This window comes from Nicotiana tabacum, chromosome 7, assembly GCF_000715075.1.
Source record: "Nicotiana tabacum cultivar K326 chromosome 7, ASM71507v2, whole genome shotgun sequence".
NCBI lineage: Eukaryota > Viridiplantae > Streptophyta > Magnoliopsida > Solanales > Solanaceae > Nicotiana > Nicotiana tabacum.
Window position 1 is genome coordinate 132,811,823 of NC_134086.1, and position 72,089 is coordinate 132,883,911.

General features: G+C 39.0%; 2 protein-coding genes across 2 annotated transcripts; both read left to right on the top strand.

Annotated features, from left to right (window-relative positions):
• The first annotated feature begins 19,413 nt into the window (after positions 1-19,413).
• LOC107820814 (mannosylglycoprotein endo-beta-mannosidase) lies at positions 19,414-47,435 on the top strand. Its single transcript, XM_075217662.1, has 11 exons — positions 19,414-19,907; positions 20,613-20,751; positions 20,976-21,203; positions 21,555-21,613; positions 22,678-22,726; positions 23,090-23,320; positions 24,675-24,844; positions 24,954-25,158; positions 45,011-45,673; positions 45,765-45,992; positions 46,342-47,435. The coding sequence occupies exons 1-11, from the start codon at positions 19,762-19,764 to the stop codon at positions 47,134-47,136; spliced, it is 2,913 nt and encodes a 970-aa protein (XP_075073763.1). The 5' UTR covers positions 19,414-19,761; the 3' UTR covers positions 47,137-47,435.
• Positions 47,206-55,388, top strand: LOC107828363 (acetylajmalan esterase 2-like). Its single transcript, XM_016655652.2, has 10 exons — positions 47,206-47,307; positions 47,707-47,773; positions 47,932-48,012; positions 50,576-50,738; positions 51,835-51,895; positions 53,550-53,703; positions 53,976-54,182; positions 54,296-54,444; positions 54,578-54,851; positions 54,934-55,388. The coding sequence occupies exons 1-10, from the start codon at positions 47,206-47,208 to the stop codon at positions 55,164-55,166; spliced, it is 1,491 nt and encodes a 496-aa protein (XP_016511138.2). The 3' UTR covers positions 55,167-55,388.
• The last annotated feature ends 16,701 nt before the right edge of the window (positions 55,389-72,089 follow it).

Consider the following 72,089-nt stretch of genomic DNA (forward strand, 5'->3'; position numbering starts at 1 on the left):
TTATTGCAGTAATGAGAGGTGTTGGCGGAAAAGACGAGTTGTTGATGGCCTATTTCAGTCAGAGTTTGAGTGTGGCCGCCCTGGAATGGTACACCTGGCAAGATACTAATAAGTGATATACATGGGATGATATGGCTCAGGCCTTTGCCCGGCATTTTCAGTACAGTATATCTATTGTCCCAAATCGTCTGTCCCTGAACAAGATAGACAAGAAGCCTAATGAAAGCTTTAGGGAGTACAGGATTAGATGGAGAGAACAAGTTGTAAGGCCCCATGAAAATTTCTACGAAAAACCCCGAATCTCGTAGTGCCAAGCTAGGATCATGTGTTAGAAATTCATAAAATGGATTGATCTGCGCATTAAAAAGTTAAAGAATTATGTTTTCCAGAAAAGCGCATTTCTGCGGTCCATTATGCGTTATACGAACCGCATAGTCGCCGCAGAGTCAGGCAGTTTGATAGTTAATTTGAGGATAACTATGCGACCAATTATGCGATTGCATAATCAATATACGGGCCGCATAGTCATCATAGAATCCCCTTGGAATTTTTGTGAGAAACAGTTTTGCGGTGCATTATGTGACCGCAGAACAGGTATGCGGACCACATTTCTGTCGCATACCCAGACAGTTTGTTCAGGTTTCGGGACCATTTTTATGGTTCATTTCGCGGGCCGCATGTCCATTATACGATCACAGATTTTGTCGAGGCTCATATTTTCTAACTATTAAAACTCGACCTCATCTCGTTAAAAACACCCATTAGACCTCTTTTATGTTATTTTTACTGCAAATAGAGTGAGAGAGGGAACTCTAGAGGGAGAAACTAACTCTCAAACCTTGCCAAATCTTTGAAGACTTTCAAGCAAAATTTGCTAGGCTTTCACCCCAAGAGGTAAGAACTTGAGCCCTAATCTATGGTTTCGAAATTCACACTAGATTGAGTAATTAGCTTGTGGGTTCATGGGTATAAAAATGGATTTTCTTGCATGCATAAGAGATAACAAGGTATGGAAAAGTTGTGAGCTAAAAAGATAGCAATTGGGGTAAAAGATGATGAAATCTCTTACAAGAGGATCCTAAGATCACAATGCACACTTAGTGCTTGATAGTATGCCTAAGCAAGCTAGAATCTTAATCATGTCTCTAATTCTTGGTTCAATTTGTAATTTTCTTAAAATAGATTGGAGTTGATAAGGGTCCCGGAATTTTGTAAGAATTTAAAGAAAGCTCTATTAAGGTATGTATGGCTAAAACCTCCTTCTATTAGAAATTGAGCTCCGTTGGTATGTGTATGTGCAAAAGTGGTAAGACCGAAAACTTGATTGATGTATTGATTGGTATTTTACATGAATTGGTTTTGAAATTGTATATATATACATGAAAGGTGTGCCTCATTGTGTGAAAAGTACTTCTAGATATTTAAAGGTGTGCAAAGAATATGAACCATGTGTTGAAATTGCCTAGACTTCACGTCAAGATTTTAAAACTGAGATTGTCATGCTAATTATGTGAAATCTTACCTATTCTTACAACTTGAATTGCTTTTGTATGTGCCTATGATCATAAGTTGCAAGGTTGACATTAAAAGTGGAAATGATGTGATAATTGTGGCCCTAAGCGCCAATGAATTGACATGATATATGTGGAATAAAGATTCAAATGAGATGATTACTGAAGGAACAACACCTAGGTAAGACGGCCTAGCCGATCGTGTCGTGATCGGACACCATACCGCACACATGGAGGTAATATGCTAATATTGAATTCCGAAAAAGGGAAATGAGATGGTGATTGAGGTATATGTCTCAAATGAGGCAACCTAGCCGATCAGGTCGTGATCGGACTCCGCTCAAGATAGTGGTGGTATTGAGAACAATGATGAACATATGAAATGCCCCAAACTAAAGTTATGGAAATCATGTGAAAGTAGTATGATTCTTTATTTGATAATGTGGTGTTCGGTTAAAGCTTTGATTGTCTCTTGTGAATTCCTTGAATTCTTGTATGATAGTTCTTTCTAATAAGATGGTATTTAGTTATACATACTAGTACTATTCCATGGTACTAATGTCCCTTTTTGTCGGGGGCGCTATATTTTTTAAATGAATGTAGGTGGCTCCATAGCTGACAGTGCCGATCGCGCATAGTGGAGTATCCTCCTCTCATAGTCTTGGTGAGCCCCTTTTTCCTTCAAGGGGTTATGTTGCACATCTTTTGTTGTAGATTTCCACTTTGAGGTATAGTCGGGGCCTTGTTGCCGGCGTTGTCATAATTGTCTTTTGTATTTTTAGAAGCTCCATAGACGTTTGTGTGGATTATGTACGGGTGTTGGATGGGTATATGAACTAGGTTGTAATCTCAAACTCTTGTTTCTCTAAATTGTGATCGTATGTAATCTTGGAACTTAACTACGGTTTAAGGTTGTAATATAAAATGATCTATCAATGTTGAATGTACCATCTTTCCTATTGTCTAAGTAAACGAAAACATGGTTCCCTTAATCATATTGAGTTAGGTAGAAAATGTTAAAATGCTTTCTCAGTTGGGATCACTAGATTGAGCGTTGGTCGCGCCTCCTGAGGTTGGGGCGTGACACAAGCTGCCCGGGTCAATCCCACGATGGAAGAAGACGAGATGGTTAAGTATTTTCTACAAGCCCTAGAGCCTACTTACTTTGGCCACTTGATCTCAGCCAGGGGAAAGCCTTTTAATGATGTAGTAAAGATGGGAGAAATGGTAGAGGTAGGACTTAAGTTAATTAAGGTCATGAGCTACTCCGCTGTAAAAGCAACTATGCAGGCAATCTAGAACGACACGGGAAGTTTGTTAAGCAAGAAGAAAAAGTATGATGTTGCAATAGTTGTCTCTGGACCATGGCATGGCCCAAGGGGTCCGCCTCACCAGTACTCTCAGCCTCGACCACAAACCCAAGCCTACACCCAAACTCCATATAATCCACCTTAGTATTGTCCTTCGTACAAAGTCCAACCATCTGTCTTATCATTGAGTCACTCTCTCTGGCGAGCACCAACGTCGCAAACTTCTCGTTCCCACACAAGATTGTTTGAAAACTTAAAACATCGTGTCCTGATTGAGCCGCTCCTCGGCTATACTCCTGATCCATATGTAAAAGGTTTTGATCCTACTGTACGGTACATGTACCACTCTATCCATGGGCATAGCGCTGAAGATTGTCAACACAAGGATTTAACGAGGTTTGGCTAAGCCTAATCCTCGGGCAGAAGCAGAAAGAGTTTTCCACTATAAATGAGAAGAAAAACACAATTTAATCTAAAGAATCCCCAACTATAACCCCTATATATAGATCCCAAATAGTTCCAAACCTATAAGATAAAGGTTTTCCAATTTGATAGGGACTATATATTTTCCTTTCCCAAATCTATTAGGACAATGAATTTTCCTAAACCTATAAGATTATAAATTTTTTAAAACTATAAGGAAATAATTCAAGCCACAAAATAATAAAATTGAACTGATTCGTTTTAAGACTTCTATTGTTGATTTATATTTGTCTGTTATGAAAATCAGGGATGCCTCTCGCTCCTTTCCTCCTCTCCTCATTTGTTTTTTCAAATTAAATTTTCCTGAAAACTGCTTTTGCTCTCCTCAAGGTTCTTCTCTTGGCTTATGCACTCTATGTCCTCTGTATAAAGAAGGTTAAGTCTAATATTTTGTATACCGATATTCTCGCGCTTAATACCATTGGCATCTTTCTAGTTCTTGAATAATGTGCATTCTTTACATTGTGAGTTAGTTGTGGTTAGTCTATTGGAGTAAAATATCACAAGATACATATAGCTTGTCTAAGAAGAGGTGTTGACACCTTTTTTGGCCAGCAATAATTTTTATCTTTTTGTCAATTTTTATGGCTTTTTACATTTTTTGTCAATATTTAACGGAATATTCACGAACTCATGAACAAATAGTCCCAAGAATGTCAATATTTGTTTGGGTGTTAATTATTTTATTTGGTCTAAAAATATAAAATGTTTATGTGGACTGCCACGTCACTTTTTTCACTTAAAAGTTTGAGTGATCATCAGTGTGGAATAAGAATAATTGAATGACTTTTTTGTTACAAATGAAAGAAAAGTGACTTTAGTCTATAATTCTGAATAGTTGGGTGATCATCTGAGTAATGAGATCAACAGATAGTCTTAAGAATGGCTATTACCATTATAACCTTTCATATTCTATATTAATGGGCAACCCGGTGCACTAAGCTTCCGCTATGCGCGGGTTCTAGAAAGGGCCGGAGCATAAGGGTCTATTATACGCAGTTTTACCCTGCATTTCTTTATGAGGTTGTTTCCACTGCTCGAACCCGTGACCTCCTGGTCACATTGAGACAACTTTACCAGTTACACATGGCTTCCATATTAATGGAGGATAAAAAATCACTACCATCTTCGAGCTATGGCTTTACTATCATACGGGTTTACGTCACAGGTAGAAAATAGCTGATGAATTAGATTTTCTGTGAAATAGTGATGTTTGTTTTTCATGGGAAGGAAGGAAGCTGATGGAATGCTTGAAACTGTATGCTTTCCGTGGAGATTAATTTGCTTATCTGTGTCACATCTCCTTTTTGCGCGCCCCGTCCCGAAGGGTAAAATGCGCGATGGAGTTTTTCCAATTTAAGTGACATTATGCGAAATGAGATTATTTATTTAATTCAGAGTCGCCACTTGGGAAATGTTTGGCTTTTGGTGTCCCAAGTCACCGGTTTATCTTGAATCCCAAATCGAGGAAAATATTCGACTTTCCAAATGAAGTCTGCGAACCAGAAATTCTAAGTAAGGAATTTTGTTGACCCGAGGGAAGGTGTTAGGCACCCTCGAATCCCGTGGATCTAGCACGTTCGCTTAAATTGTTATAATGGCTAGATATCTGATTTAATACATGTTATTACTTATGTGCTTTTATTAAGTTTAAAGCCGCTTTTATTATTATTATTTTCTTTTATAGAATTGCAACGTTGTGAAAATGCATCTCGAACCACGTCACAATCAATGCACCCGTGGTCGTCAATACATTCCGACTCCGTCGAGATTTGAATTTGGGTCACATAAATGCGCACCCGAATCTTAAGAATGTAATTTAGTTAAGTCGCTCCTAAAGAGTCTAACGCATTGTTATCTTTGGGGAGGCAGTGAAGTTCGCTAAACAGTCCATCCCAAGTTCTAAATATTTATTATGGCCAATTATTGAGGGCCCCGCAATTTGCATTTTTATTTGGCGAGGCTCGTCTCATTATTTTTAAAAGGGTGAACCTATAGCGACTACATTTTTCTATTATGTTCGTCTCTAAAATGAATGAGAGAAAATCCTAACTTGTTACGAGCTTAAAAGAGGCGTACTATATTAAACGCTAGATTGAGATGAACATTAACTGAAAGGAACATTACTAGAAATTATAAACAAAATTGAGAAAGATAAAATAATATATTCGAACGTGATTAACTATCCTATAGCTAAATTAACACTCCTCCTAATTGTATAAACAAACGAATAATTGTTCACGACTATTAGCGTTGAAATTAACCTTAATTATTAATGTTTATTCGGAAGTTTATTAGATCCAAGCGTCGCACCATCTTATTAAAACTCATGCCTATTAGATTAGTGTTCTTAAAATTGTTGCATTGTTTCGTACTTCAAAATATGTAAAACCTGCCGACCTTATTAATACCCACTTCGTTTAAATGATAGGCCGATACCAATATTAATTATTAATCTGCCTCATTAAAACTATGTTGAAACGAGGAGTCCAACAAGAGGGTTGGCATACATGGCTAAATCGTTGGTGCTAACATAACACAATATGAAAATTTGTTTGGAATACATTTTCTGGAAATCAAATTAGACCGGATATAACGAGTTTGATAGTTCAAAGATCCCAACATAAGTACACACAGACGCTTGCCCTGATTCTGTTATACTATCATCACCAAATCAGGCTAAATTGTTATATATATGGAGATACATCTGATTTAAACAGCATACTATTTAACAGTCCATATCAATTAGAGTACATTCCAATTCATATGGAATAAATGTAGTTGGAATGAGCTTAAACAAATATGGGTTAACTATCATTCAAGCTATTTGCTATATTTTGAACACGAGTATTATGAAGCAAACTACATTCATTTCTTCATTTTTACTTCAGCTTCAAGCTTTCAACAAACATAGTTTCAGAAATGTGTACCTGGAAATGCTTACAATTGAAGAAGAAGAAGAAGAAGAAGAAGAAAGGTCAGTAGAGCGAGCAGTAATTCGAAGCAACAACAGCAAACACCACAGCAACAACCAGCCAATACAAGAATGATTCAAACCCAACCAAAACTCCAAGATTTCGACAAAGAACCAACGGCAATAGCAAACGAACCAAATAACTCGGGTAACAGCACAATAACTCGAAAATCACCCAAGTGCCTTCAAAATTGAACTTAAATGCTTTGAAAAATTCACCAAAGTAAACTTAAACAGAAAATCAACTCAAACAGAACCCAACTCTATTTTTTTTTTTTTTTTTGTTTTGTTTTGGATTTTGAATATCAAACTTCAATCTGGAAATCAGAAAAAAAAAAGATGTTTAGAGGAAGTTTTGATGGCTGAAATTTCTTGTTCTTTTTTTCCAGGGGTCTCCTCCCTCTATCTTCTGATCTTATCTCTCTTTATACAAGTCTGCCCCTTTTCCAACTTAGTGCTGCCCGACCCCTCTCTTTTGAAAAATCAAAAATTTCCACTAAATCTGCCACTAAGATTGCCTTTTCCAATTAATCAGCCCTCATTTCCTTTTGTTCCCCATTAATGTATTAATTAACACCCCCATTAACAAAGCACTAACACTAAAATACTATCCTAACTGTTTCATTCCCAAATTGCCCCTGAAAACCCTTGAGATTCATTGTCCTAACCCAAACCCCTTAAGTGCTGGATACAGACTTTGATCAATGACCTACTCAAACCTACTCATTCACTAAACTGAACCCAACTAGTTACAACAGCTACAATCAATTCAAATTAGCTAGTAATTCAAAAATACTAAATCAGATGGCATTTAGAATGAAACCTAAGAGTTCAGGGCAACATATATTGAACTAGCTATAAATGGGGAAACAAACATATTTAAACTCAGCAAGACAAGATGGACTGAGAGCAACTTGACCAGCACATGCCCTAAACAGATTTGGAGTACAAAAGTAGGGAACAACCAGCAGAGTTTCAAAGGGGGGGGGCGGCACTAAATCAGGTTGAACAAACGAACCATAAGTTAGGCTCAATGAACTGAAAATGACCACAGGCTCAAATCTGAACTCAAATATTACCCAGGAAAACATGTTAACACATCATTCAGAACACAAACGAAGCATGAGGGGTCACAGCCAAGAATGAACTAAACATCAGACTAATTCTCATGCTACTCTATCATTCAAACATATCAGACTAATCGATAACACATTACAGCGTACAAAAAATGACAATAAACAGAAAAATTATAATAAAATTGGATCCAATAAAAAGGTCTGACGGGGCACAATGGGATCAATCAAACGAGGCTAAATTATAACCGTATAAACAACAATTAGACGTAACACTAAGAACAAGAGAGGAGGAAAGGAGTACCTTAAACAAATACAAGACTAGACGAAACCAGGTTGAACACTTGACTCGACTCTTTTGAGGTCGAAGGGACCTTAATCGAGTGTTCTCGACTGAGAACACATCGACTAAGGTCCATTAGACACCTAAATTTCTCCCCTTCGGACTGGTTCCAGCTTTGGTTTTCCAGAGTTCTTGGTTTGATTTTAGGGTTCGAATGATTCCAACCCAGTTCGAAAGGAAACCAGTGTGTCTTAGGCATAAGAGAGGTCAGGGGATGCCAGGGTGTGAGTTTAGGGTGGATTGGGGTAGTTTTAGGTTTTGCTCGAATCTTCGAATGAAGATTCGAGCAGTTCCAGGAAGATTCGACCTAAACTACTACCGGATCCATAACGAGGGTGGTCAAGAGAAACCACAGTGTTGATTTGGAAGCCATAGGAGAAAGTTGGGTTTTCAGACCAAACTTTGATCAAAGATTCGAGATGTTGGGGCCTGATTCAAGGGAAACTAACATCAGATCTGGAAAGAGGATGTCGTGGGGAAGGTATGGTGTTAAGATGGGGTCATTTGGACCACCGGAACCGCCGTGAGGCGATTTCCGGTGGGCGGTGCACGGTGGCTAACGGTGGAGGTTCATCTGGTCTCTAAAGCTTAGAGACGAAGGTAGAATGATGGGGTATGGCCTAGGGGGTGTGAGGGTGATGGGTTAGGCTTATATATGAGGGGAAAGATTTGGTCATGGCCGTTTGATCAGTTGAGATCAATGGCCTGGATTAATTCATTTAAACAAACGGTGTCGTTTGGTCTCTTTGAGAGACTGGGTTCACCGGGTAATGTGGACCGGGTTGTGGAATCGAGTTTGGTCAAAACCCTGGGAGCCATTGGATCAGAAACAACGAACGACCCCGATCAAATTCAACCATACAACGTCGTATGGTTTGTCTTTGAAAATAACTGACAGGGCACCATCAAACGACGTAGTATTTGCCCTATACTACGTCGTTTGATGGTCTTTGGGTTGACAGACGTGGGTCGGGTAAATGCTTTGTTTTGGGCCTGATTGTTTGTCAATTAAAATGGCCTAGTCCAATTTCCTTCCTATTTTTTGTTCTTTTCTTCATTTTCACTAATTAATAAAACCAATTAAAATTAATTAAAATGCTCATTAATTCCTAATAAGTATTATCACATAATATTAAACATTAATTAGAAGTAATCTCACACAATTAAAAAAAATGCAAAAGATGCCTATTTTTGTGATTTTCAATTTTTTTTGTAAAACAAACTTAATTACTAACAATTGTAGGATTAAATCCTAAATGCAAATGCGACATATTTTTGTATTTTTTATTAATTTAACAAATAAATATGCACAGACAAATATAAATAATTATCCAAAAAATGTCACAAAAATTCTCAAAATTGCACACCAAGGAAAATCATTTTATTTTGAATTTTTTGGGAGTGATTCTCATATAGGGCGAAAATCACGTGCTTACAATCTGAGGAGGACATTTACTTTTAGTTTACGGATTCCAGATGTCACGACCCAAAATCCACTATGGGTCGTGATGGCGCTGGACACCGTTGTCACGCAAGCCAACAACAAATAACTAGTAACTTTTTGTTTTAAATATTTTTGAAATCATTTCTTTTATACATTTAAACAATACATAATAAATTCCACTGAATAAATAATAAAATATTTAATAATTTTAAATTTCTGAATAAACCCATAGACATCCCAGAACCCGGTGTCACAAGTGCATGAGCATTACTAGAAATGAAATAAAATACAATAATTGTCCGAAATACAAGTGGACAGAAATCAAAATACAATACAATACTCTGAAGGAGACTCTGCTAGCTACGGTCGTCTCGATAAATGCAACTCATCTAAGTCTCCGTATCAACCATGCCGCTACGCCACTAGCCACACATAAACATGTGCAACAAAAATGCACAACAAGTGTAGTATGAGTACGAAAACAACGTGTACCCAATGAGTATCCCATCTAATCTCGAAGAAGTAGAGACGAGAGGGTGACTTCGACACTTACTAGTGGTCCAATAGTAATATATTATTAATACGAGTAATTATGGAGTTATTAAGAACAACAGTAATTTCAAATAGGTCACAAACAGGTAAAAGTTCCTTTTTTTTATTAAAAGTCTCCGGATTCATAATCTATTAATTTTCAATTATCTCAAGGCTAGGAGGGCAAATATCAATATCAATAAACTTCAAGGCAAGCAATATCAGCATGCGCAAATCCTGCCGAGGCTGTACGGCCCGATCCAACAGGAATGTAAAATGTGCATTGCCGAGGGTCGAGCGGCCCAAACCATAGATACATCTATTACCCCGCTCGTGAATCATCCATGCGACGCGGTCAACATAAAATAAACAAACACCCTGCTCGCGAATCATACATGCGACGCAGGTACACATATAATCACATATTCAAACAGTTAATCAAGACTTCATCAGGGAACAACTATCCAAGGAAAATCCAATTCTCTTTTTAGAATTCAAGAAAATGAAGCTCAATCTTTTAGAAATTCACTTACTAATCCGATGTGATTTAAGCAATTCAACCCGTCAATAGGATTACAAATATATCCAAGTACAACATGTTTTTGGGTCCTAGACTACCCGGACAATAGCATTATAGTAGCTACGCACGAACTCTCGTTACCTCGTGCGTACGTAGCCCCCGCAAATAGGAGCACATAACCAATTATTTCACCTATGGGGACAATTCCCTCTTACAATGTTAGAAAGGAGACTCGCCTCGCTCCGAAGATCCATAACTGATATTCCACGCTCTTCTGAAGACTTGAATCGATGCACAATGCTCCAAAACTAGCCAATAATTATGCAAATCCATTAATATATGTTCAATTACTCATTACAATCCAATTTATAACAATTCCTAACCCCGATGACAAAATTGCCCTTAGGCCCACATGTCCGGATTCCAAAAATTTTCGAAGATAAAGTTTATCCATGAACTCACGAGTTCAAATATATGATATGCTCTTAATTTCATACCCAAAATCGTGGTCAAAATCCAAGAATATGAATTTTCTAGGTTTTTCCTCAAGTCACCAAATTTCTACCGATTTACATGCTAAAATCCATACATAATCAATATATTTAACTCAAGATAGGTGGGGTTGGCTTACCTTGTCATTGATGATGAAAACCCCCCAATTAAAGCTCTCCAAAATTGTCCACACCAAAATTAAAATGGGGGGAAAATGACCAACCCCCGATTTTAAAAGAACTTGCTGCCTTCAGCACTTTCGCACCTGCGGTCTCTTGAGCGCTCCTGCGGTCCCGCAGGTGTAGACCAATTGCCGCTTCTACGGTCCAGGGCTCCCAGTATATTTCCGCTTCTGCACTCCTTCCTCTGCAGGTGCGGTCCCGCTTCTGCGGTGACCTGACCGCATCTGCGGTTCCAGCCTTCACCCTTCACCCTTCACCACCACATCTGCGTCCTTTTGGTTGTTTCTGCGGCTCCTCACCTGCGGCCAAAACTTCGGAGGTGCGGTTATACCAGATATCAACTCCTTCAGTTATTCTTTCCAACTCCAATTCGATCCGTTAACCACCTGGAATTCACCCGAGGCTCCCGGAACCCCATCCAGTCATACAAACTAGTCCCAAAATACATTACGGACCAGCTCGAGGCCTTAAATCATATCAAACAACGTCGAAATCATGAATCGTACTCCAATCTAAACTTTATGAACCTTGAAATTTCAAACTTCTACATTCGATGCCGAAACTCGTCAAATCACATCTGATTGACCTCAAATTTTGCACACAAGCCGTATTCGACATTACGGACCTACTCTAACTTCCGGAATCGAAATCCGACCCCGATATCAAAAAGTCAACTCTCGGTCAAACTTCCCAAAAACCTTCAAATTTCTTTCTTTAGCTAGATGACTCCAAAATGACCTACGGACCTCCGAATTCACTTCTGATCGCGCTCCCAATGCCAGAATCACCATACGGAGCTATTCCCAGACTCGAAATGCCAAACGGACATCGATAACACTGAAATGAACTTCAACCCAAACTTATAATTTTTTTTCCAAAATGTTAACTTCCACAATATGCGCCAAAACGCTCCCGGGTCATCCAAAACCCATTCCGAAGTCCGAAATCATCATACGAACCTACTGGAACCTTCAGATCCCGATTCCCAGGTCGTTTACTCTGAAATCCAATCTTAGTCAATTCTTTCAACTTAAAGCTTCCGAAATGAGAATTCCCTTTCCAAATCAACTCTGAATTCCCCAGAATTCAATTCCTACCATGCGTACAAGTCATAATACCTAAAGTGAAGCAGCTCATGACCTCAAACTACTGAACGACGCGCTAGGACTCAATACGACCGATCGGGTCGTTACACTAGATCTCGGAGATGTAGGCGTTTTAGCAGTAATAAGTATTTTATGTGCATTGATCTCCTCTCTTTTTTTTTGGCATTTTCAATTTCACGACTCCAATAATTCAACGACAATATGTTTCTCCGAATGGTATCTTATGGCCATTTTGCAATATTTTGTGTCGATTGAGTTCTCGGATACACATGAAGGACAAAATAGATGTTATATTAATTGTATCAAATAACATTTATGGATTTAATATTTGGGGTGTGTTTGGTATAACGAAAAATATTATCTTGAAAAACAAGTAGTAATCTTATTCATTTTCCGATGTTTGGTACACAAATTAAGAAAAATGACTTTTCAAGAGTATTCATAAATAATTTAAATATAATAAACATGAAGCCATAAACTTTCAAACCAACAACCTTCCGAACCCATAATTTTAAAAACTTTCGAACCGCTAAACTTTTAATAGCGCGAATTTCGAACCCGTAAACTTTATAATTTCTAAATTCGTAAACTTCCAAACACATAAACCTCCGAACTCATAATTTTGAAACTTGCAAAATTTTGAACCTTTAAACCGATAAATAAAAAAAATTAAAATTGAAAAATATATTTAATTTTTTTTCGGGGGGGGGGAGTGTGGGTGGGTGGTGGGGGTGACAGTAAACAGAAAAAAATAGAAATTAAAATTACAAAAAAAAAATTACAATTTTTTTCGTGTGGGTGGTGGGGGAGAGGGTTGGGGTGGGTGGTGCAGAAAAACGAAAAAATAGAAATTGCAAAATTGCAAAAAAAAAAATTAAGGTAAAAAAATATTTTTTTTTGCGGTGGGGGGAGAGGGGTTGGGGTGGGGTGGAGGGGTAGTAGGGGGGGGTGGAGGGGTAGTAGGGTGTGTTGTAATGGAAAAACTGAAATTTGAAAAAAAAGAAGTATTTTTTGGAGAGAGGGGGTGGGGTGGGTTAGTGAGAGTGGGAAAAGTTGAGAAAGAGTTTTGGAAAATATTTTTCCTTATCTTGATAAGGAAAACATTTTCCTCCAATTGGAGAAAAATGAATTCATAAGAAAAATATTTTGCAAAATATTTAAACCAACCAAACCTGAGAAAATTTAAAATATTTTCTTCATACCAAACACGAGTAGCTTTTTTATTCTTTCTACGATCAATTCTGTTCATATGTTGAGTTTGCGTCATCTTCAATGGATAGAATGGTGAAACAAAATTACTTTGGAGAGAATCTTGATCCTCTTTTCTGGTCTTTTAAGTATTTGAGTTGGGACCAAATCATTTTGGCCCTTTTATGTGTACTATCTACGACAGATAAGTGCGGATCTATAACCTTAGTTATGGAACACGTGAACTCATGGTCTGTCTTTCAAACTAGGTTTTTTATGTATGTATTTTCTAAAATTAGTCTAATATTATGTATTGACACTCCTGCTCTATACAGATTGAATGACGCACTTGGTTCACAAGTTAATAATTTACTCAAAAAATAAGGATCAATTCTCACTTAATATTTTTTTTCCTCCTTTCTTTAGTAGTGTACCCATATCCTAAAATTCTAGATCCGCCTCTGACAATAAATATGTTTTGACGAAGGAACTGCTTTATTATTGCTATTTCCAATTTGAAATAAGAATATCAATGTATGAAAAAGTATCTAATACATTTTTGGCATGCTAATAATTATTTTATAATTCACTAATATGCTAACAAAATTTCGGTTACGCAAGTACTTTCCTCATCCTTTTTTATTTAAATAAATTCAACTTAATTTCATTTAAATAAATTCAACTTAATTTCATTTAAAAAAAACAGAATCAAACAACCAGTCGTCTTCATTCATTAGCAAGTCCAACAAACAGTGTTTCCTTTTTGTATTATTCTCAGTTTAAAAGTCTCTAATAGATTAAATAAAATTTGCTTTGTATGCGTTCAAATTTAAAGCATAACTAAAACGCTTCAGTTGACTAGACGCCCAAGAGATTCTTTAATGTCGAGATCAAGCGTAATTAATTATTTTTTCCCTATGTGATGCATATATTGACTTCATGTGGAAGACTAGGGCCGAATGATTTTATGGTATGCGTCAGACAACTGATATTAATTGTGTGATGCTTTTTTTTATCTCACATATTTATAAATGTTGAAGTTTGACAAATTTTTGTCCCACATCGGTGGGTTCTTGAGTTTTGGGGGGATTTCCCCCCTATAAAAGAAGGCCTAATGTTTAGGATTTAAACACACCTCTCATTTGCCTTCTCATCTGTTTAAGGCATTTGTATCTTCTCTCTTTAGTATTATTTCACTTGTATTTTTGGAGTGAAATAAAATATTGGTTGTGTCCGAGGAGTAGGCAAAATTAGCCGAACCTCGTAAATTCTGGTGTTCCCTTTATTGTTGCTTTATTGTCTTATTTATTATTTGGTGGTTGTCATAATTTTTGGTATAGTAGTTGTGACTTATTCACACTATATACATTTGGCTTCCGCAACAATTGGTATCAGAGCCAAGGTACTGTCTAAGTATGCTCTGTGGTTGCAGCATAGTCTGATCTTCCACATCAGAAAAGATTTATCTTGGTAACTGAGTCAAGGTTCTGTCTGAGTATGCTCTGTGGTTGCAGCTTAGTCTGATCTTCTACATCAGAAAGGAAATAATCTTGATTTGTGTCGTCAGCTATTAAATAATATTTGTGTCAAATATGGGAGACAATAAACAAGAAGAATCTACATCAAGTGTCAACAACACGTCATCATTGGCATCTTCGCTTATGACAAGAATTGTGTCAAATGCGAAATTTGCGGTAGAAATATTTGACGGGTCCGGACATTTTGGGATGTGGCAAGGCGAGGTTCTAGATGTCCTTTTTCAACAAGGGCTAGATCTGGCCATTGAAGAAAAAAAACCAGATGTTATTGGAGAAGAAGATTGGAGAATTATCAACCGTGTTGCTTGCGGTACCATTCGATCATACCTTGCTAGAGAGCAGAAATATCCATACATAAAAGAAACTTCTGCAAGTAAATTATGGAAAGCACTGGAGGATAAATTTTTGAAGAAAAACAGTCAAAATAAATTGAACATGAAGAAGAGACTGTTTCACTTCACCTATGTTCCTGGTACCACGATGAATGAACATATCACCAGTTTCAATAAGTTGGTCACAGATTTGCAAAATATGGATACAACTTATGATGATGGTGACTTGGCCTTAATGTTGTTGGCGTCACTTCCTGATGAGTACGAGCACCTTGAAACTACTCTACTCCATGGAAATGACGAAATTTCTCTCAGAGAAGTTTGTTCGGCTTTGTACAGCTATGAACAAAGAAAGCGAGAAAAATAGAAGGGCGGAGAAGGAGAAGCACTATTTGTGAGGGGTCGTCCTCAAAATCAAACGAGGACAAAGAAGGGAAGATCCAGACCCAGCAAAGATGAATGTGCCTTTTGTCGAGAAAAAGGGCACTGGAAGAAAGACTGCCCGAAGATGAAAAATAAGGACAAACATAACAATGGAAAGGCCATTATGGATTCAAATGTAGCTGATTGTGATGATTCAGACTTCTCATTAGTTACAACAGAGTCATTAACATCATCAGACATATGGTTGATGGACTCGGTTTGTAGCCATCATATGTGTCCCAACATGGACTGGTTTGTGGAATTTCAAGAAGGAGAATATGGAGTCATCCACACAGCGGATAACAGCCCTCTTACCTCATATGATATTGGTTCAATACGATTAAGGAACCATGATGGAATGATCAGAACATTAACAGATGTTCGATATGTACCAGATTTGAAGAAGAATCTCATCTCTGTGGGAGCCCTAGAATCAAAAGGGTTCAAAATCATTGCAGAAAATGGAGTGATGAGAGTATGCTCCGGTGCACTAGTGGTAATGAAGGCTAATCGGAAGAATAATAATATGTACCGCTATCGTGGCAGTACAGTTATTGGGACAGCGACAGTGACATCCAGTGACGACAAAGAGGCAGAAGCAACCAAGCTATGGCACATGCGCTTGGGACATGCTGGAGGAAAATCCTTGAAAACTCTATCAGATCAAGGATTGTTAAAAGGAGTAAAGACTTGCAACTTGGAGTTTTGTGAGCATTGTGTCAAAGGGAAACAGACAAGGGTTAAATTTGGTACAGCGATCCATAATACTAAAGGCATTTTGGATTATGTACACTCTGATGTTTGGGGTCCTTCCAAAACACCTTCATTGGGTGGGAAACACTATTTTGTAACCTTTGTTGATGATTTTTCCCGAAGAGTATGGGTGTATACAATGAAGAACAAAGATGAAGTGTTGGGAATTTTTCTTAAATGGAAGACGATGGTGGAGAATCAAACAAGCAAGAGGATCAAGTGTATTCACACAGACAATGGAGGTGAATACAAAAATGATCATTTCAATAAGGTCTGTGAAAATGATGGCATCGTCCGACACTTCACTGTTAGACATACACCACAACAGAATGGAGTGACAGAACGTATGAACCGGACCTTGCTGGAGAAGGTACGGTGTATGTTGTCCAATGCTGGCTTGGGCAAAAAATTTTGGGCTGAGGCAATTACATATGCATGCCACCTCATTAATCGTCTACCATCTGCTGTTATTGATGGCAAGACACCATTTGAAAAATGGTATGGAAAACCTGCTGTAGATTATAACTCTTTGCACGTGTTTGGCTCAACTACATATTATCATGTGACGGAGTCAAAATTAGATCCAAGGGCAAAGAAGACTATTTTTATGGGAATTACTTCTGGAGTCAAAGGATATCTCTTATGGTGTCCTATGACAAAGAAAGTAATATTCAGCAGCGATGTTACCTTTGATGAATCTATGGTAAATAAGGTAACAGAAGATACCAAACAAAATAAAGGTGCTTCTAAGCAGGTGGAGTTTGAGGGAAAATTTATTTTTCCTACACAAGAAACAGAGGAGGAAACAAATGAAGATTACCCTCTGGAAGGAGAGCCAGTAGAGGAGATTCCAACTCAGGAACCTCAACAACAACTTGAATCAATAGCAACCAGCAGGCCAAAAAGAACAATAACGAAACCTGTTCGTCTCATAGAGACGGTTGCTTGTGCAACCTCAATTGTAGCTGATGATGTTCCTACCACTTATAAAGACGCTGTCCAAAGTTCAGAAGAAGATAAGTGGAGGATTGCCATGAATGATGAAATACAGTCCCTTCATCAGAATCATACATGGAGATTGGCCAATCTCCCGAAGGGAAAGAAAGCAATTGGGTGCAAATGGGTATTTGCAAAGAAAGAAGGATTTCCTAACCAATTAGATGTTCGCTACAAAGCAAGATTGGTGGCCAAAAGATATGCTCAAAAGGAGGGAATTGATTACAATGAAGTATTTTCTCCAGTTGTAAAACATTCCTCCATTAGAATTATGTTGGCTTTGGTAGCACAATTGGATTTGGAACTAGTTCAGATGGATGTAAAAACTGCGTTTTTACATGGAAACTTGGAGGAGGAAATCTACATGACTCAGCCAGAAGGATTCAAAGTTGCTGGAAAAGAAAATATGGTGTGCAAACTTGAAAATCGTTGTACGGATTGAAATAATCTTCTAGACAATGGTACAAGCGATTTGACGAGTTTATGTTGCGGCAAGGGTACAAGAGAAGCAAATACGATCATTGTGTGTATTTGCACAAGCTTAAAGATGGTTCATTTGTATATCTTCTCCTATATGTTGATGATATGTTGATAGCTTCCAAGAATTCTGAAGAAATTGATAAGTTGAAGATTCAACTGAAGAAGGAGTTCGAGATGAAGGATTTGGGTGAGACAAAGAAAATTTTTGGCATGGAGATAATTAGAGATAGACGTTCAAAGAAACTCTGTTTATCTCAAAAGGAATATTTGAAGAGAGTACTTCAACGTTTTGGCATAGATGACAAGACTAAGCCAGTTAGTACTCCACTTGCTTCCCATTTTAAGCTAAGTACTACTATGTCACCAATGGATGAAGCTGAACGAAAGTATATGTCAAAGGTACTATACGCAAATACTGTTGGTAGCTTGATGTATGTAATGATTTGCACAAGGCCTGACATTTCACAAGCTGTTGGAGTTATTAGCAGATATATGCACAATCCAGGGAAGGAGCATTGACAAGCTGTGAAGTGGATTCTACGGTATATTCATAATACTGTAGATGTTGGGTTAGTTTTTGAGCAGGAAGACAATCAGTCTGTAGTTGGATATTGTGATTCAGATTTTGCGGGTGATCTGGACAAACGAAGATCAACTACTGGTTATGTGTTTACTTTTGCAAAGGCACCAGTTAGTTGGAAGTCTACTTTGCAGTCAACAGTTGCTTTGTCTACAACAGAGGCAGAGTATATGGCTATTACAGAGGTTGTGAAGGAGGCAATTTGGCTTTAAGGATTGCTAAAGGAGCTTGGTGTTGAACAAAAAGGTATCACAATTTTTTGTGATAGTCAAAGTGCTATTCAATTAGCGAAGAACCAAGTTTATCATGCAAGGACGAAGCACATTGATGTTCGGTATCATTTCGTACGAGAAATCATAGAAGAAGGTGGAGTCACGGTGAAGAAAATTCATACTACAGAGAATCCTGCTGATATGCTGACAAAGGTGGTGACTGCGGTCAAGTTTCAACATTGTTTGGATTTGATCAACATTGTTGAAAACTGAAGATTAAAGATGAAGACACAATCAAAATTTGTTATTGAGAGAAAATTGAAGATGTGGAATTTTGCCAAGGTGGAGATTTGTTGAAGTTTGGCAAATTTTTGTCCCACATCGGTGGGTTCTTGAGTTTTGGGGGGATTTTCCCCCTATAAAAGAAGACCTAATGTTTAGAATTTAAACACACCTCTCATTTGCCTTCTCATCTGTTTAAGACATTTGTATCTTCTCTCTTTAGTATTATTTCACTTGTATTTTTGGAGTGAAATAAAATATTGGTTGTGTCCGAGGAGTAGGCAAAATTAGCCGAACCTCGTAAATTCTGGTGTTCCCTTTATTGTTGCTTTATTGTCTTATTTATTATTTGGTGACTGTCATAATTTTTGGTATAATAGTTGTGACTTATTCACACTATATACATTTGGCTTCCACAACAATAAATTCATATATTATATATTTGATCATAAAATTACGAGACAAATAAAAAGTCTCACACAATTAATGTTAGTTATGGTAGACACAAAATAAAATTTTTCAACGAAAAACGTCTTAATAGATGCGATCCTTGTGAGACATGTAATGCAGTGGAAGACTGGCTATAAAACATCTCTGTCATTTTCATATGATGTTTATGGGTGAAGGGTATGAAATAATATTAAAATAATCATAAAAATCAGGAGAATAATTTTTTTCATATTTAAATTTTTTTCACGACAAATACACGAGTTCGAAAGAAAACACGATAGGTGATGTTTTCCCGCATTCTTTTTAGCATCATTCCAAAGGCTTTTTAACATTTTCCCAAAAAAGTAAATAGAGAACCTCCGAGTGGCCCCACCACAAGATGGCGGGACCCAGTTATCTTTAAAATCTTGTCACTTTATCCAATAAAGCGACAACTGCAACCGAATTCAACCTCTCACTAGTACTACGTACTAAAACTGCTGATTCAATCATTATTTTCTCCGAATCCATTGTATCACTGGAGAAGATTAAGGTTGTTCTAGGGTTTCTTGTTCTTCAATGGTGGAAATAGGGAAGATAGTGTTGGATACAGGATGGTTAGCTGCTCGATCAACAGATGTAGAAATCAATGGAGTAGAGTTGACTACTACTCACCCTCCTACTCAACCTGAATCTCCTTGGATGGAAGCTGTTGTTCCCGGAACGTAATGTTTCCTTATTCCTTTATTTTCCTTTTTGGTTTATACAAAATAATGGCCCTTTTCTTTTAAGTTTTAGCCAATGTGTGGGGAGTGTAGTGAATGTGGTGATGGGTAGTGTTCTTTTTGTTAGATTTGAAATGGGAAAGCTTGAATTCAAGACTAAATTGTTAAAATAAAATGTTCTTTTTTTTGGGATTCTGCATTTTCTCCACAGTAATAATACTTGTAGGCAAGTTGGAATTTGATATTGAGAAGTTTAATTAGTAAAGAGTGTACAACAAACTTAATTTTTTTTAAAATTGTAATTATTATCATGTTCATCAGTGTTGTTGTTTTGTTATTTTGATGATAATTTTAGGATGATTCTTATGGTTTGAACTATTGATTTGGTTATGTTACTTTAGTATGTCTCTGTAGTTTATAAAAGATACAATCTTTTGTGATGAAATGACTTGATTCTCATTTTTATTTGGTCATCAATGAATCCTGGTATTCGCCGCTAGGAAGGATTTTGGAATATGTAGTTTAAACTTCATAAGCCCCATTTGGTAGCTTCCGTCGGGATTTTAAGTTGGTGAAAGATGGAGAGTTGATTAAAAAAATCAGATTTGATATTTTCTTAAATTGCCTGATATAAAGTTTAAAATCAAGCATTCTGGAGATTATGTTTTCTGTTGTTATATCTTCATTTTGTAACTCAAATTGCAGTGTTTTGGGAACTCTGGTAAAGAACAAGCTTGTTCCTGATCCTTTCTATGGGCTGGAGAATGAATCAATTATTGATATTGCTGATTCGGGGAGGGAACACTATACTTTCTGGTTTTTCACCACATTTGACTGTAAGCCGGTATGTCTCACAAAAATACCTGATCTGTTTCACTTGCCTTGGGTGCCTCATTTACTCATAAGAGTTTACGCTTCTCATGTGGAAAGTTTTCCACATTGAATAGCTCGAGCATAGTTATTTAGTCAACTGAATGAATGTTACAATCTGTTCATTTTCCTAGCTGCTTTTGCAACTATTCCCTGTGTTTGTTGCTACAAATGAGTGATTGATTAAATTTGTTTCAGTCAAATAATCAACACGTGGATCTTAATTTTCGGGCTATTAACTATTCTGCTGAAGTCTATCTGAATGGGCACAAGGAGGTGCTCCCAAAGGGAATGTTTAGGAGGCATTCTATTGATATTACTGGCATTCTGCATCCGGATGGTCAGAATCTGCTGGCTGTGCTTGTTTACCCTCCTGATCATCCAGGGCGAATTCCTCCTCAGGGTGGTCAAGGTGGCGATCACGAGGTATTATTCAAATTTAAACTTAAGTGTGGAAATCATGTTGGAAAGTATTTATTATTGTCTTTTGAAGGCACAAACTTAAGCCTGTACTTTCTGTAATCTGGGAGAGAGAATTAGTAAAGTTCGTAAATTAATTTCTAGATTTACTGTATTCCTGTCTCCTGACTTTATGTGAAGGTATTGTCAACTTTTGGTTGTGTTTCTTTGACAGTTGTGTTATTTACAATAAAATTGTTTCAACAAGAATGTGTTCGTGTTCACTGATTGCCTATTTCACAATAGATCAATATTGCAAATACAAGCTTCTCTATATTGTGCGGCATGGTCACTAAATCTCTCTTCTGCATGTCTTAGATTGGGAAAGATGTTGCTGCACAATATGTCGAAGGTTGGGATTGGATGACTCCAATAAGGTGAAGACAGATTACTGTTTCTGAGCCAGTTTTTGCATCGATTTCTTCTGTGTAACACTTCTCTTTTGACTTTTAGAATTGCCATATGATCATATTTAAAAGTATCTCACTTGGCTGAAACATCGGTAATGAGAATTTAACCTGTATTTTTACATGCATAATCTCAACTCTGCATATGTGAGTTTCGCAAAACATAGCCATCCCAAGCTCATATAAAGGAGAAGGAATGCGGTAGGTTGAGGTCTGCATCCCTTGAAGTGGACTTGAATTGCGTAGAATGCATATAGAGGATAATTTGGTCTTGAGGCATAGTTGGTGGATTGATATTTTTACATATATGTTTGTTTCTGTTAAAGGAAAATATTGTTGATGTGGGAAAACATTCCGTCTACAAGCATTATACCAAAAAGAAGAGAAACCTTCCCAAGATGTTTAACATATATAATGTCATCGATTTAAAAGTTTGTGGCTTGGATATTTTATTATGCTGTAAACTTGATGTGTCTGAACTGTGCCTGCTGGATAATCTCAAATCTTAAGAAATGCCAAATCTTTGTATTGAGATCAGATTCAAGTAACCTGAGGCTATCCCTTCTGCTCCTCGGAAAAGTACATTAACCAATTGAATAGTGCACTATTTACTTGTTTGTCTTTCTAAATTTCTGGTCAGAGGTTTATGGGTGATGGGCTCTTCATTCGGCAACTAGTAAATGAAAGATTCATATAAATCACTTGCATATAAGTTGTAGTTTCCAGGCCCACAAAAAAAATCATGTTTTATGAAGTCAACGAGGAGAAATTTTGCTGTAAATAATAAGCAATCATTTTGTCATCTTATAAGTTAATTCAGTAAATATCAAGTCGACAACTCATATATTAATGTTTTGCATAGTCGGAAAAGACTGTTACTTGGAAAATGCAAACATACTGTTCCTCCAATTTTCTTGGATCTGTTTAGATAAATTCACAACTCCATATTGCCAAGTGCAGTTTTTCTAAAACAAAATAAAGCAGGACTCTCTCACCTTAAATGTTAAACCGCTGTATGATATTCATTATTACAGGGATAGGAACACTGGCATCTGGGATGAGGTTTCCACTACTGTTACAGGGGTAAGATTTCAATCAAAATCTTATACTAGATCATGAATGTTTAGTCCGCTTCTTTGAACAATCATAGGAAATTCTTATAGTTTCTATTGTGACCTTTGTTTTCCAGACTTGTGTATCTTTTTTAACCACAAAACTGCTGGCAACTATTCGTTTTTTTACGATTTTGGGTGTTAGTGGTCAACTTTTCTTTTCCTTTATATTTTTTTTTCTTTTTGAATTTTGTTATGTGATGTTGTGGTGCGGCTTTCACAATTCATCAAGAAAGCCAATGAGTTCATAGCCCTGAGCTTTTATGTGCTGAGTTTTTCTTTTTGTGGTTAATATATAGTTCCTGATTCAGATTAAATATCAATTCTGGTGCAGCCAGTGAAAATAATAGATCCCCACTTGGCCTCAACGTTTTTTGATGGCTACAAGAGGGTATATTTACACTCTACGATAGAGTTGGTCAACAAAAGTGCCTGGGTAGCTGACTGTTCGCTGAACATCCAAGTGTCAACTGAACTTGAAGAAAATACTTTCTTAATTGAGCATCTTGAGACACAACATGTGTCTATCTCTCCAGGTGCCAGCATTCATTATACATTTCCTCAGGTTAGTTTCTTGTTTCTCTCTCTCTCCTTTTCTTTTACCTTTTTTTTTTCCTTTGCTTCTGTTAAGAAATGTACCTTGAGATTAACTCAACCTAGAAGCTAGCTCATTAGGGGAGGATTGCCCAAGTCCATATAAGGAGATAACCAACCCATTTCCCGACCAATGTGGGACTCAGGACTCTAACCCACTCATTCCCCACCCCCACCCACCCCACCCCACCCACAAAATTGCATGCCTTTGCCCTTTGTGACTTGCTAAAGTCGACCAATTAATCATCAAACTCTTGGCCTAACTCAACCCAAAAGCTAACTTATGAGGGGAAGATTCCGCAATTGCATATAAGGAGACAACAAGTCCATCCCCTAACCAATGTGGCACTTTAATCTACTCTAGCAGATTCTAATAATAACACTAATACAGTTTTTTCTACTTCCTTTTCATAAATTAATCAAAAAAACTTGTGGGAGATCTTAATTCTAATGTCACATATGTGGCTTCCCACAGGCTAAAAAACATACTGTAGTCTCTCAAGCTTGTAGACAAAGTCACTATTAAATGGCCTAATTGGGTCTATAGTTGAGAAGACCTTGAGTAGCAGATGGAATAGTACACTCCTTTGTTAGAGACTTAGAGTACTACTTTAAAAGAAATTTCCAGATTATATTGGCATATTTATAAAATTCCAAGTAAAGGTCACACACCATTTGACTTTAGGCTACTGGAGGTTTTCCTTGGTGATTTAATAATATTAATAACCCAAGTGTGGTGGCAGGTGTGAAGGTTTCTGTTGCTGAGTTTCAATGTACCTCTTATAATTCTGCCATTTGAATAAAGCAGAGATCTGTACAATACTGAGAGAAGGTGCTTGAGCGCTTGAGGTGGTAATCCGAGAATTTGTTATGCTTTATCTTAGTTTACCAGTTAAAAATGTCTAATGTTCAATGAGGATGTTGGTTTCACCTAAATTGTCCAACTTCGCAAGTTTTCCTCGTGTTTCCGTTCTGAGAACATTGACTTTTTATTTACTCTTTCAATTTGGTGAACAATGGTGCAATGAAATAGGACAACAAATTGCTTCATGAAAAAATATTCTGTTGGGATGTTTGATCCTGTTCATGTACTGAATTGGCACTTTGTCCTCTGGATGCTCTAAATCGAGTATTATATATGAAGTTCCTTACTTTTGTTGTTTTTTATGTTTCCCTTTTCTGGATGTGTCTATTCCATCTCTGTTATTGAGTTTTTGTAAAATCTGTCAAGTCTTTGCTTTGAAAATCTATCTTCTATGTTGCACTGCTCGGCAGCCTATCTCCAGTTGATTGTTGTCTAAGTGGGTTAAATCTTTCCGTTGCAGCTTTATTTCTACAAACCCAATTTATGGTGGCCTAACGGAATGGGAAAGCAACATCTTTACAATGTTGATATTACTGTTGATGTGCAAGGTTATGGAGAGTCGGATACATGGAGTCACCATTTTGGATTTCGCAAAATTGAGAGTCATATAGATAGTGCTACAGGTGGAAGGTGAAAATCTAACTTTGAAATCTCCTCTCCCTTTGTCTTCTCCAGAGTAATAGTAGGTTGTCTCGTGAGTTGATATAATGATGTAAATTTGGCTTTGTTTTCTTACCAGGTTGTTTAAGGTAAATGGACAACCAATATTCATCCGTGGGGGTAATTGGATCCTGTCAGATGGATTATTGCGGCTTTCAAAGGAAAGATACAAGACAGATATCAGATTCCATGCTGATATGAACTTCAACATGATGCGTTGTTGGGGTGGGGGACTGGCTGAGAGACCTGAGTTTTATCATTATTGTGACTTATATGGTCTACTGGTAAGAACTCACCTCTTACCCGACGCTCTCTGTGTTTGTGGTTCTGGCTATGTTATTTACGTGTTGGTGTGCTATGGTTTGCATGGGCGTGTTCTAATTTGTGTATTTGAAAAGGTGACTTCTTGATTGCAGAACCAGATGCCATTGTTTTAAGGATTACGTTATTGATGCGAAGGTAATCACTGTAAAGTGTATACTGGTGGTATATAAAAGGTAGAAAATCTAGACAAGATATTGGATTTTTCACAGATATCATCCAATTGGGCATATTAACTGAAATGTCATAGGTGGACCAAAATGTTACAATTATTGCCATAGAACTCCCCCATATTTTCATTGTTCTCCTGAATAGAATCTGATCACTCATTAAACCCCCTTTCGAATTTCTTGTTGTCTAAACTTTTAAGTTGTAGAGCATTCCTCCTTACCCTGCTTTGTATGCCTGTGCGGCTGTCCTTTGAATTTCCTGAGCATGTGGGTTGAAAGTAAAACAGAAGCCAACTTGCTGTTCGCTTCCAAAGGGTTCGGAGAAAAAAATCTCTAGGTGGTTTTGTTGGCAATTAATGTGGTTTTTCTTTAGTGATGGTGATTTTTGCAATATCAGTAGTGAATATCCATATATCTTGCTAGGCAGATGAAGCATTGATTTATTCACTTGGCTCTTTAGAGCAGAAGCATTGATTGGTCTTTATGTACAGAGTATATACACAATCTGATTTCCTTAGAAGTCTTGCACTGATCGTGTCACGACCCGGATTTCCCACCATCGGGATCGTGATGGCCTAACTCTAGAATGCTAAGCAAGCCAACAGATAAAGATCTAACACGCTAATCACTATTCAAAACAGTAAATAACAATAATCTAAACCAAGACAAAATAAGAAGTGCGGAAATTTATAATAGACCAAACACTATTACACGCCTACCCAAAATCTGGTGTCACAATCCGAACTTCTAAGAGTTACTACAAATACTGGTTTAAAGAAAATATGTTCTCGAATTAAAAGAAAACAGGAAAGCTAGGGTAAATGGAAGGGGACTCCAGGGTCTGCGAACGCTGGCGGATCTACCTTGGGTCTCCTGATGGACTAAAGGCAGCAATCCAACTCTGATCAACGAGGTCCGGTACCGAAATTTGCACAGAAAGTGCAGAGTGCAGTATCAGTACAACCGACCCCATGTACTGGTAAGTGCCGAGGCTAGGACACGACAATAACATGAACCTGTGGAGTTAAATCATATACGAGAAAATAACAACAAACGGAAATTGAACGGATAATAATGGGAAAGGGGGAAAACATGTTGAGGGGAAATATCAAGTCCTGAAAATAGTACACTAAAGAAACGCAGTGAATATCATGCTTTGCACCAACAGAAGTAATAATATGGCAAACATGTGCACGACATCACCCTTCGTGCTTTTACTCTCGTCCTTACCATAAGAAACAATAGAAACGGCACGACATCACCTTTCGTGCATTAACTCTCTCATAACATGGCACGACATCACCTTTCCTGCATTAACTCTCTCATAACATGACACGACATCACCCTTCGTGCATTAACACTCTCAGAATATGGCACGCATCACCCTTCGTGCATTACACTCACAAAATATGGCACGACATCACCCTTCGTGCATTATCACTCACTCAGAAAACATTGCACGACATTACCCTTCGTGCCTTACACTCTTCCTCACCCAAACAACAGAACAATAACAACTCGGCAAGGGAATTATCAATAACCAACCTCGTTTCAATATTTAACTTCATAATATGAATCTCAATTTGAGGCAATACTCAACCAATATCAAATTCCAGGAAAATATGATAACATTTGTTTAACATGAAGAATAACCAGTTTAAGCATGAGCAATACGAATAAAGAATACAATAGTCACAAGGATAAGACTCACTCGCATACTATGACCCGACAATAACGTATAGGTACTCGTCACCTCACCTATACGTCGTACTCAACAACCAAACACATAGCAAATACGGCGACAATACCTAATCCCTCAAGCTAAGGTTAGCCACAATACTTACCTCGATTCCACGGCCGAACTCAAGCCTCAAACACCGCTTTTCCCTTAGTGTCCACCTCCGAACCACCCGTATCTAGTTATAATTAACTTAATAATATCAATTATCGCTAAAGAAATCAATTCCAATGCATCGTTACAAGTTTCCCAACATTTTCCCCAAAAAGTCAAAAACCGACCCGAGCCCGCTTGGTTAAAACTCGAGGTTCCGACCAAAACCCATTCACCCATTCACCCACGAGCCCAAATATGTAATTAGTTTCGGAATCCGACCCCAAATCGAGGTCTAAATTCCAATTATACAACAATACCTAATTCTATCCAAACCCCCAATTTCCACCATGAAAACCCTAGATTTTTGGTTGAAAATTGATGAAATGCAATGGGTAATTGAAAGAAAGTAGTTTAGAATTATTTACCAACACTTTGGGGAAGAACTTGTCTCTTGAAAATCGCCTCTATGCCTTCTAGTTTTTTGAAAATATGAAATAATGGCCCATTCCCGTTTCTGCTTCTGTTTTAAGTGCTGGGCGACAGTGTTCATTGCGATCGCGTGAGCACTGTCGCGTTCGCGAAGAGCAGCCTCCTAAGGACATACGCGATCGCGGGAAAGGCTACGCATTCACGAAGGTTTATCCCGCCCTACCTTCGCGTTAGCGATACGGGGCTCGCGTTCGCATAGGGTTTCCCCAGGTCCCCTGACCAGCCCTTCTAAAGCTATGCGTTCGTGGTCGACCGGTCGCGTTCGCGTAGAGCAATTCCTCTCAATGCTCCGCGTTCGCGACCCTGGTCTCGCGTTCGCGTAGAGTGAAGTCCTCCCCCTGCCCATTATTCCCTTCGCGATCGCGAAGCACAATGCAACAGACACCAGATACAACACTCTCACACCAGATTTTCTGAGTCTAAAACATCCCGTAGCCTACCCGAAACTCATCCGAGCCTTCGGGGCTCCAAACCAAACATGCACACAAGTCTTAAAAACATCATACGAAGTTGGTCGCGCGATTAAATCGCCAAAATAACACCTAGAACTACGAATTTAGCATCAAATTGCATGAAATTTTCAAGAAAGTTCAATAGTTCTATTTTCTCGACCAAAGGTTCGAATCACATCAAATCAGTCCCATTTTTCACCAAATTTCACAGACATGACTTAAATTTCATATTAAACCTATACCTGGCTCTAGAACCAAAATACGGGCCCGATACCAACAAGATCGACTATTAACCATTTTCACAAAACCATTATAATTTCAATTTAACAATTTTCATCAAAAATTCATTTCTCGGGCTAGGGACCTCGGAATTCGATTCCGAGCATACACCCAAGTCCCATATTTTACTACGGACCCTCTGGAACCGTCAAAATATGAGTCCGGGTTCGTTCACTCAAAATGTTGACCGAAGTCAACTAAAATTACTTTTAAAGGCAAAAATTATTATTTTCTCAAATTTTTCACATAAAGGTTTTCCGGAAATGCGCTCGAACTATGCAAATTGAGGAGATGTAAGATGAGGTTTTGAAGGCCTCGGAACCCCGAATTGGGTTTTAAAACACGAGATGACCTTTTGGGTCATCACATTCTCCACCTCTAAAACAACCGTTCGTCCTCGAACGGACATAGAAAAGTGCCTGAGCTAGGGAAAAGATGGGGATATCTGCTCCGCATATCGGACTCGGACTCCTAAGTAGCTGCCTCGACAGGCTGACTTCTCCACTGCACACGAACCGAAGGATAACTCTTCGACCTCAACTGACGAACGTGCCGGTCTAGAATAGCTACCGGCTCCTCATCGTAGGTCAAATCCTTGTCCAACTGGACAATGCTGAAATCTAACACATGGGATGGATTGCCATGATACTTCCGAAGCATGGACACATGAAACACTGGATGTATCGCTGATAAGCCTGGTGGCAACATAAGTCTGTAAGCCACCTCTCCCACTCGATCAAGAATCTCAAAAAGCCCGATGAACTAGGGCTTAACGTGCCCTTTTCCCCAAGCCGCATCACACCCTTCATGGGTGGCACTCGAAGCAACACTCTCTCTCCGACCATGAATGCCACATCTCGAACCTTATGATCAACATAACTTTTTTGCCTGGACTGAGCTGTACGTAGTCTATCCTGAATGATCTTAACCTTATCCAAGGTATCCTGCACTAAGTCTCTGCCTAGTAACCGAGCCTCCCCCGGCTCAAACCATCCAACCGGCGATCGACACCGTCTACCATACAACGCCTCATAGGGAGCCATTTGGATGCTCGACTGATAACTGTTGTTGTAGGCAAACTCCGCTAACAACAAGAACTAATCCCAAGAACCTCCAAAGTCAATAACACAGGCGCGGAGCATATCCTCCAAAATTTGAATGGTACGCTCGGACCGTCCGTCCGTCTGAGGATGAAATGTTGTGCTCAACTCGACCCGCGTACCTAACTCACGCAGTACTGCCCTCCAGAAATGCGAGGTAAACTGCGTACCTCAGTCAGAAATGATAGACACGGGCACACCATGAAGACGAACGATCTCACGGATGTAAATCTCCCAACCGCTCCGAAGAATAGGAAACTGCCACAGGAATAAACTGCGCCGACTTGGTCAGCCTATCCACAATAACCCATACTACATCGAACTTCCTCCGAGTCCGTGGGAGTCCAACAACAAAGTCCATAGTGATACGCTCCCACTTTCACTCAGGTATCTCAATCTTCTGAAGCAAACCACCAGGTCTCTGATGCTCGTACTACATATGCAACAATATCCTTCTTCATCCTCCTCTACCAATAATGCTGTCGCAAGTCCTGATACATCTTAGCGGCGCCCGGATGAATACAATACCGGGAACTGGGAGCCTCCTCTAGAATCAACTCACGAAGTTCATCCACATTAGGCACGCAAACACGACCCTGCATCCTCAAAACTCCATCATCTCCAACTGTAACCTACTTGGCATCTCCGTGCCGCACTGTGTCCCTAAGGACAAGCAAATGAGGATCATCATATTGCCGCTCCCTGATACGTTCAAACAAGGAAGACCGAGCGACTGTACAAGCTAGAACACGGCCGGGCTCAGAAACATCCAATCTCACGAACTGATTGACCAAAGCCTGAACATCTAAAGCAAGCGGTCTCTCATCGACTGGAATATACGCGAGACTGCCCATACTAGCTGACTTCCTACTCAAAGCATCGGCCACCACATTGGTCTTCCCGGGATGATACAAGATGGTGATATCATAGTCTTTCAATAGTTCCAACCACCTCCTCTGCCTCAAATTGAGCTCCTCTACTTGAACAAATGCTGCAAACTCTTATGATCCGTGAACACCTCACACGACACGCCATATAGATAATGCCTCCAAATTTTCAGTACGTGAACAATGACTGCTAGCTCTAAGTCATGAACTGGATAATTCTTCTCGTGAATCTTCAACTGTCGCGAGGCATACGCAATAACCTTGCCACCCTGCATCAATACCGCACCAAGTCCAATACGAGATGCGTTACAATACACTGTATAGGGCCCTGAACCTGTGGGCAGCACTAACACCAGCGTCGTAGTCAAAACAGTCTTGAGCTTGTGAAAGCTCGCCTCACACTCGACCGGCCACCTGAACGGGGCACCCTTCTGTGTCAACCTAGTCATCGGGGCTGCTATAGATGAAAACCCCTCCACAAACTGACGGTATTAACCTGCCAAGCCCAAGAAACTCCGGATTTTTGTAGCTGATGTGGGTCTAGGCCTGTCTTTGACTGCCCAATCTTTTTAGGATCCACCTTAATACCCTTTGCTGATACAACGTGACCCAAGAATGCAACCGAACTCAACCAAAACTCACATTTCGAAAACTTAACATATAACTGGCTGTCTCTCAGAGTCTGAAGAACGATCCGAAAATGCTGCTCATGCTCCTCTCGACTGCGGGAGTAGATCAAGATATCATCAATAAAAACAATCATGAAAGAATCCAAATAGGGCTTGAACACTCGGTTCATCAAATCCATGAACGCTGCTAGGGCATTTGTCAACCCAAATGACATCACTAAAAACTCATAATGCCCATCCCGAGTCCGAAAAGCTGTCTTAGGGACATCAGACGCCCTAATCCTCAACTGATAATAGCCAGAACCCAAATCGATCTTTGAAAACACCTTGGCAATGGATACTTGTTCTTGATTGTGACTTTGTTCAACTATCGATAATCTATGCACATCCTCATCGATCCATCCTTTTTATTTACAAATAACACTAGCGCACCCCAATGCGAGACACTAGGCCTAATGAAGCCCTTATCAAGCAAGTCTTGCAACTGCTCCTTCAATTCTTTCAACTCTGGTGGGGCCATTCGGTATGGCGGAATAGAAATGGGCTGAGTGCCCGGAGCCAAATCAATGCAAAAGTCAATATCCCTATTGGGTGGCATCCCGGGCAGGTCTGCAGGAAATACCTCTGGAAATTCACGAACAACTGATACGGAATCCATGGAAGGAACCTCCGCACTGGAATCACGAACATAAGCCAAATAAGCCAAACACCCCTTCTCGACCATGCGCCGAGCCTTCACATAAGAAATAACCCTACTGGTAGAATGACCAGGAGTCCCTCTCCACTCCAATCGAGGCAACCCCGGCAAGGCTAAGGTTGGTCTTGGCGTGACAGTTCAATATAGCATGATAAGGTGACCGCCAATCCATCCCCAAAATGGCATCAAAATCAACTATATTGAGAAGTAGGAGATCCACACTCGTCTCAAGACCCCCAATAATAACCACACACGAGCGATAGACACGCTCTACAACAATAGAATCACCCACCGGTGTGGACACATATACAGGAGCACTCAAGGATTCACAAGGCACAACCAAATACGAAGCAAAGTAAGATGACACATAGGAGTATGTAGACCCTGGATCAATTAGAACTGAAGTATCTCTACTGCAAATTGAAACCGTACCTGTGATAACGGCATCGGATGCCTCAGGCTTAGGCCTGGCTGGGAAAGCATAATATCGGGGCTGGGCCCCACCACTCTAAACTATATCCCTGGGACGGCCTCCTGCTGGCTGGCCTCCACCTCTAATACCTCGACCTCCACCTCTAGCTATCTGACCCCTACCTCTACCTGACTGGGCGGGTGGTGGAACCCCCGGTGCCGGGACCATGCCACGAGAACCTTGATGCTAAGAACTGCTCGATACTCGAGGGCAATCCCTGGCAATGAGCCTCGGATCGCCACGAGTATAACAAGACCTCGGCTGCTGAGATTGCTTACCCTGAAACTAACCCTGACGGCCTAGGTAACCACTCTGAAAACTCAGGAGCGGAGGTGCACTGATAGGAGCTGGTGGTGCACTGTAAGGTAGTTGATCAGAATATATGAGAGCCAGGACCACCTGAAGCACCGTGAGAAGCCTGAAGTGCTGAATGAAACGGCCTGGGAGGATGGCCTCTACCAAAAGAATCCCTGCCTCCAGACGAGGCACCACTGACCCTACCAGAATGACGAGGACTCTTGTCAGACCCCTGACCACTCCCCTGAGCTAAAATTATCTCAACTTGCCTGGCCACATTGGCCGCATCCCGGAAAGAAATCTCGCTCCCTGTCTCTTTAGCCATCTGCAATCTGATAGGCTGAGTGAGTCCCTCAATAAACCTCCTCATCCTCTCTATCTCGGTGGGGAGTATAAGAAGAGCATGACGGGCCAAATCAACAAACCTAGTCTCGTACTGGGTGACAGTCATAGAACCCTGCTGAAGATGCTCGAATCGCCTACGATAGTCCTCTCTCTGAGTAACAGAAAGGAACTTTTCGAGAAATAGCTGAGAGAACTGGTCCCAAGTCAAAGGCAGGCGACCAACTGGTCTAGTCAACACAAAATCATTCCACCATCTCTTGGCGGACCCTATCATCTGGAATATAGCAAAGTCGACCCCATTGGTCTCCACTATCCCCATGTTCTGCAACACCTCATGATAGCGGTCAAGATAATCCTATGGGTCCTTATAAGCTGCCCCACTGTAATGAATCGGAAAAAGCTTGGTGAACTTGTCCAACCTCAACAAAGCCTCAGAAGACATGACTGATCCACCAGCGGCCTGTGCTGCAGTAGCTGGCTGAACTACTCCAACTGGCTGAGCTGCCGGAGTCTGAAACTGAGGAGTCATCTACTCCGGAGTGTGGGTAGCGGGAGTCTGGGCTCCTTCCCTAGCCTGAGAGACGGCTGGTGCTACAGGAAATGTGCCAGTCTGAGCTATGCTCTCCATAAGGCCCTCTAGACGGACCAAAGCATCCTAAAGTACCAGGGTAGCTATGAACCCCTCCAGGACCTGAGCTGGTCATGCTGGAACCAATGTTATAAATAGCGCCCGCCTCAGCGCTAATAGCGTGAGGCGAGACGAGGCAAGGCAGTGTCGCTACATGGCAACTGTTGCGTTGCGTTTCAAAATAGCGGTCGCTTCAAGGTGTGTTGCGTGAGGCAACACTGTAGCGAGTAGCGGCTGTAGCGTTGCTATTTTAAAAAAGAAAAAGAAAAAGGGCAAAACTTAAAATAATAGGTCGCGATTAGGGCTTGAGTTCAGAGCTTCTTCAACTTCAAACAAAAAACAACAAGAAAAGGCCGGAACTTGCGATTAGGGCTCGAACAAAACAACTTCTTCAACTTCTTCATTTCTTCCCAGTGCCATCTTCTTCTTCATCAAGCTTCTGCCATTGAAAGACCAGGTATGAGCATGAGCTCTGAGTTTCCTTGCTTTCTTCTTCTTTCTTCTCTCTTCTTTCTTCTTTCTCCTTCTTCTTCTCTTCTTCTTCCTTCTTCTTTTTTCCTCTCTTTTTTGACGAAAAGAGCAGAAACAGTGGTCTGTTTTTGTGCTCTAATTTTCGAGCAAAATACAGAGGTTCTTCACTTCCTCTTTCTTCTTCTCTTAATTTTTTTTTTGGCTCTGTTTTGGCAAAATATAAAGGCTGCTTTGAGGCCCTTTTTTTCCAGAAACAGAGGCTGCTTTGAGGCCCTTTTTTTCAGAAACAGAGGCTGTTTTGAGGCCCTTTTTTTGGCTCTGTTTGCCTTTTTTTCAATTATTAACTTATAGTCTTATATAGTAGAATTAATTGCATATTGACTTGATAATTTTTGTCTATAAAACAACGTTGAAATGGCATCATCCGATAATACTAAACGAGATATAGCTTGGAATTATGCTATACAAGGCTCGTCAAGATTCGCAATTAATTGTGTGTTTTGTCAAAAAACATATAATGGTGGGATAACTCGTCACAAACAATATTTGATAGGTGGATTTAAAAATGTAATACAATGTCCCCTTTGTCCGCCCGGGGTTAGGGAGGAAGTAAAATCGTTTGTTGAAAAGAAAAATATGGCAAAAACTCAAATGAATTATGAAGCATCGGTGAATCTAATTGATGAAGATGATGAGATGGATGAAGAAGGTGAAATGGGACCTCCCCCCCTAAAACTCAGTGTTTTTGAGAGCGCGAAGCGCAAAAAAGCGACAAGGGCTCGCCTCGCTTCAAAAGCGAAGCGCAAAGCGAAGCGCATGCTTTATTAAAGTGAAGCGCAATTCTTAAAAAACATAATGTAAAATTATAAATAATCAAAAACTTCAATTTAAATACTTAAAAGTAGGTACTAGGTACCAGCAAATCATCCACAAACCTTCCACAAACCATAGGACAAGTAAAATCAAAGCTACTAAATTACTAGAATCAACATCTTATTCTTCTACTCTTCTTCTTCTTCTTCAAGATTGTCAAAATCTTGAATTCCTCTATTATCTTCATATTGCTCGTCATCTTCTTCTTCCCCCTCCTCTTCATGATCACTTTCATCTTCATCAATTAGGGATAGGGATCGACTTGTAGTAGCCACACTTTTTCCCTTCCTAATAGAGCTTGAACTTGGAGTATATCTCCTTAAACCATAAGGATCTTCCCCAACTCCACTACCAACCGCAACATCACCCCAAGTGAAATCGGAGTCGCCTTCAAATACTTCTTCATCTTCACAATTTTCGGGGACTCCGGTTAGCCACTCATTAGCCTCATCAATATTGTCCAAAAGAATTGGATCAATTATATTGCGGTGGTTGTAGCGTCGTCTCAATGCTCTATTGTATTTTATGAACACTAGATTATGGAGGCGCTTCAAGGTTAGTCGATTCATTTTCTTTGTATGAATCTGCAAAAAAGATGTGTCAACTAATTAGTAGGAGTTTGGACAATTGAGATATAATTTACTTTATCTCAAAATACGAAATAATTCTTTTTATTTCTCACGTGTTCAAAAACACTCCAGTTCCTTTCACATCCGGATGAGCTACAAGTTAAGCTTAGAACTTTGATGGCGAAAGCCTGTAGCTCCGGAGTCTCTACACCATATTGGTCCCACCATTTAACTATAGAAGTTAAAAAAATGTTCAAGAGTTAATAAGTATAAAGAATACATTGAAGTTAGAGCTATAAAATATAGAAACACTTGGTCACCTGGCGACTTCGTCGTTCTTTGTTTAATAGCAAGTCGGAGCTTAAAAAGTCCTTCAGCTGCCTTGTAAATAGCAAGCTGACCTACTATCTTTTCTTGCAAGTCTTCATCTGGGTTCAACTTGATAACAACCTGATGGAATCCTGTCCACACTTCTTTAGCCAATGAATTTTTCTCATGCTGCTCATAAAAGATTGATGGGTTCAGAATAAGTCCAGCTGCATGCAAAGGTCTATGAAGTTGCTCATCCCATCTTGCATCAATGATCTGAAAGACCTTTGCATATTTCTGCTCATCACTGAATGATGCTTGAATAGCCTCCTTGGCCCTATCTATAGCTTCATAGAGGTCATTGATGGTTTTTGCTCCCCATCCACCAAACGGAGTACTTTAACCAAAGGGCCACCAATTTTAAGAGCATGAAGGACATTATTCCAAAAAGAATAAGAAAGAATAATGCGTGCAACCTCTTTCCCCGCACTTTCCTTTGCAAATTTACTCTTGCTCCATTCCTCTGAAGTGACCATCTTTCTCAAATTGTTTTTTTAACAGTGGATACTATGCAAAGTCAAGAAAGCAGTGGCGAACCTTGTCTTGCCCGGTTTCACCAAATTTTTTTGCATGGTGAATCTTCTCATCATATTCAATAACAAGGGCCGCTGAGAAATATAAGAATGTAACCTAACGCCCTGGCCAAAAACTGTAGAGAAGGGTTTTTCCCTGAAAATGTCCCCGAACATCAAGTTGATACAATGAGCCGCACATGGAGTCCAATAGACATTCTTGTACGCTCCTTCAATCATGCCACCTGCTTTCTTATTTTCACTTGCATTATCAGTGACCACTTGAACAACTTTGCTTGGATCAATCTTTTCGATGGTATTCTGAAACAAGGTGAACATTTTGATGTGGTCGGTGGATGAGTCACTAGCATCAATGGACTCAAGAAACAAGCTTCCCCGGGGAGAATTCACCAACACATTAATAATCATTTTCCCCGTTCTTGCCGTCCACTTATCCATCATAATGGAACAGCCGTACTTGTTCCATACAACTTTATGCTCCTCAACAATTTTATTAGTCTCCTCCACTTCCTTATTTAGATAAGGACCTCTTATTTCATGGTAAGTGGGAGGCTTCATTCCAGGTCCGTATTGACCAACGACCTCAATAAAGTCTCCAAAAGTGTCATAGTTGACACAATTGAAGGGGAGCCCAACATCATAGACCCATCGTGCAAAAGCTCTAACCGCACGATCCCTCAAAATGTCTTTAGCAATTTTTTGTACATCTTTTCCACCGCCCTTTGCTCCCGGCTTCTTTGATAAGTAGCAATCCATAGGACCTTTAGTCGATGATCCATGGCTTGACCCATCTCTTCCCCGTTTTGTTGGAAGTGACAATTCTTCAATATCATCATCATCATCATCAAATATAATAACGCAGAAGCAGAAGCAGCAGAAGAAGCAGAAACAGACGCAGAAAAAGAAGCAACAGAAGCAGAAGAAGAAGCAGCAGAAGCAGAAGCAAAAGAAAAATAAGCAGAAGCAGAAGAAGCAGAAGAAGAAGCAGCAGAAGCAGAAGCAGAAAAAGACGCAGAAAAAGAAGCAACAGAAGCAGAAGAAGAAGCAGCAGAAGAAGCAGAAGCAGAAGCAAAAGAAAAAAAAGCAGAAGAAGCAGAAGAAGCAGAAAAAGAAGCAGCAGAAGCAGAAGAAGCAGAAGAAAAATAAGAAAGGAGAAGAAGAAATGAAGAAGAAAAGAGAAAGAAATTACCTGGACTGGAGAAGCAGTGGTCGAGCTTGAGCTTGAGAGAGAAGGGGTCAACCCTAGGCCTTTGTCGATGTCTCTGTTTTGACGGGAGAAGCAGTGGTCTGTTGTGACTATTTAGGGGTCTTTTTTGTATAATTAAAAAACAGACCCCAAGTTTTTTTTTTTATAAAAAAGGGCCAGTGCGCTTTTGTAAAAAAAGCGATCGCTTCGTCGATTTGCTCGCTTCGTCGCTTCAGCTAGTGAAGCACGCGCTTTTCAAGATCACATTGCTTCGAGCAGCCAGAAGCGATACACTGTCGCTTCGCGCTTTAAGCGACGAAGCGATCGCTTTTCTAAACACTGCTAAAACTCATAAGATAAATCCAAATACTTCTAATGGGTCATCCACGGCACGTACGGTGACAAAAGGTCCTCTCAATCTTTATTTCTCGGCAAAACAACAAGAAAGGGGAAAAGGTGAAGAAGTTTCAGGTTTAGAAGGCAAGAAGATTTTGAGGGATCGCGCCGTCAGTGCCTTTGCATCATGGATGTACGATGCAGGGCTTCCTTTCAACTGTGTCAACTATAAAACTTTTGATAAATTCATTTTGGCCGTAGGACAATATGGCCTAGGAATGAAGCCTCCTAGCTATCATGAAGTTAGAGTAACTCATCTTAAAAAGGAGGTGAAGAAGATAGACCAAATTATTGAGGAGCATAAAGTGGAATGGAACAAGTTTGGATGTTCCATTATGATGGATAAATGGACAGCACAGAATGGAAAAATGATCATAAATGTGTTGATGAACTCTCCAAGTAAGGCTGTATTGTGGCCCGGGCCTGGCCCGGGACCGGCCCAGGACCGAGGGCCTAACGGGCCGGTTCAACCGGGCCTGGGCTCTAGTGGTGCAAAAGCCTGTGGTGGGCCGGTTCAAGACAATTAGCCCGTGAGCCCGGGACCATTAAGACCGGCCCAGGACCGCGGGCCTGGGCCGGTTCAACCGGGCCCAACGGGCTCCAAAGGCTAATTTTTATACCAACGGTCAAATTTTTAAAATCTAGCCGTTGGCCTTCAAAATTTATCCGTTGGCCACTTTAAAAAATAGCCATTTGGCCCCCAAACTTTGCTTTAACCCCAAACTTTTTATAATTACACTTTTTCCCAATTCTCAACTATAAATACCCCCCTATTCTTTCATTTTTACTCACAAATTCATCAATCTCTCTCTAATTTTCTTCTATAATTGCTTACTTTATTATTGCAATTTCGTGAAAAATTGTGAAGATTGAAGTATTCAAGTCTTCAACGATATTCAATTTTCAAGAAATACATACATACATATATATAAGGCAATATATATTACATAAGGCAATATATAATTATATATACACATAATACACCCTTATATATACATACTATATATACTATATATATTTATATAGCTATATATAAGCAATTTATACTAGTATATACATATATAGTTTACAAGAAAGTGCCTTAGATAAAAAAAATTAAAAAAAATAGCCTATATATATATATATATATATATATATACACACACACACACATATATATATAAGGCAATATATATATCTCTAATACATATAAACTATATATATATATAAGGCTAATACATATAAACTATATATATACATACATACATATATATAAGGCAATATATATTACATAAGGCAATATATAATTATATATACACATAATTCACCCTTATATATACATACTATATATACTATATATATTTATATAGCTATATATAAGCAATTTATACTAGTATATACATATATAGTTTACAAGAAAATGCCTTAGATAAAAAAAATAAAAAAAATAGCCCGAAACGAAAAAAGCCCATTAGGCCCGTTTAGGCCCGCGGCCCCGACCCATTTAGCTTGGGACCATGTGGGCTTAGGACCGCCGTGGGCCGGTTCCACACATTGGGACTATTTGGCCCAGGACCGCCTCAGCCCGGCCCGCCTCAAGCCCAGGCCCATTTGGCCCGGCCCGTTTAGGCCCGGGCCCGGACCACAATACAACATTATCTCCAAGAGGGAGTGTTTTTCTTGAATCTCATGATGCTAGCAACTCTTCTACGGATGGAAACAAAATGTACAGCTTGTTTAGAAATACTATTGATAAAATTGGAAAGGAAAATGTTGTACAAATTATTACAGATAATGCTAGTGAGAATGTTAGTGCGGGGAAGATGATGGAAGCTATCTATCCAAACATTTATTGGACTCCATAATCCATATGCTGTCCATTGTATCAACTTGATGTTTGGTGACATATTCAAGGAAAACCCATATGCTCAAGTAACTTTAATATAGTTATCTTTAAAGCCTTTAACTTTATCTATACTTATGTCCTATCCTATTAAGTATTAACTATAAAATTGTTATTGTTCCTTTTACAGTATTCACTAAGGCCGTAAAGGTATATGCTTACATCAGTCAGAGGCCGTTGTTGTTGAATTTGATGAGGAAATTCACAAATGAAAGAAATTTGGTGAGACCGGCCAAGACTAGATTTGCAACGGCTTTCTTAACTTTGCATAGTTTTTACTTGCAAAAGAAAAATTTGAGAAGGCTAGTTCTTTCGACTGAATGGAAAGATAATAAATATGCAAAGGAAGCTGCGGGGAAAGAAACTGCCAAAGTTCTTATTGCTCTATCATTCTTGAATGATGTCGTTCGTGCTCTTAAAGTTGGTGGTCCTTTGATTAGGGTGCTTCGTATGGTGGATGGGGAGAAAAAACCACCAATGGGCTATCTTTATGAAGCTATGGATAGAGCCAAAGAGAGTATTGTAGCGTCATTTGATGGAAATGTTAGGAAATATGAGAAAGTTTTTGAGATAATTGATACCAGGTGGAACAATCAACTCCATCGACCTTTGCATGCAGCAGGCCATCTTCTGAACCCGGGATTATTTTACAACACTAGAGATGAAACTTTGGATTAAGAGGTGTGGATTAGATACCATGCATGTTTTGAGAAGTTGATCCCTAATTCAGCGACGATAGATCTAATAGGGGAGGAGTTTGGTAAGTACTCACAAGCAGAGGACCTATTTGGTTTACCGACTGCCATTAGAGCTAGAGACAAAAGGTGTAACTAACTTTAATATAGATATCCTTATAACTTTAATTTAATTTATGTGATTTATACTTATTATCTTTTAAAATATTTTTCTATAGTTGAATGGTGGAAGCAATTTGGACATCAAACTCCAAACTTGCAAAAGTTTGCCATCAAAATATTAAGCCTAACTTGTAGTGCATCTAGATGCGAGAGAAATTGGTGTGTATTTGAGCATGTAAGAAGTAGATTTATTATATTAATATATTCTATATTGTATTATTATTAGTATTTATTAATTAATTTAAATAACTTATGCGCAGATTCACTCCAAGAAAAGGAATAGGCTTGAGCTATCGCGTCTCCATGATCTAGTGTATATTAAATACAATAGAACATTGAGGCGACGTTACGAAGCTCGCGATACCGTTGATCCAATTATGTTGGACAACATTGACGAGGCAAATGAATGGTTAACTAGAGCCCCCCAAAATCGTGAAGATGAACTAGTGTATGAAGGAGATGATCTTGATTGGGGTACTGTTTCTATGGCCGTTGGAGTTGAGGAGAATATCTATGGACTTAGAGCGAGTTCTTCAAGTTATAAGGCAAAGGGCGTAGCAAGTTCAAGCCGGTCCCTAATTGATGAAGAGTCCGAGGATGAAGAAGATGATAGCCAATATAATGTTAACATTCATGAAGTTGTAGAATTTGAAAATCTTGAAGAAGAATAGATGTTGCTTGTTTTAGAGTTTAGACTATTAGTCTTTAATTTATGAATTTACTATGAGTTTATGACTATCTATTGAGTCTTTAATTGTTGAATGATATATTTATTAATATATTATTGTCATTGAGTTTTTAGTTATATGTATATAATATTTTATGTTTTTGTATAAATTGTCGCTTTACATCAAAAAGGTGAGCGCTTCGCTTTGTGCCTCTCGCCTTAGTGAAGCGGGCCTCGTCGCTATTTGTCGCCGCACGCTATCCAAAACATTGGCTGGAGCCTCTTCATCAAACTCTACCTGAGGCTCTGCCGCTGGTGCTGCTCAAGCTCAGGGCCCCGGCCTCTGGCACGTCCTCGTCCTCTGCCCCTCGTAGGAGCTGCTGCTGGGGCTTGGGCTGCTGGTCAGCCGATAAAGCGGTACGTGTTCTCGCCATCTGCGAAAGAACAAGAGTAGAAAGTCCAATTAGCATTGAGAAATCAAATCGCACGAAAGAGAAGAATGGAAGTGAAGTTATTCCTAAACTCTGTAGCCTCTGGGAGATAAGCACATACGTCTCTGTACTGATCCCTCAGATTCTATCTAACTTGTTCGTGAATTGTGAGACCTAGGCAACCTAGTGCTCTGATACCAACTTGTCACGACTCGGATTTCCCAGCATCGGCATCGTGATGACGTGTAACTCTTAGAATGCTAGGCAAACCAACAGATAAAGATCTAACATGCTAATCACTATTCAAAACAGTAAATAACTATAATCTAAACCAAAACAAAATAAGAAGTGCGGAAATTTATAATAGACCAAACACTATTACACGACTACCCAAAATCTGGTATCACAATCCATGAACTTCTAAGAGATACTACAAATATTGGTAAAGAAAATGCATCTGTTCTCGAATTAAAAGAAAACAGGAAAGCTAAGGTAAATGGAAGGGGACTCCAGGGTCTGCGAACGCCGACAATTCTACCTTGGTCTCCTGATGGACTGAAGGCAGCAACCCAACTCTGATCAACGAGGTCCGGTACCGAAATCTGCACAGAAAGTGCAGAGTGCAGTATCAGTACAACCGATCCCATGTACTGGTAAGTGCCGAGCCTAACATCGGCGAAGTAGTGACGAGGCTAAGACACGACAATAACATGAACCTGTGCAGTTAAATCATATACGAGAAAATAACAACAAACGGAAATTTAACAGATAATAATGGGAAGGGGGAAAACATGCTGAGGGGAAATATCAAGTCCTGAAAATAGTACAGTAAAGAAACGCAGTGAATATCATGCTTTGCACCAATGGAAGTAATAACATGGCAAACATGTGCACGACATCACCCTTCGTGCTTTTACTCTCGTCCTTACCATAAGAAACAATAGAAACGGCACGACATCACCCTCGTGCATTAACTCTCTCATAACATGGCACAACATCACCCTTCGTGCATTAACACTCTCAGAATATGGCACACATCACCCTTCGTACATTAACACTCACAGAATATGGCACGACATCACCCTTCATGCATTATCACTCACTTACAAAACATTGCACGACATCACCCTTCGTGCCTTACACTCTTCCTCTCCTAAAAAACAGAACAATAACAACCCGGCAAGGGAATTATCAATAACCAACCTCGTTTCAATATTTAACTTCACAATATGAATCTCAACTTGAGTCAATACTCAACCTATATCAAATTCCAGGAAAACATGATAAGATTTGTTTAACATGAAGAATAACCAGTTTAAGCATGAACAATACGAATAAAGAATACAACAGTCACAAAGATAAGACTCACTCGCATACTATGACCTGACAACAACGTATAGGTACTCGTTACCTCACCTATACGTCGTACTCAACAACCAAACACATAGCAAATAAGGCGACAATACCTAATCCCTCAAGCTAAGGTTAGCCACAATACATACCTCGATTCCACGGCCGAACTCAAGCCTCAAACATAGCTTTTTTCTTAGTTTTCACCTCCGAACCATCCGTATCTAGTCATAATTAACTTAATAATATCAATTATCGCTAAAGAAATCAATTCCAATGCACCATTACAAGTTTCCCAATATTTTTCCCAAAAAGTAAAAAATCGACCTCGAGCCCGCTTGGTGAAAACTCGAGGTTCCGACTAAAATCCATTCACCCATTGATCTACGAGCCCAAATATGTAATTAGTTTCAGAATCCGACCCCAAATCGAGGTCTAAATTCCAATTATGCAAAAATTCGTAATTCTACCCAAACCCCCAATTTCCATCATGAAAACCCTAGATTTTTAGTTGAAAATTGATGAAATGCACTGGATAATTGAAAGAAAGTAGTTTAGAATCATTTACCAACACTTTGGGGAAGAACTTGTCTTTTGAAAATCGCCTCTATGCCTTCTAGTTTTTTGAAAAAATATGAAATAATGGCCCATTCCCGTTTCTCCTTTTGTTTTAAGTGTTGGGCGACAGTGCTCATCGCGATTGCGTGAGCACTATCGCGTTCACGAAGAGCAGCCTCCTAAGGACTTACGTGATCGCGGGAAAGGCTACGCATTCGCGAAGGTTTAGCCCGCCCTACCTTCGCGTTCGCGATACGGGGCTCGCGTTCGCATAGGATTTCCCCAGGTCCCCTGACCAACCCTCCTAAAGCTACGCGTTCGCGGTCGACCGGTCGCGTTAGCGGAGAGCAATTCCCCCCAATGCTCCGCGTTCGCGGCCCGGTTCTCGCTTTCGCATAGAATGAAGTCCTCCCCCAGCCCAGTTTCCCCTTCGCGATCGCGAGAGTGACTACGCGATTGTGAAGCACAATGCAACAGACACTAAATACAACACTCTCACACCAGATTTTCTAAGTCCAAAACATCCCACAGCCTACCCCAAACTCACCCGAGCCCTCAGGGCTCCAAACCAAACATGCACACAAGTCTTAAAACATCATACGTTGCTCGCTCAGTCAAATCGCTAAAATAACGCCTAGAACTACGAATTTAGCATGAAATTGCATGAAATTTTCAAGAAAGTTCAATAGTTCTATTTTCTCGACCAAACGTCCGAATCACGTCAAATCAGTCCCATTTCTCACCAAATTTTACAGATATGACTTAACTACCATATTAAACCTGTACCGGACTCCGTAACCAAAATACGGGCCCGATACCAACAAGATCGACTATTAACCATTTTCACAAAACCATTATAATTTCAGTTTAACAATTTTCATCAAGAATTCATTTCTCGGGCTAGGGACCTCGGAATTGGAATTCGGGCATACGCCCAAGTCCCATATTTTACTACGGACCCTACGGGACCGTCAAAACACGAGTCCGGGTCCGTTCACTCAAAATGTTGACCGAAGTCAACTAAAATCACTTTTAAAGACAAAAATTATTATTTTCTCAAATTTTTCACATAAAGGCTTTCCGGAAATGCGCCCGGACTGCGCACGCAAATCGAGGAGAAGTATGATGAGGGTTTGAAGGCCTCGGAACCCCGAATTGGGTTCTAAACACGAGATGACCTTTTGGGTCATCACAGATTGCTTGCTTTTAATATATAAACTTGCTACGTTTATTCAGTGTGATGAATTCCTTGCAAAGTGGATAGAATACACAAAATTGGTATCTGCTTCAAATACCCTTTAAAACGTTATAACTGGAGTTACTCGGATATAAAGTATCCTCCTATAGAATAGGAACAAAAGAGGATGATAATATGAAATCTCATTATTTTGCAGGTTTGGCAAGAGTTCTGGATTACTGGAGACTGTGATGGACGAGGTGACCCTGTGTCAAACCCAAATGGCCCACTTGACCATGAATTGTTCTTGCTTTGTGCAAGGGATACCATTAAGCTTTTGAGGAACCATCCTAGTCTTGCCTTGTGGGTTGGGGGAAATGAACAAGTTCCACCACCTGACATCAATGCTGCTTTGAAGAATGATCTACAACTCCATCCATATTTTATGAAGTCAAACGACAGTGACACCTCGGCAATTACTCCCGTTTTGAAGGACCCAAGTCAATATCTAGATGGTACTAGAGTTTATATTCAGGGGTCTATGTGGGATGGGTTCGCAGATGGAAAAGGGGACTTCACTGATGGTCCTTATGAAATTCAGAACCCTGAGGACTTCTTCAAGCATGACTACTACAAATATGGCTTTAACCCAGAGGTCGGTAACGTGGGGATGCCAGTAGCAGCTACTATTAGAGCAACTATGCCTCCCGAAGGATGGCAAATTCCTTTGTTCAAAAAATTATCAAATGGCTACATTGAAGAAGTCCCTAATCCCATATGGAATTACCATAAATACATTCCATATTCCAAACCAGGAAAGGTTCATGACCAGATATTATCATACGGGACGCCGAAAGATCTGGATGATTTTTGTCTCAAGGTGAGTGAAATGTTCCACTGATGTGCATATTCGCTCTCATTAATTCTCTTTTATTGTTTCTGCATTTGACGTGTTCTATAAATCTTATCAGGCACAGCTTGTTAACTATGTTCAGTACAGAGCTCTTTTAGAAGGCTGGACTTCCCAAATGTGGAGCAAATATACAGGTGTTTTGATATGGAAAACTCAAAACCCATGGACTGGTCTAAGAGGCCAGTTTTATGATCATCTCCACGACCAAACAGCAGGATTCTACGGTTGCCGCTCTGCGGCAGAACCAATTCATGTTCAGCTTAATCTGGCTAAATATTCTATAGAGGTAATCATTTGCCTAGCACTGTTAGGATAAATCTGATAATTTGGCTTCAAATAGAAGTGGATATACTTGAGCTTTAATAATAAACTTGAATTTTAGTAGGCTAGACCTGAACTTTACCTTAAAAAAAAACAAAAAGAATTCAGAACCTGAACTATGTGGCATTGTTCAGACTTTTTCTTTGGAACTATTCCTTCTGCTTATTTCTTCAGACGGGGAAAGAAATCTAATAGTTATTATTTCTTCCACATCCATTATGTATTACCAGACTTAAATGTGCAACGTTTGCACCAAAAAATGGAAAATGGAGGAATTTTACTGTTTTCATGATTATTTTTCTAACTGTCTACAGGTTGTGAACACTACGTCAGAGGAACTTTCTAACGTTGCTATAGAAGCCTCAGTTTGGGATTTGGAAGGCGAATGTCCATACTATAAAACCTCTGAAAAACTTACTGTGCCACCCAAAAAAACTCTATCTACGTTTGAGATGAAGTATCCTAAGTCAAAGAATCCAAAGCCAGTTTACTTTCTTCTTCTCAAACTCTATGATGTGTCCGATTATCGCATATACTCTAGGAACTTTTACTGGTTGCACCTTTCCGGTGGTGATTACAAGCTGTTGGAACCATTCAGGGAGAAAAGACCACCCCTCAAGATAACTTCGCTAACCTTTATAAAAGGATCGACCTATGAAATGCACATGCATATCCAGAACACATCAAAGAAGCCAGATTCTAACACTCCACTGTATAGAAATAACTTCATCAGAAGAAATGGTAGCTGTGATGAATCGGATTCATCAGAACCTTTTCACCTTTTGGATGGGGAGAAACATGAAATCAATTTGTACGAGAAGATTAGGAGGAACCTTTCAAGGGAGCACAGCAAGGCGAAGGTTTCTGAAGTTAATGGAACAGAAAAAGGAGTTGCTTTCTTTCTTCATTTCTCTGTTCATGCGTCAAAGAAGGAGCACAAGAAAGGTGAAGACACACGTATCCTTCCTGTTCATTACTCCGACAACTATTTCTCACTGGTACCAGGTGAAGTGATGACAGTAACCATTTCCTTTGAGGTACCTCCCGGTGTCACTCCACGGGTCACACTGCATGGCTGGAACCACCACAGTGGGCATACCATTCCTTAAGCCAATCATCTCGCCACCCAAGTAGGGAAGTTGTAAAATTGTAGTAGTTCATGTCATCTTTAGTGCTAGATGTCACAGTGTTTTCAAGTAGAACGCCCTAAGTCATTTGAAGCAAGACGCAACACTCTTTTGGTGCCTTGTTCAGTTCACCCTTTTAACACTGTAAAACAGGTGGTTCCGAGGATACGAGTCTGGAAATAAGAGCTCTAGTGCTTGTAGAAAACAGTTCTGCTATGTAGTGTAGGAGTTCTGACATTCATGCCATTTTAATCAATAAAATTGTTGTAACTTCCATTTAATGCTACGTGCATGAGCACTCCTCTCCGTGGAACTGCATTTTAAAAAGTTTCATTTGGTTTATGGATGCGATATCATTGGGTTCTATCTAATTAATGTAACAAAGCAGATGTATTCAACAAAGTACTGAGAGAATTTCAAATGCCTAGGTCCGACAAAATCCTTGTGCCAATGGATGTGAAATTTTGTGTATATGCAGGCGAGTCCAATCATTAATTGGAGGTTGGCATATGGAAGCAATGGTGCAATGATGTTTTATTTAGAGTTTAATAGGGAAAAGGAGAAATAGCTGATGATATTTGTCTAATCATTGGTGAGCAGTTACTTGATAAAACTAATGGTAAGAAGAGATAAAATAGTTAAATTAATTCGAACACTACCGTATTAGAAAAAAAAGAAGAAGAAAAAAAGAGAGTTAAGGTTATATTTAAAAGGAATTAATTGATTACAATCTAATGGTTTTTTTTTGAACTTATTTATTTTCGTTTTTTTGGTTAGATTGCTCAGAAGACTTAAAGAAGGCACTTTTCTTGGTTGGACAAATAGGAGGAAACGAGTTTAATTATGGTTTATTGCAAGGTAAATCAATGGAGGAGCTTAGAGTTGTTCAGACCATATTATCAATGGTGTTAAAGTATGTTTTACATTTCCTCTATTTTTAGTATGTGAAACTTACTAAAGATGTTTAAATGCCTTCCACAAATATTCGAGAGGATTAAAATTTACGTGTACTCATCAATATTTGTATTTCATCAATAAATACATAATATACGTATTTTTGGAGTATTAATTACTTCATTATCTCTATCAGATGGTTATTGGTTTTGGGGTTGCTCGAATTGTTACTCCTGGAAATTCCCAATTGGTTGTATGCCAAATTTGGTAACAACCTTTTCGACTAATAATTCAACCGTGTACGATGAGTACCATTACTTGAAATATCTAAATTTGTCCACTTACAATTTTTACTTTCGATAAATTGATTGTTTTTCGACCAATTTTTTTTTCCAGATCAGCGCCGCTCTTGAAGATCAGCTTATTCTATCTAAAAAATAAAACTCGTAAAATGTAATAAACTTTGGAAAAAAAAAATTTAATTAAACTTCCTTCAATACATGTAGCTCTGCCGTGAAAGAATGCCCCATGCAATAAACATATTTTGATTGAAATATGGCCAATTGATGACATGTTACCCCATTTTAAATGCCATGTTTAATTTAGTTTTCTTTTTCTTGGCAAAGTGCATCAATAGAACGTCTATTAGAATAACCTTCTCATTTCTTTCTGTATAGAGCAGTGTGGAGAGAAGCAATTGTCATGAATTAGAATGGGTGGAATCTATCTAGAAGAAAACTAGTTGGTCTTCGGAAAGACAACAGTTAGCCAAATTGAAATACCAAACTTTTTTTTTTTGGTTTAAAGTTCACAAATATATGAGCTGGAATGTTCAAATGGGTAAGATTCTAAATTTATTTATCGGGTTGGCAAATGGTTGCAAATTTGGGAGGTCACTGCCTTTTAAATTTAGTAGTTAAAATGTGAAAGTAATATATTTTTATCTATTCTTTTTTGTTTATTTTGAGAAAATTATGCGGCAATTAAATAAATTAAAGAAAACCCTTTTGCAAGCTTTTTAATTTCCTCTTTTTTTGTCCTTCTGTCTGAATTATATAGTTGTGCTCTTGTTTACTCGTAAAACAGTATAATTAAATTTATTACGTGATTTTGTAGACAAGTGAACTGACTTGATCCCAAAATAATAAAGAAATAAGATTAAAAATAAGAATTAGCAATTGAAATTGAAGAAGATAAACCTGGTTTCGAGCGCAATGTCTCCGAGGACAGGAATGAAAGCAATGTAAAAGAGCAAATAAAGTTGTTTTATTGAGAGCGAAAGTAAAATACCAAGAATTTCCTGTCTTACAATGGCTGTTGAGCCTACTATTTATAGCTATACTTAGGGAAACAAGATCCTAGGATCAAGCCTCATTTAAATGATAATAAAGGGGGTCATTGATGAATATGTAACGGTAGACCATGAATGCAAATATTCTTTGTAACGGTTGCTCATTTAATGTTAGAGAGTATTCTCTCGTTGAATGTTATCCGATGGCAAACACTCGATCTGCTCCCGTTGACTACGCTCCCTTCGGGATTTACCCGATATCGATTGCAGTTGTTGTTCCCGATACTGATTGTTACTTGACTCGCCTTTCACCTATCTTCGATTTCACGTGTCATGCTATCATTCAATCATCTATTATAAACCAAGTTTACCTCATACAGTTCCTTTCTTCAATTTGAAGTTTCTTTCTTTCTTTATTATATTCCTTTTATTAATTTCGGTCTTTCGCATTCTTATCTAAAAAAGAGTAGGAGAGCGGTTCCCTCAATTGTGGCATCGCCTTCATCATCCTTCGGACAGGTTGATGAGTTTTTGGACAATTCGATATGAGCGAATTCCAGAAGTATCGTATTCGTTAGGGGTGTACATAGGCCGGGTTGGTTCGGATTTTACAATTACCAAACCAAACCAATTGTGTCGGGTTATTAAATCTAAAGACCAAACCAAACCAATAAAGCTCGAGTTATTCAATCTCGTTTTTTCGGGTTATTCGGATTTTTTCGGTTTTTTTCCCGGTAAAATCTTCGTAGAACAAAACATATAACGTATGCTCAAAATATTTCTTTAATCCTAATAAGATGCAACTATATAAAGTATTTTCCAAGAAAATAATACAAAATACGAGATGTGTCATGGCATTATCCTAAAATATTCAACAATAAAGACAATAAAATTATGTAATATAAATATTGCTGTAACACTCCTCAAATATATAAAAGTTTCAAGACACGCGAAATATAGAATTTAATTATTTATTTTTTTATAATCTTAAATTCTACTTCTATTACGGACTAAACCCCTTGTGATTAATTTTGAGTTACTTCCCTATTTATAAATAATTGGATGTACAATTAGGGAAATATTAATAATTTTAATGTTATTAATTATTAAAAGTAAGTATAATTAAATGTTAGTTAAGTCAAAAATATAATTACCCTAAAGCCCATAAAAGGGCTGTTGTAAACAAAGGCTTGAAGCCTTATACAGACAAAGAAAAAAAAGAGAATTAAGCAAAAGAGAGTCACGTGACTCAAGCTAAAAGGTTTGAAGGGAACAAAGAAAAGGGCTTATGCCTTAGAGATCAGAAAACAGAGAAACAGGCACACGGTACTACGAGAGGCAGCAGAAATTTCACGAAAAATTATAGGATTCTTCATAAATCACTAAATCTTGAAATCAGGTACATAGAATTTCCTATTCTCAATTATCCTAAAGTAGTAGTAGGTAAGAATAGAATGGTTAATCTTCTTTTTCCTCTATATCAATAATAAGTGAAACTTTAAAATTGATTAATATGCACTGGTTTAGAATCGATTGTTTGACTGGTGTCAATTAGACTGGGGTCTACATATTGGCTCGAGAAGTTTTGAGGTGAGTTGATATAACCCTTTACTAAAGTGGTTTAACTCACAAAAGCACGTACACAAAGTGTTTGATGAATTGCATAAAAGAGTATATACTTAATGGGAGTAGTAAGTACCTATTAGCTTAAAATTATTTTCTAGCTAAAATTTAGATGATTATTTGGATCTATGTGCATAAATTTCAGATTTTTATGTTATTCTTATATGCCATTTTCATGTTGAAAACTCATGAAGGATCAAGAACCTTTATAAATACTTTTGAATGTTTATTTCATTCTTATGTCATGCCTTACATTTAAGGATACCAGTATGAGTATGTATAAAAGATTTAGACTTGAAAAGTCACAAGAAGAAGTTTTAGAAAGAAAATTTTTTTGGGGAGTATCCTTTATTTTGAGAAGGGGTCATCGTCCAGGCCTAGGGTCCTGACCAAGGCGTTGACTTCCTGAAACTACTTGTGCCAAAGTAGGGAGCACACGAGCCGAGGGTCTCGTTGCTGAGAATTTAATTAGCCATGCTAAGGTATGAGACATGGGCGCTGAGAACCATGAAGCGAGTGACACCTCGTGGATTGGGCCTATTCGATCAGGTTGGAATCGAACCCGTGCCGATCACACGGTGACTAAGACAGAATTAAGTCAGGATAGTTGGAACTCCCAAAGTATAAAGTGAAGTATTTTTTTTATGAGTAAGAAAAAGAAAAGAATTTCTTTTAGAATATTCATGAGCTGCTATTATGCAATTATTTTAGAATTATTCTTATAAGCTTTATGTTTTACATGCCTTTAGAACCTTTGCTCATAATGTATATGTTATTAAAGTTTTGCCCCCTGTTGTTGAGACTCACTGAGTACAATGGATGGTACTGACGTTCTCTTTTGGGAACCTACGTTGGTCTGCGGTACAACGTAGGAACCGGATTTGCAGGCGAGCAGGCTACGAGTTAGGACTTCCTTCTCTTCCAGTGCTATTGGTGAGCTCCGCTTTTGTTCGTGGAGTATTCCTTAGAGTCATCTTTATTTAGTTATTTCTTTGTTACTTAGAGAACTGGCCAGAAAATCTCATGTCCTGAGCAATGCGTCAGTTTATCGGTAGAGGTTTCATAGACATAGTCGTTGGGTTAAGATTCAGATATTTTTGATAATAACTTAGCAGCATTTTATTGGTTACTACGAATAAAGTTTTGAAATTGGCTTATTTTAGATATTTAAATCATTTAAAAGTATTTGGTTACAGTAGTGCCTTGTGGCATATAAAGTTTGAGATTATAATAGATTTGATAACCAGAGATGGTCTGCTCGGTCATGTTTAGTGATCGAGTGCCGGTCCCGGCTTGTTCAAAAAATGGGTCGTGACAATTGCTAATTAAAAAGCCATAATAAAAATAAATATAATCTAAAGGTACTAAGTCACGTTGAATAAATAGACTAATAAGGGAGTATTAATTACATGAATAAACGCTAAACAAAAATAAAAATAGGTTATGCATTTTTATCTAAATTATTGCAAAACAAAAAATAGATATTCAATACATTCGTAATATTAAATTGAATGTCTTTTGTTAACATTAGTATTGATTTGATTTTGGTTTGGGCTTTTGTTAGCATTATTTAATTTACTAATATTAATGGCTAAATATTCAAAAGTTCTAAGTCCAACCTTGAAACAATACCTTAAAAGATAAAATTATGAAATTTTTTAAGAAATATTTATAAATTACATCACAATAAATACATTTATATATTAAATATATCTAAAATTTCTATATATATAATATCGGGTTAGTTTGGTTTCGGTTCGACTTTTTTTAGTTAAAACAAAACCAAACCAATTATGGTCGGATTTTTTTTTTCCAACACCAAACCAAATCAAACCAAACCATAGTCGGATTTTTTTTCTCGGTTTGACTCGAATTATCGAGTTGGTGCGGTTTGTTGGTTTCCTTTGTACACCCCTAATATTCCTCCTGTAGTCAACTGGAGAAATAATTGATTTCATTTTATTATTAGCCTCCTTGCAACGTTCTGTTTTCTTGTCTCTCACATAGAAATCTTTTAATTCATCACAATATTAAAAAATTAGATTACCTGAACAGGACAGAGTATTCGTTGAATTGTGCTCAACGTGATGGCCGTGAAAAGTTGTGCCATGTGATAATTCAATGAAATCTAGCTGGTATTAGGTCCGCAATTTTCGTTATTATTTCGTAGTTACTACAACAACGTCGAAGACCCAATATAATTCTACAAGTGGAATCTGAAGAGGGTAATATGTACGTAGACCTTATCCCTACCCGAGGGTTCGTAGTTACTATTATTATTTGTATTATTATTATTATTATTACTAATATTTTCATTGAGAGCTTTTTGCAGGAAAAACAATACTTATAAATTTATTGTCGATTTTCTTTTTTTCCAACAATTTGTTGTCTGAATATATTACGCTGAAGTTTCGGTTCCTTTTTCAAAAGTTTGGCCATGGCACCGATAATAAGAGCAGCGCTTCATCTTCTAGTTATTTCTTTGATCAGTTTGGTGGTTCTTGAACAGAAAAGTGATGCTGATCAAGAAGTACTAATGCTTCAAAAACCACGATTGATTAATTGCAAATTTGATAAAATATATCAGTTCGGTGACTCACTTGCAGATACAGGCAATTGCATCAGAGAGAGCATTTGTGGAGCTCGTACTGCATGTGCAAGACTTCCGTATGGAATGAATTTTTCCCAGAAAAAAACAACTGGACGTTGTTCTAATGGCATGCTCATGATTGATTTCATAGGTTTGATACTTCATTCGTGTTTTTCAGATTTATCTTAGTCTAGAAAATAAATCAGACAACCTGCTCTAACAAATATATATACGTTAATCAGCCACATATATGCCTTTTGTCGGATGTAGAATTAGTAGAATAGAGATGGTTCCAAATTCCAACTTCCAACTTCCAGGGGATAGTATATTTTAAATTCGTAATGTCTTTTTCCTTTTAAATAGGTGTGAAGAGTACTGATGATTGTGCTATATATATATGCTTTCTTTTCTTTTTCAACACAGCGCTGGAGTCTGGTCTTCCTCTCCTGAATCCAATCAAGGATCAAACTGCAAATTTTAGACATGGTGCAGATTTTGCAGTAGCAGGAGCTACTGCTTTACCAGTTGAAATTCTGGAAAATGAGAAGATGGTTAATCTATCAACCAATAGTTCATTAAGCGTACAACTTGATTGGATGTCTTCTCATTTCCAAACGAACGGCTATACTGGTACTTAATTTGCCAATTACTTCCTAGTTCCTAGGAAATGTGTAACTATTAATAATCTAATATTCTAACGGAAGTTGAATTGATGAATATTTTTTGTCGTTCTTGCTTGCTAGATCGCCCAGACAAATTGGAGAAGGCTCTTTTCCTAGTTGGAGGTATAGGAGGAAATGAATTCATCTTTAGCTTATTGGAAGGTAAAACGATGGAAGAGACGCAAAGAATGGTGCCAGAAGTTGTTGAGGCCATCATTCATGGTGTTAGAGTGAGTTTTTTATTTTCTACGGGTATTTAATGTTTAATTACTTATATACCTATCATCTCTCCCATATTTTGTTGATGTGAGATTTGTATCACTTTATATACATATTACCTAATTATATGTTTACCTCTTTCAGAGGGTCATTAGTTTAGGGGCTACTCAAATTGTAGTTCCTGGCAATTTCCCAGGTGGTTGTTTTCCAATTGCCCTAACCATATTCATGACGGACAACTCAAGTGCTTACGATGAGCACCATTGCCTGAAAGATTTCAATAATTTAATAATCTTCTTCAATGATCATTTGCGACAAGCCATTCTAGACCTAAAGAAAGAGTACCCAAACATTACACTCATTTATGGTGACTACTACAATGCCTATCTCTGGCTTTTACAAAATGCTGCCAGTCTTGGTAAGTGATGCTCAAAATACATACTCCTCATTCTTATGTGTTTATATAAGAAAGTAAATGCATTTACAAACTTTCTTTTCAGGATTTGAGAAAAACTCTCTACAGAAAGCTTGTTGTGGAACAGGAGGAGACTATAATTTTGATATACATATTAAGTGTGGTGATCCAGGAGTCTCAGTGTGTGTTGACCCGAGTACTTACATCAGCTGGGATGGAGCTCATTTGACACAAGAAGCATACAGTTGGTTGGCAAGATGGCTAATTGATAATAATATCTTACCCCAATTGAACTGGGCGCCAAGCTTAAGTGTATGAATCAGAACTAAAGCATATTTAAAATAAGTGCTCCTTCTTTCTACGCAGCGCAGTGCCGATTCAAGACATTATTGAGATGATTGATTGATATGATGACATTATTGAAGCCCTATTGAAATGGCAAGTGCATTAAGTCAACATTGCTTTCCTGAATGCTATTCTTTTTTATTCTCTACTCACAATATGAGCAAATCAAATAGCAAATGCTTTCTCTTTTTTTTATGTTTTGGCTATTTTTGTGTTTCATAATATTAAGGGGTTCGTATCCAAAGTTCAGACGTGACTAGAAATCAAAGTTTAGAGTTGTTTTATTTCTTTTTTGCTTCATATAACCTTTTTCCCTTAATCTATTTTACCTTACAATTTAATTACAAACTCAACCAGGAGCGATTATATATTTTGGGGTTAATTTCTTGAATGATCATTTAATTTTTATTTTATTGCACTAATTAGTACAAATATCTAACAAAATTATTTGTGATTAGTATAGAGTATTCTCGAGTTTCCACATGGTGGCGTGCAAAGTTGTGCCATGTGAAGTCAACCGTATAAACAAAGTTAAAATGCCATATATAGTTTCTCTATTAAACCCGAGAATAGATGAGGAATATTGTATTTGTGATGCTGATGATATTTTAAACTTTCAATTTTTAGATTATACAGATTATATATAGTAAATATCAATAGGAAATCTTTTCATTGTTCCAGAAAAAAAATCATAAATTATTTAATGGAGTAAGAAAAAAGGGATGGCTTTCTTGAACGTGTACTATACGTAATACTCTTAAACTGTCATTTAGGTAAATCGATTATTGTTATTATTATTATTATTATTATTATTATTATTATTATTATTGTTATTGTTATTATTGTTATCTACTGTATTATTTATTTACTTAGTATTATTATTAAGGTATTTTCATCGTCAGCTTTCTGCAGGGAAAAGTTATACTAATAAACCTGTTAATCGAAATTGCATGTGTAGTAATACTAGATTAGGAGACCTACATTTTCTCTTTTGCGGAAGGGGATTTGTAACAACCACAATTTGTCTCGCCGGTTGTCGAAAATGAATTCCCTTTCTCCATAACCTACTATTCATCTCTAAGATACAGAGAATCAACCCCTAGCTGCCGCTCTTATGAATAAGTGAGTCTCCCAACACCATAGTAGTATTTTACCTCCTATAGCAAGTTGTTATACCCTATTATAAACCAAAATTATTTTAAAATATTGTAACGATTCGGACGGTTATTTCATGAGTTATACCGTTTCCTCCATTTCTGCTTTTTTATGTGTTGTTCAACTATATTTCTTCATATCGTGTTGGTTGGTTCGCGTCCGAAGTGATTTTGGAGTGGAATGAAACACTTAGTCTCTTATTTAGAAGCTTAAGTTGGAAAAGTCAACCGGATGTTGACTTATGTGTAGAAGTCTAGGATGTGAATTCCGACGGTTCGGTTAGCTCCGTTAGGTGATTTTGGACTTAGGAGCGTGTTTGGAATGTAGTTTGGAGGTCCGAGATAGATTTAGGCTTGAATTGGCAAAATTAAAAATTTGGCGTTTTTCGATCGGTAGTGAAATTCTTGATATCGGGGTCGGAATGGAATTCTGAAAATTGGAGTGAGTCCATAGTGTCATTTGTGACATATATGCAAAATTTCAGATCAATCGGAGTTGATTTGATAGGTTTCGGCATCGTTTGCGGAATTTGGAAGTTCTTAGGCTTGAATTCGAGGGTGATTTGGTGTTTTGATGTTTTTTTGAGTGTTTCGAAGGTTTGAATAAGTTTGAATTCTGATATGTGACTTGTTGGTATTTTCGGTTGAGGTCCCGAGGGTCTCGTGATGAATTTGGATGGTTAACGGAAGAGTTGGAAATTTAGTTGGTACAGCTGAAGTTGTTGCTTCTGTTATTTCTGCACCTGCGGATTGGAGACCGTAGGTGCGAGGTTGCAAATGCGATGTGGAAGCCATAGATGCGGACTTGAGGGCCAAGAGGAGAAACCACAGATGCGGTGTGCTGGATGTATCTGCGGGACCGCAGGTGAGGTGCCTGGGGCGTAAATGCAGTCTTGGGCGTTTAAGTGGAAACCGCAGGTGCGGTTGATTGGACCACAGATGCAGAAAATATTGGGCAGAATTTATAAAAGGGTTTCTTCGCGAATTTTTGCCTATTTCCTCCATTTTTTAAGACGGGTGTTGAGCTTTGGGCAGTGATTTTCAAGAGGAGGGTTATCAGTTGGGTAAGTTACTTGGGCCTTATTACTTGTGTTTATGATGATTTTCCTACTGTTTAATCATGAAGTTAGTAGGAATTTGGGGTGAAGTCGAAGGGGTTAGGGTTTGAGTTTTGGAGTGTTTGATTTGGGGCTTTGAGGGACCATTTGAGGTCGGATTTTGATGAATTTGATATGTATAGACTCGTGAGTGAAAGGAGTTTCTAGTTTTGTAAATTTTGTCGGATTCCGAGACGTGGGCCCGGGGGCCGGGTTTGGGTGAATTTCGAGATTTTGGTATAAGTTGATAGTTTTTCATTTGGAATTGATCCCTTGGCTTATATTGATCATACTGTATTGCTTTTTGATTAGATTCGAGGTGTTTGGAGGCCGATTCCAGAGGCAAGGCATTGCGGAATAGGAATTTGACCGATTCGAGGTAAGTAATGATTGTAAATCTTATCCTGAGGGTATGAAACCCCGGATTTCACATCGTATCACTATTTTGAGGTGACGCACATGCTAGATGACGAGCATGTGGGCGTGCACTGTTGGGGATTGTGACTTGGTCCATCCCATAGCAACTATAAGTTGCGTATTTGACTGGATACTATATGATACATATACGTTTAGAAAGAATTTCTATAATTTAGGCTGAATGCCATATTTGGGCCTTGTGTCAAGCTGTTTGGACCCTTAGGGGCCTTTTCTTTTTATTTCCTCACTGTTTTGGACTTAAGATCTGTACCCAGTCAGGTTATATTTTACTGATTTTATAACTCAATATTTATTACCCCGTTTTGATGCATAAAATGATATTTTGGGCTGAGCACTCTATTTTACTGATAGCTTGAGTGGCTTGAGAAGTTTCTGACCGAGTGAGGCCGAGGGCCTGTATTGTGAGGATATTATGGGATCGGGCTGCGCGCCGCAACATGTTTTTACTGATTTATGATTATGAGAGGCCGAGGGCCTGATTGATTTATGCCACGAGGTGGCTTGTTATAGCGCTTGGGCTGTAGGAGCCCCTCCAAAGTCTGTACACCCCCAGTGAGCGCGTGTACCCTGAGTGAGTGATATGATGTTTAGCCCGTGGGGCTGTTGTTGATTCATGTTGTGCCCGAGGGGCGGTATATGAGTGATTGTGAGGTTTGCAGAGGGGCTGATTCTGAGTGATATTATGCCCGAGGGGCGGTTTATGGTTCATGTTTTGCCCGAGGGGCTGTTTACGATTTTCATCACTTTTACTCTAGATTTCATTGAACATCTATTGAAACTATTGAAAAATATTTTCAAATGATTTTTACCGAAATTAAAATTTTTAAACGAGATGATTTGACTTATGTACTGATTTGAAAGCACGCTGTACTTACTGAGATTTTATGACGTGAATTTATGTGTTTTTTACTGCTCAGTCTTTATTTACCTTTATTACTTACTGAGTTGGCGTACTCACATTATTCCCTGCACCTTGTGTGCAAATCCAGGGGTTGCTGGACGTGATACCAAGCGCTGATCTTTCATCCATCGCGGATATTTCGGAGTCGGCAAGGTAGTTGCATGGCGATCGCAACCTTGCTCTTCTCCCTCCTATTTCCCTTTAAACTATATTAGTGTTTCTAGACTGTAATAGTCTTAGTTGTTATCGGATAATCCTTAGTAAATGCTCGTGATTTGTGACACTCCGATGTTGGGCTTTTGTTTTCTTCCGCACTTTGTTATTTAGACTTATGAAGTTTTATTAATTAATAGCTTAAAAACATATTTATTATAAAATGTCGAATTATCTTGGAAATGTGTCGGCTGACCTAGTTCCATGATAGGCGCCATCACGATCAGGTTAGTTTTGGGGTCGTGACAAATATTATTATCCATAGCTACCTTTTATATTTTATAGCAAAATAGGTATTTATTGTATACACTACCATATAGGAGTGAAATATGCTATTCATATATTTTCTCTCTCTTTCTTTCAGTTACACGTTCTCTCTCAAATCACAACAAGATTTTTCTTCTATCTCTCTCATTATCTCTCTCTCACAATAAAATTGTAGGAACAAATTTCTCTTAATTGATCCTCAACGTTTTTGCTCCAAAAGTTTGTGATAATTGGTAAAGCTTTTGGCTAGTTCATGCCAAATTACTCCGCCATTCTCCTTTTTCTCTTCACTTTTTTTTTTAATTTTCACCATTGTTAGGTTTTAAGGAAGAAGCTTTAAATTTCGCCTTCAGTGGCTCATTCAGAAACTCCGAAGAGGGTTATACGAGGTATAGCCACTAATGCACTCAATTTTGATCGTCTCAGAATCGTCAACATCATCATCTACTATTGGCTCATCCTCTTAGGCAAACAGATCTGGTCATGGCTACGCCGGAGAATATTTGAGGACCGAGTTTTTGTTTGTCTCCATTTTTAATTTTAATACAATGTATATAATATTTTGCTTGGCCGAAAAAGCCATCTCCGGTGAACTTTCTTCTTTTCTTTACTATTTTAGTCACATGCAATTATATAATTACATTGTATTCTGTACAAATACACTCAAATATATTTTATTTTTATATAAATATATTATTTTTTGCCTGTATTTATGTATTCTGAAGGTTTGTATTTTTTAAATACATCCAAATATCACTGTATTTTGTGATTTTTGTTGTTGTTTGAATACGGTGAATTGAACACAATGTATAATAGTGAATAATGATATTTGTGAATTGCATACAATGTATACAGTTGAATTGAATAGAACGGTATACACCTTATTTCTTGATTACCTCACTGTATTTATAAATATAGTCATGCGAATACATGGAATACAACACAGTAGCAGCAAAAGTTAGGTAGAATTGATTTTGTTGAGTTAAATTAGGAGTGATATGTCACACCTCCCTTTTTAACTACACCCTCGGGAAGAGGTGTATAAGAGAGTTTTTCCAATTAAAGGACAATCGAAACGGGATTTATTTTTTAAAATTCAGAGTCGCCACTTGGGAGATTTATGGTGTCCCAAGTCACCGGTTGAATCCCGAATAAAGGAAAAGCTTGACTCTATTTAACAGTCCGCGAACCAGAAATCCGAGTAAGGAATTCTATTAACCCGGGAGAAGGTGTTAGGCATTCCCGAGTTCCGTGGTTCTAGCACGGTCGCTTAACTGTTATATTCAGCTTAATTATCTGATTTTAAACAATTATGTACCTATGTGCAAATTTTAACCTTTTAACCGCTTTTAATCGATTTTAAAGAAGATTGAACGTCGTTTAAAATATGCCTTTGAATCGCGCTACATGAAATGCACCCGCAATCCGAAATACATTTTATTCAACGTTTTAGGATTTGGATTTGGGTCGCATGAAATACACACCCGAGTTTAGGAAGATAATATTATTAAAATATGCGCCTGAAGCAACTACGCGTTTCAGCTTTGCGAGAGCCATGGAAATTTGCTAAATGGAGCGTCTCGAATTCTAAGTATTTTAAGGAAAACTAAATGGATGCCAAGCATTTAGGATTTCGTTTGGCTTGACATGCCTCAATTTATCGAACTATTAACGTCTGTTAGGGTTTAATTCCTATCCTAACTAAGGGTTTAAATAGCACTAGCCATAACTAAAGTTCTAATTAATTAACTGAAGGACTATCAATTATATAGGCCAATGATACAATTAATTTTAGAAAAGGTTACAGCTGAAAGTCGAATTGGGCTAGACGTGGGGCCCAGCCTGCCGTGGCAAAGAGAAAACCTGATCCGCATTATTCATACGGATTCGCAGCCCAATACCAGGGAATGACCCAAGACGTTGAAAGCATAATCTGAAGCGACTTGAATTTGAATCACAATTCATACATACCATACATGAAATCAAAATATCGACACTAGCCCTTGAGGGAGTGAATGTAAACAGACCGCTGAACTCCAGTTTTGAATTTTTAAATCTGTGCGATTCACAGTTGTTTTTAACACTCAAGAACCCAGGCGGAAATCAAACTAGCACGTTATTGCAATTGTTAACTCAAAGCCGAATCACTATGCACAAACTAACTTGAATCATGTGATGCATAGTACCAATTTCTAACCAAACTAAAAAAATTGATGCATGTTCAGGATTTAAATAAAAGATCCATGCTCAAATTTAAATTTATGCTGAGCATATACTGGTGCACTATTGGATAAGGATTCAATTCTAGAGACCTATACAACTGGCAACAATGCCAGGCACTCAACATGATCTCTTATGCACGTTTAACCTCATAATGAATTATCCAACCCATATCACTACAACAACCCAGATTCAAAGCAAACAAAACGAAATACAAATGAACTAAACTAAGCTGGCCATTTTGAAAGTGCAGAATAGTTAAATAGACTACTGCATTAATACAAATCTCTTATCCACAAGAATCAGCCTTCATATTTATCCATTTTCATACATTTGAAAGTGGGGATGAGTACCTGAAATTGAAGGAAACAAGTAAACAATGAAGGATCAGCAATTGATATTTCAGCAGCAATTAACAACAGCAATAGAATAGCCCAGATTCAGTGATGAAGACGCAAAATCAGTTCTAAATCCAATGGCACAGTAAATTCCCAATTTGAACCCAAAAATGCAGTCCTACCAAGTTGAAACCAGTCTCCAACGCCTACTCAACTAGATAAACACCAAGATCTACCCTCACTAACTAAACTTCAAGCCATTCAAAGCCCGGACCAAGGATGAAACAAATATTTATTTCAGAAATGAAAAATCAAAGTATAGAGCTCGATTTCAATGGAACAGTAGCAATCTTTTTTGTTTTCTGGATTTCAGCTCCCAAAAATCTCTCTTGGGTCTCTTCCGTCTGCCTTTCAATGCAAGAGATGTTGCCTTTATAGGCAAGAAAGTAGGGCAACCCAACTAATCAACAGATTTGCACTTCGACCCTTTTTGAATTTTCATTTTAGCTTAAACACCCCTAGTTTAAATTCTGTTTTTGTAAAGCAGTCCCCTCCCCAGCTTCCTAGAAGCTTCCCAAACAGTTACAAATAGATTCCCTCACTAAGACTACCCAAACTAACCCCATACCCCGGTTATTTCCCCTTTTAACCAAATGGGTATGGGTCAATGCTGAACTAAGGTGAACCAGACATGGGCCTTTGAAAATCCCGGGCTAGTCCCTTTCTTCTGGACCTAGGTCCAAGTGAGAAGTTCAGAAGAGACTAGAGAGCAGAAATATGAAAGGCAATTAAGATTTCATTCAGCCTTTCGAACCAAATGCTCTTAATCGGCCCAAGACTAACGAGTACAATCAAACAAACGAATTCAAACAAAACTAAACAAGCTAATAACTAACCACTAGTCCTAATTTAAAAAGAGACACATGCAGTGACGATTTTAAGAACAAAGAAGAAGAAGAAAAGTAAAAAAAGATAAAAAGAATAGGAAGGGAAAATACTAGGCAAACCTGCCAAGCCGAACGGACACAAATCTTGAAATAATCTTCGAATGATTCTCTGATTTTTGGCCGAGATAAACTTTAACCGAGTGTTCTCGACTGAAAACACACGATTAAAGTCGATTTCAAGCTCAAAATCTCGAGACCCTGCTACTCTGATTTTGGGACTTAGGGCTTGAATCTTTGATCTAAAATTTGAGAAACTCCTGGAAGATTTGAAACAAACGGGGTGGGGATTCAAGGTGAGGAGGGGGATGTGGCTGTCTGGTGTGATTTTGGGACCGATTAGACGAGTTAAGGTTTCGGTCGTCCTCTTCGATCCAAGATTCGAAGAGTTTTGATGGGATTCGAAGGAGATGGCTGGGGGTTTTGGAACGGGGAGATGGAGAGGAATCGAGGGGGTAAATTTGGGGTCGATTGGAGTATCGCTGCCGGCGGAGGCGGTTCCGGCGGAGGTGAAGGGGGCCTGGTGAAGGAGATGAGAGGGGTAGGGGGGCTTGTTTGGACACTGATATATCGAACTGTCCCAAGCTTTAGGACCGTCCGATCGACTAACCTCGACGGTCTAGATTAAACTTAAACTAAACGGGGTCGTTTGGTGAGGGAGGGGTCTGAACCGGGTTGGGGCGCGGGTATTGGGCTACGTTGGGCGGGTATGAGGAAATGGTTTTGGGCCTGTACGTATTTCAACTGAGGGCAACCCAAATTTGGGTCTTTTCCAACTCTTTTCATTTTTCCTTTCTTTTGATTTTTTTTTTTAATTTCTTTTAAAAATCAAATCAAAAATTAAAAATAAGACCTAAATTAATTCCTAATCGAATTATCCTATCAAATTGAATTAACTAACTCTAAACAATACTTACCACCCCTAATTAAATGCCAAATTAAAGGAAACCAACAAAAATTCAAAAAATTACAATTAAAGTGCAAAAATGAACTATTTTTCTGATTTTTCTCATTTTTATAAAACACTAAATTACTAATTAATTCAAAACTACAAAAATTAAATCCTAAATGCAAATGCAGCGTATTTTTTATATTTTTCATTAATTAAACAAAATAAAAATGCGCAGACAAATGCAAACAATTACCAGAAAATGCCACGAAAATCCCCAAAATTGCAAACACTGAAAGAAATTATTTTGTTTTAAATTTATGGGAGTAATTTATATAGAGCAAAAATCACGTGCTCACATGATACACGCTAATTGATCCTCTTTTCGTTATTAAACAACTGGATTCACTTATTTTTTTAGGCGAATTCCACTATTATATTCATGCATACAGTAGGGCGGATACAGTCGTGTAGCAGTGAAATTTATGTAGGATTAATTTCATTGAGTTAAATTAGGAGTGATACACACTAATTGATTTTCTTTTTGATATTAAACAACTGGACACCACTATTTTTTAGGTGAATTCCGCTATTGTATTCATGAATACAGTAGCGCGAATACAGTCGCACAATTGGACTTCCCTATCTTTTAGGCAAATTTTACTACTGTATTCATGAATACAATAGCACAAATACAATAAATACAGTCACATAAAAACTAAATAATAGTTATAGGAAGTAATTATGTATATGATAGTTATAGAAAGTTACTAGCTACTAAGCAATAGTGGTTTTTGAAAATTTCTCAAAACTGCGCTACTTTACCCAAAAAGCATACAGTTGGTTGGCAAGATAGTTAATTGATGATATGTTACCACAATTCATGAACCCTTTAATTTTTTTTTTTGGGGAAGTGCACATAATTAATAATGAACTAATCTATTCAAACATTCCAAAAGGGTTGTTCGATTAATTGATAGATTTACCTTCAACGGTTTTATAAATTTTACTTTGTAGGGCCAATAACGAATTGCTTCTGGAAAAGTGTTCATCGTTTATCACGTAAAAATTATACGAGGCGCCTTATTTGGTCGCCCCATTTAACCTTTACCCATTTTTTGAAAAACTTTTAACTTGTACCCACTTTTTAAACAATTTCAGCTCCCTTTCTCCTCCTTCATTTTCTTTTTTCTTCTTCTACAACGATGACTTCAACATTGCTCTCTTTGATTAATGAAGCTAAAACAAATGTACTGAAGACTTCCATTTGGATTATTATAACATTAAAAATTAGTTTTCTCATTGTCTGGAAACACAATTCCGTCATCCATTACTGAAAATTTACTTGATACCGTAAATGTTTCTGCACAAGGAACTCAGCCTTTAACAGTAAATTTCAAATTCATTCTTTCTCATGCACATGGAGTTTGTTCTTCTTTTTCTTTTCTCTTTTGAGTTTTTTTTTTTGCTATGAAACGTAGCTTTTGATATATTTAAAACATGAAAGTTAACAGAGTACACAGTAGATAGAACTGAACGATGAATTTGATTAGATAAAATCTAATAACGGTAAACTAAAGTTGGGTGAGTTATCAAAAACTAGAACATCTTGATAGTGAGATTTCCAAGTTACAAAACAAAAACTTCAGCTCTAGAGCTGAACTTCAGGCCCGGCTACTATAATACTGAAGTTTTGCGTGATTGCCTTTGCTACTTCAGCCCCATGTGCTGAAGTTATGCGAAAAAGCGAGTACGCTTGCAATTGTTTTTTGCAAAATGGACACAAGTTAAAATGTGACACAAAAAGCGGGTATAGATGCAAATGCCCCGTTTATAACGAGTGTGTAAACCTCCAAGTTCAGCCTATTTTTCATATTTCAAAATTTTAAGGGGTTCATGTCAAAAGTTCAGATGTGATTAGAAATCAAAGTTTCATTAATTTTTATTTATTTATTTCCCCTGAAAACTTCAGCCATAACACCAAGTCCAAAATTGATCTGTTAACCATCTGAAACTTACCCGAGGCCCCCAGGACCTAAACCAAAATACCATCAAGTCCCAAAACATCATACAAATTTAGTCGAGCCCTCAAATCACATCAAACAGCATTAAAAACACTAATCATACCTCAATTCAAGCCTAATGACACCAAAACACTAAGGAAATCCAACTTCTACCAACGATGCCGAAACCTATCAAATCACGTTCGATTGACCTTAAATTTTGCACACAAATCACAAATGACACCACAGACCTACTCCAACTTCCGGAACCCTGATTCGAGCCCGGTAACCACAAAGTCCACTCTTGGTCAAACTTCCAAATTTCCAACTTTTGCCATTTCAAACCTAATTCGACTATAAATCTCCAAATCACAATCCAGACACGCTCCTAAGTCCAAAATCACCCGACGGAGCTAACAGAGCCATCAAAACTCCATTCTAGAGTCATTTTCATATAAGTCAACATCTGGTCAGTTTTTCCAACTTAAGTTTCCAACCTTGAAACTAAGTGTCTCAATTCATTCTGAAATCCATCCGGACCCAAACTGACTACCCCGACAAGTCACATATCAACAATAACAACAACAATAACGACCCAGTAAAATCTCACTAGTGGGGTCTAGGGAGTGTAGAGTGTACACAAACTTTACCCCTACCTCGAAGGAGTAGAGAGACTCTTTCCGAAAGATCCTGGGCTCAAGAAAATGAAAAAGAGATAATATACCAGTACTATCAACAAGGTCTATGACTGTACTAAGAGATAAAAAGTGAGAGACACAAGTATTTGACTCTAAAGATATTAAAACCTTCTTGAGCAAATCAATCAAAGATGAAAGGGTAAATCTTAGATGAGAATAATAATCTTAAGAAGGAGTGACAGATAAAGAGAGGATAGGTCACGAGGTTTCTTTTTATTCGTAAATAGTAATGTCTCCAAAGTTCGGAATGCCTGTTACAAGATTATTGTCCTCTTTCTATACTAAGAGAGAAACTCTTCTAAACTGTAAAAAATAAAATACAAGGAATATTCGAAGGAATATTCCTAATGTCCCCTAATGGCCATACATTATTACAAAGTACGTCCAGTCTCTGGTTTGTCTCAGGGTCGTCTCCCTCGGGACGTCAATTTAAAGAGGCTAATCGTCGTACTCGTCGTCGGTTGCAGTCGGTCAAATTTGGACCCATACAGTTAGTCCCTCCGCTTGTCGGGGTCGCAACTGGGTGCGTCCTCGATGAGCGGACACCATGCGTTACTATGGAGCCGTTGAGACGTTACGAAGTGGCCAATGAGGGAAGGTCAGCGTGCTTAGCAAGGCACCAGGTAATATGCTTTATCGGGAAATGATGTCATCTTCACGTGCGTCATTATCACGCATGTTTTCGAGGCAGGAGTTGGTGGCTTGATGCTTCGATTTTAGTGCTACTTTGTGACTCTCCGCTTCGATTCTGGCGCCACCCAACCTTATAAATAGGTGAAGGGTTTGTTTTTTCGAAAGTTTATGGCCATTCAATTCTTGATAACCTCCTTCATTCTTCCAAGCTTGCCCTCATACCCTTCTGGTTTTTCTTACATTCTTCATTCAAAGCCTCTTTCTCCTTCTTCTGTTTGTATTGATACCTCTTTAAATGATATTATGCCAAGGTCCCGTCGTTCTCGTGAAGAGGTTCCTGAGGCCACCAATTGTCCACGGCACCCCCTTCTGGCGGTGAAAATACGATGGTGGAAGAGGGTGACAGCCTTCCTACGGTGGATGAGCTAATGCCGAGGCATCCCTTATCTCGTAGTGACTTCCTCAAAGATCCTCCTCCTACTCTGGACCTCGTATTCTCAAAGATGGAGCAAGTTCATATTGATGCTTTTCGTGTAAAGTATGGCATTCCAGCTCATGTAGTTATGGTTCCGGTGGGGAGAGATTTCGTAGATGTCCACAGACCTGGGTACTGCGCTTTCTATGAGTAACCTTTCATGATTGGCTATACTCTTCCTCTCTTCCCCTTAGCGGAAGAGTTCTGTAGGTTCTACCAAGTTTGTCCAGCACAACTTTCACCGTATACGCTCAAGATACCTCTGCTGCTGACCAAGTATGCAGAGTTGGTAGAGTGTAATGTTTCTATCCACCACCTTTTGCACATGTTCACGCTTAGCTTCCACAAGGGTACCATGGTGCATTTGAGGCTCCGTGGTACGAAAGGGCTGGTGGTCGGGACAGATGACCGGGCAATTCGCAAGTTTTGGCATAAGTACTTCTTTGTCAAAAGCGAACATGTCGTTTCTGACTCCGCCAAGTTCCCGGAGCGATGGAATGAGACCCGTAAGTGTCATTACTCGTTTTACTCTTCCTTCATCTATATTCGTTATAAAGTTCGTTCGCTTCCAGTTTGCAGCTATGGGACGTCCACCTCGCCCTATTGCGAATATCAAGGATTGGGTAGCCCGTCTGTTGCCTCATGCAGCAAAAACCCGAGATTGGCCTGCCTTCGTGAAGCATTACGGCCCTAAAGTCCCCTCTGGTAAATGTTTTCCTTACCACTTCGTTGGCAGTATGACCTTATTTATTAATACGACCCTTCGTGATGACAGGTCGAGGAGCTTCCAGGGTAGGGCGCCAGTCCCTGCGTTTCGATAGGCCGTTGCTGTCGTGTATACGCAATTTATTTTGAGTGAGTCTGTTCGAGGGGGTCATCCTCAACCTATTCAATTAGAAGGTCCCTCTCGAGTCGTGGTCGTGAGGGAAAAGGTTTCTTCGGTACCGGCCTCACACACTTTGAACGAATCCTCTAACGGAGACGAGCCGTTATCGAGAAAAAGGAGGAGGATGGAGCTTGGGAAGGGCATGGCCATGGACGTTGATAGAGGCATGGTGTCGCAATCTTGCAGATGGCTCCCGTGCCCGTATTTATGGCTGATGCCATTTTATCGGTGAGATCTTCCCAAGTGGAAGGAGTTACCCATGAGCCGGCTCAGTACGTTCTGATGAGGGTGGTACGTCGTCCAACGTCGGAGGCCATCGTGTTGAGGGTGACGATTAAGGTACAGATGTCGACCAAGAGGATGTCAATGAGTTCGTAGGCCGCCATACTCATGTGGAGGTCAGAACGGAAAAGTCTGATCGTCACATAGTCGTCCCAGGGGACTATAACTTGCTGCTGAACTGCGAGCAAATGGTATCTGCTCTAGCTCCTCTATGTGCTGCCCCTGAAAACGAGGTGCTTAGGGAGATGAGCAACGTGGAGTTGTCTCATAAGGTCGCCGGTATGGCCTTGCGGGTAGGTGCCTTTCTTTCTCTTTTCATCGTTGGGTTTGTGTTGTGATCATCATTATGTATTTTGTTTCTAACTTTTCCCCTTTTTACCAAACCCTCATCATGGAGATTGAGCAAGAGCGTAGGGGGAGGAGAAGGATGGCCCTTTATGAGAATATGTCGTCCACATATCATCAGTATCGTGCTAAGCATCGCGCGATGGCCGACATTTATCACCAGGACCCTGAGTTTTAGTTGTTTCGCGAGGGGATCAAACAACGAGAGGACCAACTAGAGTGTAAGATTGAAGAGTTGAGGGAGCGGGATGAGGAGCTCATGAAGACTGTCGCCCGTAACAGTGAGCTCAAGGCTTCCCTTAAGGTGAAGGATGATGAGCTTGAGTTGAGCAGGGGGTGATGGCCGAAAATGCCGACTTGCAGGCAAAGGTGGCCGGTTTGACCACTGAGTTGAGTGAGAAGGCGGTAGAGGTAGAGGGGCTTAAGGGCGAGCTGAGCGTCGGTACTGATAAGTTGGCGGCAACTATTTCTGGAACTGCATCTTTGGAGAGTGCCCTCCGCATTTGCAGGTCAGAGCTGGCTGAAGAGAAGGAGGCCTCTAGTTGTAAGGTTGTGGGGCTCGAAGGGCGTATCAAAGAACTGGAGGCGGAGCTGTTTGCGTTAAACAGACAAGTGGCCTCGCTAAGGGCAGAGGATGCAAGTCGACGTTCTCAGCCTTCTACGTTTCGTGCCTCAGCCGATCCGGTCGTGCCTTGTCATTTATATGAGTTGTGCGTCCATGCTGAGGCTTGTCTTGACATGTATAAGGCTTTTCATGCCGAGGGGAGGGCAACTGAGGTGGAGCTTCGAGCCGTGCACACCGAAGCTCGTGCAGCTCGTGAGGCATGCGGGTATGACCCCCTTACACCTGACGGGGATGACATCAACTCTGATGATGCGAACCATTTTGCTTCGGACTCGTGGTACGAAGATGCTTACCCCACCGGGGATGATGTGTAGTCTTTGTTTGTACTTGCTTTTGTTTTGGGTTTTTTGCAGGGGGCGTGCTTGAGCCCGTTTATAAAGACAAGTGTAAATAAAATTTTGATGCATTGTAAAATATATTTTGTCGATTTGCTCTTCTTTGCAATGTTTATGATATCTAGGATACCTGTCGAGCTTATTAAGTCGATTTAGATTTTGGGCGAAGATTCCTTTTTTTTTGTCGATAGCCTTGGCCATTGGGATGTTGCTTCGGACTGTCGTCAAAGTAGTATCCTGTCGTAGTTCGAACGAGGTCGAACTCATGTCTTAATCGATGGCCTTGGCCATTGGGATGTTGCTTCGAACTGTCATCGAAGTAGGATCCCGTCGTAGTTCGAACGAGGTCGAACTCATGTCTTTGTCGATGGCTTTGGCCATTGGGATGTTGCTTCAAACTGTCGGCGAAGTAGGATCCCGTCGTAGTTCGAATGAGGTTGAACTCATGTTTTTGTCGATGGCCTTGGCCATTGGGATGTTGCTTCGAACTGTCGTCGAAGTAGGATCCCGTCGTAGCTCGAACAAGGTCGAACTCATGTTTTTGTCGATGGCCTTGGCCATTGGGATGTTGCTTCGAACTGTCATCGAAGTAGGATCCCGTCGTAGTTCGAACGAGGTCGAACTCATATTTTTGTCGATGGCCTTGGCCATTGGGATGTTGCTTCGAACTGTCGTCGAAGTAGGATCCCGTCGTAGTTCGAACGAGGTCGAACTCATGTTTTTGTCGATTCCCTTGGCCATTGGGATGTTGCTTCGAACTGTCGTCAAAGTAGGATCCCGTCGTAGTTCGAATGAGGTCGAACTCATGTTTTTATTAATGGCCTTGGCCATTGGGATGTTGCTTCGAACTGTCATCGAAGTAGGATCCCGTCGTAGTTCGAACGAGGTCGAACTCATATTTTTGTCGATGGCCTTGGCCATTGGGATATTTCTTCGAACTGTCGTCGAAGTAGGATCCCGTCGTAGTTCGAACGAGGTTGAACTCATATTTTTTTCGATTGCCTTGGCCATGGGATGTTGCTTCGAACTATCGTCGAAGTAGGATCCCGTCGTAGTTCGAACAAGGTCAAACTCATGTTTTTGTCGATGGCCTTTGCCATTGGGATGTTGCTTCAAACTGTCGTAGAAGTAGGATCCCGTCGTAGTTCAAACGAGGTCGAACTCATATTTTTGTCAATGGCCTTGGCCATTGGGATGTTGCTTCATGCAATGGAGGTTTGATTATATACTTGTAAGGATCACATGTCGACTAATGGAGACAATTATCTATATCCAGTCTCTTCATTACTTCGCTCCGGAGACCATGTCGACGGGTCGGGGTAATGAACAACACTTCGAACCTCGAGGCGTCTCCCTTGTCGCCTTATTAAAAACCTCCTCGTGAAAACCCAATTGGGACAAAACCCGTGTGAGGGAAAAGAGTACGACTTAGGTGAAGGCTTCTTTTAAAAGTGAAAGTATTTGAGATGGGCGACATTCCAGTTGTTTTGGAGTAGTTTTCCCTCCATTGTTTCTAACTGGAATGCTCCTTTGTTTGCTGCAGCTGTGATTTTGTATGGTCCGTCCCAGTTTGTTCCCAGTTTTCCCTCATTAGGGTCTTTGGCTGCTTATGTTTTAGCCTTAAGGACATAATCTCCGACTTTGAGCGGTCGCACCTTGGCCCTCTTGTTGTAGTACCTTTCCACTTGTTGCTTCTGGGCAACCATTCTTATGTGGGCCATGTCTCTCCGTCTTCGACTTCATCCAGATCTTGTAGCCTACTTTTGTCGTTGCTTGGTCCGCTCTCGTTGGAGTATCTCAAACTGGGCTCTCTGACCTCGACTGGTATTACTGCGTCAGTCCCGTAAACCAGTGAATATGGCATCTCACCTGTGCTGGTTTTTGGCGTAGTGCGGTATGCCCATAGTACTTCCGGTAGTAGTTCAGGCCATAGCCCTTTAGCATCCTCAAGTTCTTTTTCAATATATTCAGTATTACTTTATTGGAGGATTCGGCTTGACCATTGCCGGCAGGGTGATATGGCGTGGAGAGTATTCGTTTGATGTGCCATTTTTTGAAAAACTCAGTCGTTCTCTTTCCGACGAACTGAGGTCCGTTGTCGCAACTGATTTCTTTGGGGTTGCCAAAACGGCATATTATGTTTTTCCATATGA

Excerpts from the sequence above, each read along its gene's own strand:
- LOC107820814 (XM_075217662.1), top strand. The coding sequence starts at position 19,762 with ATGGTGGAAATAGGGAAGATAGTGTTGGATACAGGATGGTTAGCTGCT. Across the intron at positions 19,908-20,612 it reads GAAGCTGTTGTTCCCGGAAC|TGTTTTGGGAACTCTGGTAA; the intron begins GTAATGTTTCCT and ends CTCAAATTGCAG. Across the intron at positions 45,993-46,341 it reads TGGCTAAATATTCTATAGAG|GTTGTGAACACTACGTCAGA; the intron begins GTAATCATTTGC and ends AACTGTCTACAG.
- LOC107828363 (XM_016655652.2), top strand. The coding sequence starts at position 47,206 with ATGTCACAGTGTTTTCAAGTAGAACGCCCTAAGTCATTTGAAGCAAGA. Across the intron at positions 48,013-50,575 it reads TAATTATGGTTTATTGCAAG|AGAGTCACGTGACTCAAGCT; the intron begins GTAAATCAATGG and ends ATTAAGCAAAAG. Across the intron at positions 53,704-53,975 it reads GCTCATGATTGATTTCATAG|CGCTGGAGTCTGGTCTTCCT; the intron begins GTTTGATACTTC and ends TTTTCAACACAG.